Raw genomic sequence first — 72089 nt, forward strand, 5'->3', positions numbered from 1 at the left:
GGCCCAGAACTTCTAGGCAAGGATGGGCATAGGAAGGCCAGGCAGAAACAGGAGGGGCTAGGCAAGGCTAGGTTTCCCTGGAGGAAAGCAGTAGGCAGGTCAAGTGTGGGCGTAGGCACTGGAGGGAGTGCAAGGCTAGGGAGGCAAGGCAGGGCAAGGCAAGGAAACTTTGGGGTCACCAAGGCAAGACAAATGAGAGGTACATTCAAAGACTGCTGGTACACAAAAGGGGCTAGGACAGACTTCTCTGGCTGGCCTTGATCTCACATGGGCCATCTCTAATCTGCACCTAAAACACTTGGATTACCTGCTTTCCTTGGTATACAAAAGAACTGTCATTCTGGTCCTGAAGCACAAAGGTGAAATGTGAATTTTATGTCCAAAATTCAAGACATGTAAGGATAGGTGCCAGAAGCAAGCTGCCAGGACAGATGGGTGTGCTTGCACGTGACCTCTTTTGGGCTTCCTCTCACATGCTCCTGAAACGCTGGAGGTACGTGAAAGCCTTGAGAGTCCTAGGAGAAGCAGGCAGGGCAAGGCAAGATGAAGAAATTCCGCAAAAAGAGGGGTATTGAATTCCAGGTGGGAGACGAGTGAGCAAGGGAATGCAAGGCAAGGGAGAGGAGAGGTTCAAAGGTAACGCCAAGAAAAGTGGTGGCTTTGCCAGGCAAGACAAAGGAGAGGCAAGCAAGGCAATGAGAGTCCTAGAAGGAGAAGGAAATGAAAGATTGGAGTTGGACAAAGGGGAAGGGAAACTGGACAAAGTGGCAAGGGGGATGGGTGGTGCAAGGCACTGGACTGGTAGGAAGGGCAAGGGAAAGACATGGATGGGTCAGGAAGGAAGAGGAAAACAATGGCCAGGAATGACAAAGAAATGCAAGGTTGGATAGGAAAGGAAAGGCAAGGCAATGTAGGGAAGGGGTAGGCCAGACAATGGGTGTCTTAAGAGGAAAAGTATGCATAGCAAGGCCAAGAGAAAAGCGGTAAAGAAGTTAGCGTGGGGGATAGGTGAGTGTAGCTGAGAAAGAAAGAAAGAAAGTAAGAAAGAAAGAAAGAAAGAAAGAAAGAAAGAAAGAAAGAAAGAGAAAGAAAGAAAGAAAGAAAGAAAGAAAGAAAGAAAGAAAGAAAGAAAGAAAGAAAGAAAGAAAGAAAGAAAGAAAGAAAGAAAGAAAGAAAGAAAGAAAGAAAGAAAGAAAGAAAGAAAGAGCCTCATTCCAGTATATATGTATGTATGTGTGTGTGAAGTTTGCAGGATGTAGAGCAGAGACTTGATGGTGGAGTGAAAGGATGCTCTTGAATACACGTGGCAAGGTCCAAGCAAACTATTTGTCTTGGCACATCTGTGTCCCATAAACTTCTTAGTTTAGATTCAGACTGTAAGCGGGACAGAGAACACCCCTAAAATTACAGCTGAGCAAGAAAGCAGGTCGCATCAGCATGTTTTAAAGGAAGCAGTTTTTTTGTGTGAGAAGAAAATGGACATATGAGACTCCAGCAGTATCGACGTTCAGCTTAGAAGCAAAGTGCAATGATTCCGTACAAACTCTGAAAATGAAACGCGGCAATAAAAAGGCAATGGGACATGTCAGCGAAAGCTTTGTGGCAAAGCAGGGTGAGATGTTTGAAGCAGAACCACAGTTTGGTTTCACTAAGGATCCATCATGGTGGATTGCAAACATGTGCCAAGACAACACATATTCTGCAGCTGTTGCAGCTCTCCGCAGGAACACTAGCGCTTTCCCTTAGACTCTAAAATGCAGAGAAATGGCCTGCGCAGCGCAGAAGCTATTTGTGCTGCTTGTACACCTCTTCCAACCCCTCAGTGGAAACTATTGCGCCTGCCAATAGACTCTGAGATCCAGAGAACACAATGGTAGAGGCAGTGGTGGAGAATGGAAGGAGAGAGTGAAGTTTGATGAGTGAGTTTGATGTGACTTATGTGGAGCACGCAGAAAATGTAGCCCCGTACTGGTTTTTACACCTGGAGCCTATTTCTGTAAGACACTTCAGGTGGACATTTTTGATCAAGAAGCCAGAGTGAAAAAATTGACAGCAGGTCTCTCTGGGAAAGAAAAAGCAGCAAGGCGTCGTGTGCCATTTAAATGCTGCTATAAGAAGGGCGTACTTTAGCAGCATCTCTCTTGACACTTCTATCTGTGTAATCTCTAGCTGCTTGGACACAGCGACACTGAAAATAATTGTACTGCAAATACCAAGTTACACAGGGAAAAAGGGTAGGTCAGCAAATGCCTTCTGTCCTGGCACATCTCTCAGTCAGAACTCCAGCTGAAAAATTTTGCTCTAATGATAGACTTTGCCACTTGGAGAGAATTTATATAGTTGGGAAGAAGCATTCGAAGCCCTAGTGCATTTTGTCTATTTTACGGACTGCAAAGGCACTCTAAAGGCCAGCACTAGCTTTTTGTTGGACTTTTTCTTTTTGAGTAGCTGCTGGACGTTTTGAAGCGGTTTGGGATCTGCTAGAGTGCAAGGTAATACATAGAGTTTGAGGAAAGTGATATACACATTTTATATCTCCAGGGAGGTGGATGCAGTTCAGTGTGTGCGAGTTACATGTTGAGCAGCTGATCACACAGAAAAGAAGAGGCTGCGCTGCAATTGCCTTTTCATTTGCAGCTTATAAACTGCACAGCCCACAATGAAACAATTCCACTTCCTTCTGTGCTACATACAGGATCACATTCTCTCAGTCTCTAAGAGCCAGGACCCCCAGCGGAGCTCTTCCCTGCGCTGCTCCTACACCAATGAGGCCGGAGCCGCAAACAGCTTGGCTTTTTCCCTGGCACCTCATCAAAATAACCACACGATGGCGCTGTCGAATAACAAAAGAAGGAAACGCACCGAGGCCAGCTCCAAAGGACAGAGCCGAGTTGGAAACGTCCCTGCTCTCAAATTAACTGTGCCAGGAAAAAAAGACTTTGCTGATCTTCCCCCTCCAAGTGTGCAAACACTTTTGCACCACACTCAAAGGGCAACACAAAATCCTCTGCCCTAACAAACATTTTCACTCTCGCAGAGTCCGGTAACAAACTCAAAGACATCCGCTCAACAAATGTGCCAGCGGAGAGAGAAAGTTCTTTGCTGCCTACAATTTCAGCTTCACCCATCAAACAATGAACACACACCCTGCTATTGGCACTTTTCTTTTCAGCTCTGCGCTCCTAAGCTTTCAGTCTCAGAGTCAAGATCCAAGCAGCACTGCAACAGGGACTACTCACACACTAAAGCTACAAGGACAAAAAGCTCAACAACTTGGTGTCTAGATTCCCACTGTCAGTTCAACAGCTCTAACCCACAGGGAAACCTCTTGGGAAAAACCTTTACATTCACTGAGACCACCCAAAGTGCCCATCCAAACTTAATTTCTTTGCCAAAGAGAAGAACAAGAAGCTCATTTCAAGAGAAAGGGCATCCCCTCCTCCAAAATCCAAAACATCCAGTGACTGATCCCATACAATGGTGTCAGAACACTCTTACTAGAGGCGGACAGCCTCCCAAAGATGGATACTGACTCAATGACAGTACAAATTGAGGGAGTGCTTCCAAATATGCCGGCACAAGAAGCTGCTGTCGTCCTTGAGCTGCGCGACACAGCTTCTTATCTGCACCTCCAACTCTGGGGCTACGTGCTTTCCTTCCCATGAGAAAGCATTGCCATTCTCCTTCAGGAACTTACCAAGCCAAACTGTATGCCATGTCCTGTACTATGTCCAACAATGGCTCCTGCACAGAAGGGTCTACGACATAAATATCTTGCTGGACTATACCTCCTCATGGTACCTTTAACGCCTGCCCTATTACATTGTCACTATATCTTTTACTTGCCAAGGAAAGGCACTCAGAGTCACTTGGCCTTGCCTTGCCTTTGATGCTGTGGCTAGTCTACTCTTGTTTTGCTTGCTTGCTTATGTGTGCCTTGCCTGGCAAGACCTAGAAAGACCTTCCTTGCTTTGCTTTGCCTTGCCTACCGCTCTTTGCAATGCAAACCAAGTGTAGGCGCAATTGTAGGCAAGTCAAGGGAGAAGCTGACAAGGCTGGAGCCATGAGGGGCAAGCAAATGGAGTGGTAGGTGAGAGAAGGCCCAGAACTTCTAGGCAAGGATGGGCATAGGAAGGCCAGGCAGAAACAGGAGGGGCTAGGCAAGGCTAGGTTTCCCTGGAGGAAAGCAGTAGGCAGGTCAAGTGTGGGCGTAGGCACTGGAGGGAGTGCAAGGCTAGGGAGGCAAGGCAGGGCAAGGCAAGGAAACTTTTGGGTCACCAAGGCAAGACAAATGAGAGGTACATTCAAAGACTGCTGGTACACAAAAGGGGCTAGGACAGACTTCTCTGGCTGGCCTTGATCTCACATGGGCCATCTCTAATCTGCACCTAAAACACTTGGATTACCTGCTTTCCTTGGTATACAAAAGAACTGTCATTCTGGTCCTGAAGCGCAAAGGTGAAATGTGAATTTTATGTCCAAAATTCAAGACATGTAAGGATAGGTGCCAGAAGCAAGCTGCCAGGACAGATGGGTGTGCTTGCACGTGACCTCTTTTGGGCTTCCTCTCACATGCTCCTGAAACGCTGGAGGTACGTGAAAGCCTTGAGAGTCCTAGGAGAAGCAGGCAGGGCAAGGCAAGATGAAGAAATTCCGCAAAAAGAGGGGTATTGAATTCCAGGTGGGAGACGAGTGAGCAAGGGAATGCAAGGCAAGGGAGAGGAGAGGTTCAAAGGTAACGCCAAGAAAAGTGGTGGCTTTGCCAGGCAAGACAAAGGAGAGGCAAGCAAGGCAATGAGAGTCCTAGAAGGAGAAGGAAATGAAAGATTGGAGTTGGACAAAGGGGAAGGGAAACTGGACAAAGTGGCAAGGGGGATGGGTGGTGCAAGGCACTGGACTGGTAGGAAGGGCAAGGTAAAGACATGGATGGGTCAGGAAGGAAGAGGAAAACAATGGCCAGGAATGACAAAGAAATGCAAGGTTGGATAGGAAAGGAAAGGCAAGGCAATGTAGGGAAGGGGTAGGCCAGACAATGGGTGTCTTAAGAGGAAAAGTATGCATAGCAAGGCCAAGAGAAAAGCGGTAAAGAAGTTAGCGTGGGGGATAGGTGAGTGTAGCTGAGAAAGAAAGAAAGAAAGAAAGAAAGAAAGAAAGAAAGAAAGAAAGAAAGAAAGAAAGAAAGAAAGAAAGAAAGAAAGAAAGAAAGAAAGAAAGAAAGAAAGAAAGAAAGAAAGAAAGAAAGAAAGAAAGAAAGAAAGAAAGAAAGAAAGAAAGAAAGAAAGAAAGAAAGAAAGAGAAAGAAAGAAAGAAAGAAAGAAAGAAAGAAAGAAAGAAAGAAAGAAAGAAAGAAAGAGCCTCATTCCAGTATATATGTATGTATGTGTGTGTGAAGTTTGCAGGATGTAGAGCAGAGACTTGATGGTGGAGTGAAAGGATGCTCTTGAATACACGTGGCAAGGTCCAAGCAAACTATTTGTCTTGGCACATCTGTGTCCCATAAACTTCTTAGTTTAGATTCAGACTGTAAGCGGGACAGAGAACACCCCTAAAATTACAGCTGAGCAAGAAAGCAGGTCGCATCAGCATGTTTTAAAGGAAGCAGTTTTTTTGTGTGAGAAGAAAATGGACATATGAGACTCCAGCAGTATCGACGTTCTGCTTAGAAGCAAAGTGCAATGATTCCGTACAAACTCTGAAAATGAAACGCGGCAATAAAAAGGCAATGGGACATGTCAGCGAAAGCTTTGTGGCCAAGCAGGGTGAGATGTTTGAAGCAGAACCACAGTTTGGTTTCACTAAGGATCCATCATGGTGGATTGCAAACATGTGCCAAGACAACACATATTCTGCAGCTGTTGCAGCTCTCCGCAGGAACACTAGCGCTTTCCCTTAGACTCTAAAATGCAGAGAAATGGCCTGCGCAGCGCAGAAGCTATTTGTGCTGCTTGTACACCTCTTCCAACCCCTCAGTGGAAACTATTGCGCCTGCCTTTAGACTCTGAGATCCAGAGAACACAATGGTAGAGGCAGTGGTGGAGAATGGAAGGAGAGAGTGAAGTTTGATGAGTGAGTTTGATGTGACTTATGTGGAGCACGCAGAAAATGTAGCCCCGTACTGGTTTTTACACCTGGAGCCTATTTCTGTAAGACATTTCAGGTGGACATTTTTGATCAAGAAGCCAGAGTGAAAAAATTGACAGCAGGTCTCTCTGGGAAAGAAAAAGCAGCAAGGCGTCGTGTGCCATTTAAATGCTGCTATAAGAAGGGCGTACTTTAGCAGCATCTCTCTTGACACTTCTATCTGTGTAATCTCTAGCTGCTTGGACACAGCGACACTGAAAATAATTGTACTGCAAATACCAAGTTACACAGGGAAAAAGGGTAGGTCAGCAAATGCCTTCTGTCCTGGCACATCTCTCAGTCAGAACTCCAGCTGAAAAATTTTGCTGTAATGATGGACTTTGCCACTTGGAGAGAATTTATATAGTTGGGAAGAAGCATTCAAAGCCCTAGTGCATTTTGTCTATTTTACGGACTGCAAAGGCACTCTAAAGGCCAGCACTAGCTTTTTGTTGGACTTTTTCTTTTTGAGTAGCTGCTGGACGTTTTGAAGCGGTTTGGGATCTGCTAGAGTGCAAGGTAATACATAGAGTTTGAGGAAAGTGATATACACATTTTATATCTCCAGGGAGGTGGATGCAGTTCAGTGTGTGCGAGTTACATGTTGAGCAGCTGATCACACAGAAAAGAAGAGGCTGCGCTGCAATTGCCTTTTCATTTGCAGCTTATAAACTGCACAGCCCACAATGAAACAATTCCACTTCCTTCTGTGCTACATACAGGATCACATTCTCTCAGTCTCTAAGAGCCAGGACCCCCAGCGGAGCTCTTCCCTGCGCTGCTCCTACACCAATGAGGTCGGAGCCGCAAACAGCTTGGCTTTTTCCCTGGCACCGTCTGCCAGCGCTCATCAAAATAACCACACGATGGCGCTGTCGACTAACAAAAGAAGGAAACGCACCGAGGCCAGCTCCAAAGGACAGAGCCGAGTTGGAAACGTCCCTGCTCTCAAATTAACTGTGCCAGGAAAAAAAGACTTTGCTGATCTTCCCCCTCCAAGTGTGCAAACACTTTTGCACCACACTCAAAGGGCAACACGAAATCCTCTGCCCTAACAAACATTTTCACTCTCGCAGAGTCCGGTAACAAACTCAAAGACATCCGCTCAACAAATGTGCCAGCGGAGAGAGAAAGTTCTTTGCTGCCTACAATTTCAACTTCACCCATCAAACAATGAACACACACCCTGCTATTGGCACTTTTCTTTTCAGCTCTACGCTCCTAAGCTTTCAGTCTCAGAGTCAAGATCCAAGCAGCATGGCAACAGGGACTACTCACACACTAAAGCTACAAGGACAAAAAGCTCAACAACTTGCTGTCTAGATTCCCACTGTCAGTTCAACAGCTCTAACCCACAGGGAAACCTCTTGGGAAAAACCTTTACATTCACTGAGACCACCCAAAGTGCCCATCCAAACTTAATTTCTTTGCCAAAGAGAAGAACAAGAAGCTCATTTCAAGAGAAATGGCATCCCCTCCTCCAAAATCCAAAACATCCAGTGACTGATCCCATACAATGGTGTCAGAACACTCTTACTAGAGGCAGACAGCCTTCCAAAGATGGATACTGACTCAATGACAGTACAAATTGAGGGAGTGCTTCCAAATATGCCGGCACAAGAAGCTGCTGTCGTCCTTGAGCTGCGTGACACAGCTTCTTATCTGCACCTCCAACTCTGGGGCTACGTGCTTTCCTTCCCATGAGAAAGCATTGCCATTCTCCTTCAGGAACTTACCAAGCCAAACTGTATGCCATGTCCTGTACTATGTCCAACAATGGCTCCTGCACAGAAGGGTCTACGACATAAATATCTTGCTGGACTACACCTCCTCATGGTACCTTTAACGCCTGCCCTATTACATTGACACTATATCTTTTACTTGCCAAGGAAAAGCACTCAGAGTCACTTGGCCTTGCCTTGCCTTTGATGCTGTGGCTAGTCTACTCTTGTTTTGCTTGCTTGCTTATGTGTGCCTTGCCTGGCAAGACCTAGAAAGACCTTCCTTGCTTTGCTTTGCCTTGCCTACCGCTCTTTGCAATGCAAACCAAGTGTAGGCGCAATTGTAGGCAAGTCAAGGGAGAAGCTGACAAGGCTGGAGCCATGAGGGGCAAGCAAATGGAGTGGTAGGTGAGAGAAGGCCCAGAACTTCTAGGCAAGGATGGGCATAGGAAGGCCAGGCAGAAACAGGAGGGGCTAGGCAAGGCTAGGTTTCCCTGGAGGAAAGCAGTAGGCAGGTCAAGTGTGGGCGTAGGCACTGGAGGGAGTGCAAGGCTAGGGAGGCAAGGCAGGGCAAGGCAAGGAAACTTTTGGGTCACCAAGGCAAGACAAATGAGAGGTACATTCAAAGACTGCTGGTACACAAAAGGGGCTAGGACAGACTTCTCTGGCTGGCCTTGATCTCACATGGGCCATCTCTAATCTGCACCTAAAACACTTGGATTACCTGCTTTCCTTGGTATACAAAAGAACTGTCATTCTGGTCCTGAAGCACAAAGGTGAAATGTGAATTTTATGTCCAAAATTCAAGACATGTAAGGATAGGTGCCAGAAGCAAGCTGCCAGGACAGATGGGTGTGCTTGCACGTGACCTCTTTTGGGCTTCCTCTCACATGCTCCTGAAACGCTGGAGGTACGTGAAAGCCTTGAGAGTCCTAGGAGAAGCAGGCAGGGCAAGGCAAGATGAAGAAATTCCGCAAAAAGAGGGGTATTGAATTCCAGGTGGGAGACGAGTGAGCAAGGGAATGCAAGGCAAGGGAGAGGAGAGGTTCAAAGGTAACGCCAAGAAAAGTGGTGGCTTTGCCAGGCAAGACAAAGGAGAGGCAAGCAAGGCAATGAGAGTCCTAGAAGGAGAAGGAAATGAAAGATTGGAGTTGGACAAAGGGGAAGGGAAACTGGACAAAGTGGCAAGGGGGATGGGTGGTGCAAGGCACTGGACTGGTAGGAAGGGCAAGGGAAAGACATGGATGGGTCAGGAAGGAAGAGGAAAACAATGGCCAGGAATGACAAAGAAATGCAAGGTTGGATAGGAAAGGAAAGGCAAGGCAATGTAGGGAAGGGGTAGGCCAGACAATGGGTGTCTTAAGAGGAAAAGTATGCATAGCAAGGCCAAGAGAAAAGCGGTAAAGAAGTTAGCGTGGGGGATAGGTGAGTGTAGCTGAGAAAGAAAGAAAGAAAGTAAGAAAGAAAGAAAGAAAGAAAGAAAGAAAGAAAGAAAGAAGAGAAAGAAAGAAAGAAAGAAAGAAAGAAAGAAAGAAAGAAAGAAAGAAAGAAAGAAAGAAAGAAAGAAAGAAAGAAAGAAAGAAAGAAAGAAAGAGCCTCATTCCAGTATATATGTATGTATGTGTGTGTGAAGTTTGCAGGATGTAGAGCAGAGACTTGATGGTGGAGTGAAAGGATGCTCTTGAATACACGTGGCAAGGTCCAAGCAAACTATTTGTCTTGGCACATCTGTGTCCCATAAACTTCTTAGTTTAGATTCAGACTGTAAGCGGGACAGAGAACACCCCTAAAATTACAGCTGAGCAAGAAAGCAGGTCGCATCAGCATGTTTTAAAGGAAGCAGTTTTTTTGTGTGAGAAGAAAATGGACATATGAGACTCCAGCAGTATCGACGTTCAGCTTAGAAGCAAAGTGCAATGATTCCGTACAAACTCTGAAAATGAAACGCGGCAATAAAAAGGCAATGGGACATGTCAGCGAAAGCTTTGTGGCCAAGCAGGGTGAGATGTTTGAAGCAGAACCACAGTTTGGTTTCACTAAGGATCCATCATGGTGGATTGCAAACATGTGCCAAGACAACACATATTCTGCAGCTGTTGCAGCTCTCCGCAGGAACACTAGCGCTTTCCCTTAGACTCTAAAATGCAGAGAAATGGCCTGCGCAGCGCAGAAGCTATTTGTGCTGCTTGTACACCTCTTCCAACCCCTCAGTGGAAACTATTGCGCCTGCCTTTAGACTCTGAGATCCAGAGAACACAATGGTAGAGGCAGTGGTGGAGAATGGAAGGAGAGAGTGAAGTTTGATGAGTGAGTTTGATGTGACTTATGTGGAGCACGCAGAAAATGTAGCCCCGTACTGGTTTTTACACCTGGAGCCTATTTCTGTAAGACACTTCAGGTGGACATTTTTGATCAAGAAGCCAGAGTGAAAAAATTGACAGCAGGTCTCTCTGGGAAAGAAAAAGCAGCAAGGCGTCGTGTGCCATTTAAATGCTGCTATAAGAAGGGCGTACTTTAGCAGCATCTCTCTTGACACTTCTATCTGTGTAATCTCTAGCTGCTTGGACACAGCGACACTGAAAATAATTGTACTGCAAATACCAAGTTACACAGGGAAAAAGGGTAGGTCAGCAAATGCCTTCTGTCCTGGCACATCTCTCAGTCAGAACTCCAGCTGAAAAATTTTGCTCTAATGATAGACTTTGCCACTTGGAGAGAATTTATATAGTTGGGAAGAAGCATTCGAAGCCCTAGTGCATTTTGTCTATTTTACGGACTGCAAAGGCACTCTAAAGGCCAGCACTAGCTTTTTGTTGGACTTTTTCTTTTTGAGTAGCTGCTGGACGTTTTGAAGCGGTTTGGGATCTGCTAGAGTGCAAGGTAATACATAGAGTTTGAGGAAAGTGATATACACATTTTATATCTCCAGGGAGGTGGATGCAGTTCAGTGTGTGCGAGTTACATGTTGAGCAGCTGATCACACAGAAAAGAAGAGGCTGCGCTGCAATTGCCTTTTCATTTGCAGCTTATAAACTGCACAGCCCACAATGAAACAATTCCACTTCCTTCTGTGCTACATACAGGATCACATTCTCTCAGTCTCTAAGAGCCAGGACCCCCAGCGGAGCTCTTCCCTGCGCTGCTCCTACACCAATGAGGCCGGAGCCGCAAACAGCTTGGCTTTTTCCCTGGCACCTCATCAAAATAACCACACGATGGCGCTGTCGAATAACAAAAGAAGGAAACGCACCGAGGCCAGCTCCAAAGGACAGAGCCGAGTTGGAAACGTCCCTGCTCTCAAATTAACTGTGCCAGGAAAAAAAGACTTTGCTGATCTTCCCCCTCCAAGTGTGCAAACACTTTTGCACCACACTCAAAGGGCAACACGAAATCCTCTGCCCTAACAAACATTTTCACTCTCGCAGAGTCTGGTAACAAACTCAAAGACATCCGCTCAACAAATGTGCCAGCGGAGAGAGAAAGTTCTTTGCTGCCTACAATTTCAGCTTCACCCATCAAACAATGAACACACACCCTGCTATTGGCACTTTTCTTTCCAGCTCTGCGCTCCTAAGCTTTCAGTCTCAGAGTCAAGATCCAAGCAGCACTGCAACAGGGACTACTCACACACTAAAGCTACAAGGACAAAAAGCTCAACAACTTGGTGTCTAGATTCCCACTGTCAGTTCAACAGCTCTAACCCACAGGGAAACCTCTTGGGAAAAACCTTTACATTCACTGAGACCACCCAAAGTGCCCATCCAAACTTAATTTCTTTGCCAAAGAGAAGAACAAGAAGCTCATTTCAAGAGAAAGGGCATCCCCTCCTCCAAAATCCAAAACATCCAGTGACTGATCCCATACAATGGTGTCAGAACACTCTTACTAGAGGCGGACAGCCTCCCAAAGATGGATACTGACTCAATGACAGTACAAATTGAGGGAGTGCTTCCAAATATGCCGGCACAAGAAGCTGCTGTCGTCCTTGAGCTGCGCGACACAGCTTCTTATCTGCACCTCCAACTCTGGGGCTACGTGCTTTCCTTCCCATGAGAAAGCATTGCCATTCTCCTTCAGGAACTTACCAAGCCAAACTGTATGCCATGTCCTGTACTATGTCCAACAATGGCTCCTGCACAGAAGGGTCTACGACATAAATATCTTGCTGGACTATACCTCCTCATGGTACCTTTAACGCCTGCCCTATTACATTGTCACTATATCTTTTACTTGCCAAGGAAAGGCACTCAGAGTCACTTGGCCTTGCCTTGCCTTTGATGCTGTGGCTAGTCTACTCTTGTTTTGCTTGCTTGCTTATGTGTGCCTTGCCTGGCAAGACCTAGAAAGACCTTCCTTGCTTTGCTTTGCCTTGCCTACCGCTCTTTGCAATGCAAACCAAGTGTAGGCGCAATTGTAGGCAAGTCAAGGGAGAAGCTGACAAGGCTGGAGCCATGAGGGGCAAGCAAATGGAGTGGTAGGTGAGAGAAGGCCCAGAACTTCTAGGCAAGGATGGGCATAGGAAGGCCAGGCAGAAACAGGAGGGGCTAGGCAAGGCTAGGTTTCCCTGGAGGAAAGCAGTAGGCAGGTCAAGTGTGGGCGTAGGCACTGGAGGGAGTGCAAGGCTAGGGAGGCAAGGCAGGGCAAGGCAAGGAAACTTTTGGGTCACCAAGGCAAGACAAATGAGAGGTACATTCAAAGACTGCTGGTACACAAAAGGGGCTAGGACAGACTTCTCTGGCTGGCCTTGATCTCACATGGGCCATCTCTAATCTGCACCTAAAACACTTGGATTACCTGCTTTCCTTGGTATACAAAAGAACTGTCATTCTGGTCCTGAAGCACAAAGGTGAAATGTGAATTTTATGTCCAAAATTCAAGACATGTAAGGATAGGTGCCAGAAGCAAGCTGCCAGGACAGATGGGTGTGCTTGCACGTGACCTCTTTTGGGCTTCCTCTCACATGCTCCTGAAACGCTGGAGGTACGTGAAAGCATTGAGAGTCCTAGGAGAAGCAGGCAGGGCAAGGCAAGATGAAGAAATTCCGCAAAAAGAGGGGTATTGAATTCCAGGTGGGAGACGAGTGAGCAAGGGAATGCAAGGCAAGGGAGAGGAGAGGTTCAAAGGTAACGCCAAGAAAAGTGGTGGCTTTGCCAGGCAAGACAAAGGAGAGGCAAGCAAGGCAATGAGAGTCCTAGAAGGAGAAGGAAATGAAAGATTGGAGTTGGACAAAGGGGAAGGGAAACTGGACAAAGTGGCAAGGGGGATGGGTGGTGCAAGGCACTGGACTGGTAGGAAGGGCAAGGGAAAGACATGGATGGGTCAGGAAGGAAGAGGAAAACAATGGCCAGGAATGACAAAGAAATGCAAGGTTGGATAGGAAAGGAAAGGCAAGGCAATGTAGGGAAGGGGTAGGCCAGACAATGGGTGTCTTAAGAGGAAAAGTATGCATAGCAAGGCCAAGAGAAAAGCGGTAAAGAAGTTAGCGTGGGGGATAGGTGAGTGTAGCTGAGAAAGAAAGAAAGAAAGAAAGAAAGAAAGAAAGAAAGAAAGAAAGAAAGAAAGAAAGAAAGAAAGAAAGAAAGAAAGAAAGAAAGAAAGAGAAAGAAAGAAAGAAAGAAAGAAAGAAAGAAAGAAAGAAAGAAAGAAAGAAAGAAAGAAAGAAAGAAAGAAAGAAAGAAAGAAAGAAAGAAAGAAAGAGAAGAGAAAGAAAGAAAGAAAGAAAGAAAGAAAGAAAGAAAGAAAGAAAGAAAGAAAGAAAGAAAGAAAGAAAGAGCCTCATTCCAGTATATATGTATGTATGTGTGTGTGAAGTTTGCAGGATGTAGAGCAGAGACTTGATGGTGGAGTGAAAGGATGCTCTTGAATACACGTGGCAAGGTCCAAGCAAAGTATTTGTCTTGGCACATCTGTGTCCCATAAACTTCTTAGTTTAGATTCAGACTGTAAGCGGGACAGAGAACACCCCTAAAATTACAGCTGAGCAAGAAAGCAGGTCGCATCAGCATGTTTTAAAGGAAGCAGTTTTTTTGTGTGAGAAGAAAATGGACATATGAGACTCCAGCAGTATCGACGTTCTGCTTAGAAGCAAAGTGCAATGATTCCGTACAAACTCTGAAAATGAAACGCGGCAATAAAAAGGCAATGGGACATGTCAGCGAAAGCTTTGTGGCCAAGCAGGGTGAGATGTTTGAAGCAGAACCACAGTTTGGTTTCACTAAGGATCCATCATGGTGGATTGCAAACATGTGCCAAGACAACACATATTCTGCAGCTGTTGCAGCTCTCCGCAGGAACACTAGCGCTTTCCCTTAGACTCTAAAATGCAGAGAAATGGCCTGCGCAGCACAGAAGCTATTTGTGCTGCTTGTACACCTCTTCCAACCCCTCAGTGGAAACTATTGCGCCTGCCAATAGACTCTGAGATCCAGAGAACACAATGGTAGAGGCAGTGGTGGAGAATGGAAGGAGAGAGTGAAGTTTGATGAGTGAGTTTGATGTGACTTATGTGGAGCACGCAGAAAATGTAGCCCCGTACTGGTTTTTACACCTGGAGCCTATTTCTGTAAGACACTTCAGGTGGACATTTTTGATCAAGAAGCCAGAGTGAAAAAATTGACAGCAGGTCTCTCTGGGAAAGAAAAAGCAGCAAGGCGTCGTGTGCCATTTAAATGCTGCTATAAGAAGGGCGTACTTTAGCAGCATCTCTCTTGACACTTCTATCTGTGTAATCTCTAGCTGCTTGGACACAGCGACACTGAAAATAATTGTACTGCAAATACCAAGTTACACAGGGAAAAAGGGTAGGTCAGCAAATGCCTTCTGTCCTGGCACATCTCTCAGTCAGAACTCCAGCTGAAAAATTTTGCTCTAATGATAGACTTTGCCACTTGGAGAGAATTTATATAGTTGGGAAGAAGCATTCGAAGCCCTAGTGCATTTTGTCTATTTTACGGACTGCAAAGGCACTCTAAAGGCCAGCACTAGCTTTTTGTTGGACTTTTTCTTTTTGAGTAGCTGCTGGACGTTTTGAAGCGGTTTGGGATCTGCTAGAGTGCAAGGTAATACATAGAGTTTGAGGAAAGTGATATACACATTTTATATCACCAGGGAGGTGGATGCAGTTCAGTGTGTGCGAGTTACATGTTGAGCAGCTGATCACACAGAAAAGAAGAGGCTGCGCTGCAATTGCCTTTTCATTTGCAGCTTATAAACTGCACAGCCCACAATGAAACAATTCCACTTCCTTCTGTGCTACATACAGGATCACATTCTCTCAGTCTCTAAGAGCCAGGACCCCCAGCGGAGCTCTTCCCTGCGCTGCTCCTACACCAATGAGGTCGGAGCCGCAAACAGCTTGGCTTTTTCCCTGGCACCGTCTGCCAGCGCTCATCAAAATAACCACACGATGGCGCTGTCGACTAACAAAAGAAGGAAACGCACCGAGGCCAGCTCCAAAGGACAGAGCCGAGTTGGAAACGTCCCTGCTCTCAAATTAACTGTGCCAGGAAAAAAAGACTTTGCTGATCTTCCCCCTCCAAGTGTGCAAACACTTTTGCACCACACTCAAAGGGCAACACGAAATCCTCTGCCCTAACAAACATTTTCACTCTCGCAGAGTCCGGTAACAAACTCAAAGACATCCGCTCAACAAATGTGCCAGCGGAGAGAGAAAGTTCTTTGCTGCCTACAATTTCAACTTCACCCATCAAACAATGAACACACACCCTGCTATTGGCACTTTTCTTTTCAGCTCTACGCTCCTAAGCTTTCAGTCTCAGAGTCAAGATCCAAGCAGCATGGCAACAGGGACTACTCACACACTAAAGCTACAAGGACAAAAAGCTCAACAACTTGCTGTCTAGATTCCCACTGTCAGTTCAACAGCTCTAACCCACAGGGAAACCTCTTGGGAAAAACCTTTACATTCACTGAGACCACCCAAAGTGCCCATCCAAACTTAATTTCTTTGCCAAAGAGAAGAACAAGAAGCTCATTTCAAGAGAAATGGCATCCCCTCCTCCAAAATCCAAAACATCCAGTGACTGATCCCATACAATGGTGTCAGAACACTCTTACTAGAGGCGGACAGCCTCCCAAAGATGGATACTGACTCAATGACAGTACAAATTGAGGGAGTGCTTCCAAATATGCCGGCACAAGAAGCTGCTGTCGTCCTTGAGCTGCGTGACACAGCTTCTTATCTGCACCTCCAACTCTGGGGCTACGTGCTTTCCTTCCCATGAGAAAGCGTTGCCATTCTCCTTCAGGAACTTACCAAGCCAAACTGTATGCCATGTCCTGTACTATGTCCAACAATGGCTCCTGCACAGAAGGGTCTACGACATAAATATCTTGCTGGACTACACCTCCTCATGGTACCTTTAACGCCTGCCCTATTACATTGACACTATATCTTTTACTTGCCAAGGAAAAGCACTCAGAGTCACTTGGCCTTGCCTTGCCTTTGATGCTGTGGCTAGTCTACTCTTGTTTTGCTTGCTTGCTTATGTGTGCCTTGCCTGGCAAGACCTAGAAAGACCTTCCTTGCTTTGCTTTGCCTTGCCTACCGCTCTTTGCAATGCAAACCAAGGGTAGGCGCAATTGTAGGCAAGTCAAGGGAGAAGCTGACAAGGCTGGAGCCATGAGGGGCAAGCAAATGGACTGGTAGGTGAGAGAAGGCCCAGAACTTCTAGGCAAGGATGGGCATAGGAAGGCCAGGCAGAAACAGGAAGGCCTAGGCAAGGCTAGGTTTCCCTGGAGGAAAGTAGTAGGCAGGTCAAGTGTGGGTGTAGGCACTGGAGGGAGTGCAAGGCTAGGGAGGCAAGGCAGGGCAAGGCAAGGAAACTTTGGGGTCACCAAGGCAAGACAAATGAGAGGTACATTCAAAGACTGCTGGTACACAAAAGGGGCTAGGACAGACTTCTCTGGCTGGCCTTGATCTCACATGGGCCATCTCTAATCTGCACCTAAAACACTTGGATTACCTGCTTTCCTTGGTATACAAAAGAACTGTCATTATGGTCCTGAAGCGCAAAGGTGAAATGTGAATTTTATGTCCAAAATTCAAGACATGTAAGGATAGGTGCCAGAAGCAAGCTGCCAGGACAGATGGGTGTGTTTGCTCGTCACCTCTTTTGGGCTTCCTCTCACATGCTCCTGAAACGCTGGAGGTACGTGAAAGCCTTGAGAGTCCTAGGAGAAGCAGGCAGGGCAAGGCAAGATGAAGAAATGCCGCAAAAAGAGGGGTATTGAATTCCAGGTGGGGGACGAGTGAACAAGGGAATGCAAGGCAAGGGAGAGGAGAGGTTCAAAGGTAACGCCAAGAAAAGTGGTGGCTTTGCCAGGCAAGACAAAGGAGAGGCAAGCAAGGCAATGAGAGTCCTAGAAGGAGAAGGAAATGAAAGATTGGAGTTGGACAAAGGGGAAGGGAAACTGGACAAAGTGGCAAGGGGGATGGGTGGTGCAAGGCACTGGACTGGTAGGAAGGGCAAGGTAAAGACATGGATGGGTCAGGAAGGAAGAGGAAAACAATGGCCAGGAATGACAAAGAAATGCAAGGTTGGATAGGAAAGGAAAGGAAAGGCAATGTAGGGAAGGGGTAGGCCAGACAATGGGTGTCTTAAGAGAAAAAGTATGCATAGCAAGGCCAAGAGAAAAGCGGTAAAGAAGTTAGCGTTGGGGATTGGTGAGTGTAGCTGAGAAAGAAAGAAAGAAATTGCCTCATTCCAGTATGTATGTATGTATGTGTGTGTGAAGTTTGCAGGATGTAAAGCAGAGACTTGATGGTGGAGTGAAAGGATGCTCTTGAATACACGTGGCAAGGTCCAAGCAAACTATTTGTCTTGGCACATCTGTGTCCCATAAACTTCTTAGTTTAGATTCAGACTGTAAGCGGGACAGAGAACACCCCTAAAATTACAGCTGAGCAAGAAAGCAGGTCGCATCAGCATGTTTTAAAGGAAGCAGTTTTTTTGTGTGAGAAGAAAATGGACATATGAGACTCCAGCAGTATCGACGTTCTGCTTAGAAGCAAAGTGCAATGATTCCGTACAAACTCTGAAAATGAAGCGCAGCAATAAAAAGGCAATGGGACATGTCAGCGAAAGCTTTGTGGCCAAGCAGGGTGAGATGTTTGAAGCAGAACCACAGTTTGGTTTCACTAAGGATCCATCATGGTGGATTGCAAACATGTGCCAAGACAACACATATTCTGCAGCTGTTGCAGCTCTCCGCAGGAACACTAGCGCTTTCCCTTAGACTCTAAAATGCAGAGAAATGGCCTGCGCAGCGCAGAAGCTATTTGTGCTGCTTGTACACCTCTTCCAACCCCTCAGTGGAAACTATTGCGCCTGCCAATAGACTCTGAGATCCAGAGAACACAATGGTAGAGGCAGTGGTGGAGAATGGAAGGAGAGAGTGAAGTTTGATGAGTGAGTTTGATGTGACTTATGTGGAGCACGCAGAAAATGTAGCCCTGTACTGGTTTTTACACCTGGAGCCTATTTCTGTAAGACATTTCAGGTGGACATTTTTGATCAAGAAGCCAGAGTGAAAAAATTGACAGCAGGTCTCTCTGGGAAAGAAAAAGCAGCAAGGCGTCGTGTGCCATTTAAATGCTGCTATAAGAAGGGCGTACTTTAGCAGCATCTCTCTTGACACTTCTATCTGTGTAATCTCTAGCTGCTTGGACACAGCGACACTGAAAATAATTGTACTGCAAATACCAAGTTACACAGGGAAAAAGGGTAGGTCAGCAAATGCCTTCTGTCCTGGCACATCTCTCAGTCAGAACTCCAGCTGAAAAATTTTGCTGTAATGATGGACTTTGCCACTTGGAGAGAATTTATATAGTTGGGAAGAAGCATTCAAAGCCCTAGTGCATTTTGTCTATTTTACGGACTGCAAAGGCACTCTAAAGGCCAGCACTAGCTTTTTGTTGGACTTTTTCTTTTTGAGTAGCTGCTGGACGTTTTGAAGCGGTTTGGGATCTGCTAGAGTGCAAGGTAATACATAGAGTTTGAGGAAAGTGATATACACATTTTATATCTCCAGGGAGGTGGATGCAGTTCAGTGTGTGCGAGATACATGTTGAGCAGCTGATCACACAGAAAAGAAGAGGCTGCGCTGCAATTGCCTTTTCATTTGCAGCTTATAAACTGCACAGCCCACAATGAAACAATTCCACTTCCTTCTGTGCTACATACAGGATCACATTCTCTCAGTCTCTAAGAGACAGGACCCCCAGCGGAGCTCTTCCTTGCGCTGCTCCTACACCAATGAGGCCGGAGCCGCAAACAGCTTGGCTTTTTCCCTGGCACCGTCTGCCAGCGCTCATCAAAATAACCACACGATGGCGCTGTCGAATAACAAAAGAAGGAAACGCACCGAGGCCAGCTCCAAAGGACAGAGCCCAGTTGGAAACGTCCCTGCTCTCAAATTAACTGTGCCAGGAAAAAAAGACTTTGCTGATCTTCCCCCTCCAAGTGTGCAAACACTTTTGCACCACACTCAAAGGGCAACACGAAATCCTCTGCCCTAACAAACATTTTCACTCTCGCAGAGTCCAGTAACAAACTCAAAGACATCCGCACAACAAATGTGCCAGCGGAGAGAGAAAGTTCTTTGCTGCCTACAATTTCAACTTCACCCATCAAACAATGAACACACACCCTGCTATTGGCACTTTTCTTTTCAGCTCTGCGCTCCTAAGCTTTCAGTCTCAGAGTCAAGATCCAAGCAGCATGGCAACAGGGACTACTCACACACTAAAGCTACAAGGACAAAAAGCTCAACAACTTGGTGTCTAGATTCCCACTGTCATTTCAACAGCTCTAACCCACAGGGAAACCTCTTGGGAAAAACCTTTACATTCACTGAGACCACCCAAAGTGCCCATCCAAACTTAATTTCTTTGCCAAAGAGAAGAACAAGAAGCTCATTTCAAGAGAAATGGCATCCCCTCCTCCAAAATCCAAAACATCCAGTGACTGATCCCATACAATGGTGTCAGAACACTCTTACTAGAGGCAGACAGCCTTCCAAAGATGGATACTGACTCAATGACAGTACAAATTGAGGGAGTGCTTCCAAATATGCCGGCACAAGAAGCTGCTGTCGTCCTTGAGCTGCGTGACACAGCTTCTTATCTGCACCTCCAACTCTGGGGCTACGTGCTTTCCTTCCCATGAGAAAGCATTGCCATTCTCCTTCAGGAACTTACCAAGCCAAACTGTATGCCATGTCCTGTACTATGTCCAACAATGGCTCCTGCACAGAAGGGTCTACGACATAAATATCTTGCTGGACTACACCTCCTCATGGTACCTTTAACGCCTGCCCTATTACATTGACACTATATCTTTTACTTGCCAAGGAAAAGCACTCAGAGTCACTTGGCCTTGCCTTGCCTTTGATGCTGTGGCTAGTCTACTCTTGTTTTGCTTGCTTGCTTATGTGTGCCTTGCCTGGCAAGACCTAGAAAGACCTTCCTTGCTTTGCTTTGCCTTGCCTACCGCTCTTTGCAATGCAAACCAAGTGTAGGCGCAATTGTAGGCAAGTCAAGGGAGAAGCTGACAAGGCTGGAGCCATGAGGGGCAAGCAAATGGAGTGGTAGGTGAGAGAAGGCCCAGAACTTCTAGGCAAGGATGGGCATAGGAAGGCCAGGCAGAAACAGGAAGGCCTAGGCAAGGCTAGGTTTCCCTGGAGGAAAGTAGTAGGCAGGTCAAGTGTGGGTGTAGGCACTGGAGGGAGTGCAAGGCTAGGGAGGCAAGGCAGGGCAAGGCAAGGAAACTTTGGGGTCACCAAGGCAAGACAAATGAGAGGTACATTCAAAGACTGCTGGTACACAAAAGGGGCTAGGACAGACTTCTCTGGCTGGCCTTGATCTCACATGGGCCATCTCTAATCTGCACCTAAAACACTTGGATTACCTGCTTTCCTTGGTATACAAAAGAACTGTCATTCTGGTCCTGAAGCGCAAAGGTGAAATGTGAATTTTATGTCCAAAATTCAAGACATGTAAGGATAGGTGCCAGAAGCAAGCTGCCAGGACAGATGGGTGTGTTTGCTCGTGACCTCTTTTGGGCTTCCTCTCACATGCTCCTGAAACGCTGGAGGTACGTGAAAGCCTTGAGAGTCCTAGGAGAAGCAGGCAGGGCAAGGCAAGATGAAGAAATGCCGCAAAAAGAGGGGTATTGAATTCCAGGTGGGGGACGAGTGAGCAAGGGAATGCAAGGCAAGGGAGAGGAGAGGTTCAAAGGTAACGCCAAGAAAAGTGGTGGCTTTGCCAGGCAAGACAAAGGAGAGGCAAGCAAGGCAATGAGAGTCCTAGAAGGAGAAGGAAATGAAAGATTGGAGTTGGACAAAGGGGAAGGGAAACTGGACAAAGTGGCAAGGGGGATGGGTGGTGCAAGGCACTGGACTGGTAGGAAGGGCAAGGTAAAGACATGGATGGGTCAGGAAGGAAGAGGAAAACAATGGCCAGGAATGACAAAGAAATGCAAGGTTGGATAGGAAAGGAAAGGAAAGGCAATGTAGGGAAGGGGTAGGCCAGACAATGGGTGTCTTAAGAGAAAAAGTATGCATAGCAAGGCCAAGAGAAAAGCGGTAAAGAAGTTAGCGTTGGGGATTGGTGAGTGTAGCTGAGAAAGAAAGAAAGAAATTGCCTCATTCCAGTTTGTATGTATGTATGTGTGTGTGAAGTTTGCAGGATGTAAAGCAGAGACTTGATGGTGGAGTGAAAGGATGCTCTTGAATACACGTGGCAAGGTCCAAGCAAACTATTTGTCTTGGCACATCTGTGTCCCATAAACTTCTTAGTTTAGATTCAGACTGTAAGCGGGACAGAGAACACCCCTAAAATTACAGCTGAGCAAGAAAGCAGGTCGCATCAGCATGTTTTAAAGGAAGCAGTTTTTTTGTGTGAGAAGAAAATGGACATATGAGACTCCAGCAGTATCGACGTTCTGCTTAGAAGCAAAGTGCAATGATTCCGTACAAACTCTGAAAATGAAGCGCAGCAATAAAAAGGCAATGGGACATGTCAGCGAAAGCTTTGTGGCCAAGCAGGGTGAGATGTTTGAAGCAGAACCACAGTTTGGTTTCACTAAGGATCCATCATGGTGGATTGCAAACATGTGCCAAGACAACACATATTCTGCAGCTGTTGCAGCTCTCCGCAGGAACACTAGCGCTTTCCCTTAGACTCTAAAATGCAGAGAAATGGCCTGCGCAGCGCAGAAGCTATTTGTGCTGCTTGTACACCTCTTCCAACCCCTCAGTGGAAACTATTGCGCCTGCCTTTAGACTCTGAGATCCAGAGAACACAATGGTAGAGGCAGTGGTGGAGAATGGAAGGAGAGAGTGAAGTTTGATGAGTGAGTTTGATGTGACTTATGTGGAGCACGCAGAAAATGTAGCCCTGTACTGGTTTTTACACCTGGAGCCTATTTCTGTAAGACATTTCAGGTGGACATTTTTGATCAAGAAGCCAGAGTGAAAAAATTGACAGCAGGTCTCTCTGGGAAAGAAAAAGCAGCAAGGCGTCGTGTGCCATTTAAATGCTGCTATAAGAAGGGCGTACTTTAGCAGCATCTCTCTTGACACTTCTATCTGTGTAATCTCTAGCTGCTTGGACACAGCGACACTGAAAATAATTGTACTGCAAATACCAAGTTACACAGGGAAAAAGGGTAGGTCAGCAAATGCCTTCTGTCCTGGCACATCTCTCAGTCAGAACTCCAGCTGAAAAATTTTGCTGTAATGATGGACTTTGCCACTTGGAGAGAATTTATATAGTTGGGAAGAAGCATTCAAAGCCCTAGTGCATTTTGTCTATTTTACGGACTGCAAAGGCACTCTAAAGGCCAGCACTAGCTTTTTGTTGGACTTTTTCTTTTTGAGTAGCTGCTGGACGTTTTGAAGCGGTTTGGGATCTGCTAGAGTGCAAGGTAATACATAGAGTTTGAGGAAAGTGATATACACATTTTATATCTCCAGGGAGGTGGATGCAGTTCAGTGTGTGCGAGTTACATGTTGAGCAGCTGATCACACAGAAAAGAAGAGGCTGCGCTGCAATTGCCTTTTCATTTGCAGCTTATAAACTGCACAGCCCACAATGAAACAATTCCACTTCCTTCTGTGCTACATACAGGATCACATTCTCTCAGTCTCTAAGAGACAGGACCCCCAGCGGAGCTCTTCCTTGCGCTGCTCCTACACCAATGAGGCCGGAGCCGCAAACAGCTTGGCTTTTTCCCTGGCACCGTCTGCCAGCGCTCATCAAAATAACCACACGATGGCGCTGTCGAATAACAAAAGAAGGAAACGCACCGAGGCCAGCTCCAAAGGACAGAGCCCAGTTGGAAACGTCCCTGCTCTCAAATTAACTGTGCCAGGAAAAAAAGACTTTGCTGATCTTCCCCCTCCAAGTGTGCAAACACTTTTGCACCACACTCAAAGGGCAACACGAAATCCTCTGCCCTAACAAACATTTTCACTCTCGCAGAGTCCAGTAACAAACTCAAAGACATCCGCACAACAAATGTGCCAGCGGAGAGAGAAAGTTCTTTGCTGCCTACAATTTCAACTTCACCCATCAAACAATGAACACACACCCTGCTATTGGCACTTTTCTTTTCAGCTCTGCGCTCCTAAGCTTTCAGTCTCAGAGTCAAGATCCAAGCAGCATGGCAACAGGGACTACTCACACACTAAAGCTACAAGGACAAAAAGCTCAACAACTTGGTGTCTAGATTCCCACTGTCATTTCAACAGCTCTAACCCACAGGGAAACCTCTTGGGAAAAACCTTTACATTCACTGAGACCACCCAAAGTGCCCATCCAAACTTAATTTCTTTGCCAAAGAGAAGAACAAGAAGCTCATTTCAAGAGAAATGGCATCCCCTCCTCCAAAATCCAAAACATCCAGTGACTGATCCCATACAATGGTGTCAGAACACTCTTACTAGAGGCAGACAGCCTTCCAAAGATGAATACTGACTCAATGACAGTACAAATTGAGGGAGTGCTTCCAAATATGCCGGCACAAGAAGCTGCTGTCGTCCTTGAGCTGCGTGACACAGCTTCTTATCTGCACCTCCAACTCTGGGGCTACGTGCTTTCCTTCCCATGAGAAAGCATTGCCATTCTCCTTCAGGAACTTACCAAGCCAAACTGTATGCCATGTCCTGTACTATGTCCAACAATGGCTCCTGCACAGAAGGGTCTACGACATAAATATCTTGCTGGACTACACCTCCTCATGGTACCTTTAACGCCTGCCCTATTACATTGACACTATATCTTTTACTTGCCAAGGAAAAGCACTCAGAGTCACTTGGCCTTGCCTTGCCTTTGATGCTGTGGCTAGTCTACTCTTGTTTTGCTTGCTTGCTTATGTGTGCCTTGCCTGGCAAGACCTAGAAAGACCTTCCTTGCTTTGCTTTGCCTTGCCTACCGCTCTTTGCAATGCAAACCAAGTGTAGGCGCAATTGTAGGCAAGTCAAGGGAGAAGCTGACAAGGCTGGAGCCATGAGGGGCAAGCAAATGGAGTGGTAGGTGAGAGAAGGCCCAGAACTTCTAGGCAAGGATGGGCATAGGAAGGCCAGGCAGAAACAGGAAGGCCTAGGCAAGGCTAGGTTTCCCTGGAGGAAAGTAGTAGGCAGGTCAAGTGTGGGTGTAGGCACTGGAGGGAGTGCAAGGCTAGGGAGGCAAGGCAGGGCAAGGCAAGGAAACTTTGGGGTCACCAAGGCAAGACAAATGAGAGGTACATTCAAAGACTGCTGGTACACAAAAGGGGCTAGGACAGACTTCTCTGGCTGGCCTTGATCTCACATGGGCCATCTCTAATCTGCACCTAAAACACTTGGATTACCTGCTTTCCTTGGTATACAAAAGAACTGTCATTCTGGTCCTGAAGCGCAAAGGTGAAATGTGAATTTTATGTCCAAAATTCAAGACATGTAAGGATAGGTGCCAGAAGCAAGCTGCCAGGACAGATGGGTGTGTTTGCTCGTGACCTCTTTTGGGCTTCCTCTCACATGCTCCTGAAACGCTGGAGGTACGTGAAAGCCTTGAGAGTCCTAGGAGAAGCAGGCAGGGCAAGGCAAGATGAAGAAATGCCGCAAAAAGAGGGGTATTGAATTCCAGGTGGGGGACGAGTGAGCAAGGGAATGCAAGGCAAGGGAGAGGAGAGGTTCAAAGGTAACGCCAAGAAAAGTGGTGGCTTTGCCAGGCAAGACAAAGGAGAGGCAAGCAAGGCAATGAGAGTCCTAGAAGGAGAAGGAAATGAAAGATTGGAGTTGGACAAAGGGGAAGGGAAACTGGACAAAGTGGCAAGGGGGATGGGTGGTGCAAGGCACTGGACTGGTAGGAAGGGCAAGGTAAAGACATGGATGGGTCAGGAAGGAAGAGGAAAACAATGGCCAGGAATGACAAAGAAATGCAAGGTTGGATAGGAAAGGAAAGGAAAGGCAATGTAGGGAAGGGGTAGGCCAGACAATGGGTGTCTTAAGAGAAAAAGTATGCATAGCACGGCCAAGAGAAAAGCGGTAAAGAAGTTAGCGTTGGGGATTGGTGAGTGTAGCTGAGAAAGAAAGAAAGAAATTGCCTCATTCCAGTTTGTATGTATGTATGTGTGTGTGAAGTTTGCAGGATGTAAAGCAGAGACTTGATGGTGGAGTGAAAGGATGCTCTTGAATACACGTGGCAAGGTCCAAGCAAACTATTTGTCTTGGCACATCTGTGTCCCATAAACTTCTTAGTTTAGATTCAGACTGTAAGCGGGACAGAGAACACCCCTAAAATTACAGCTGAGCAAGAAAGCAGGTCGCATCAGCATGTTTTAAAGGAAGCAGTTTTTTTGTGTGAGAAGAAAACTGACATATGAGACTCCAGCAGTATCGACGTTCTGCTTAGAAGCAAAGTGCAATGATTCCGTACAAACTCTGAAAATGAAGCGCAGCAATAAAAAGGCAATGGGACATGTCAGCGAAAGCTTTGTGGCCAAGCAGGGTGAGATGTTTGAAGCAGAACCACAGTTTGGTTTCACTAAGGATCCATCATGGTGGATTGCAAACATGTGCCAAGACAACACATATTCTGCAGCTGTTGCAGCTCTCCGCAGGAACACTAGCGCTTTCCCTTAGGCTCTAAAATGCAGAGAAATGGCCTGCGCAGCGCAGAAGCTATTTGTGCTGCTTGTACACCTCTTCCAACCCTTCAGTGGAAACTATTGCGCCTGCCTTTAGACTCTGAGATCCAGAGAACACAATGGTAGAGGCAGTGGTGGAGAATGGAAGGAGAGAGTGAAGTTTGATGAGTGAGTTTGATGTGACTTATGTGGAGCACGCAGAAAATGTAGCCCCGTACTGGTTTTTACACCTGGAGCCTATTTCTGTAAGACATTTCAGGTGGACATTTTTGATCAAGAAGCCAGAGTGAAAAAATTGACAGCAGGTCTCTCTGGGAAAGAAAAAGCAGCAAGGCGTCGTGTGCCATTTAAATGCTGCTATAAGAAGGGCGTACTTTAGCAGCATCTCTCTTGACACTTCTATCTGTGTAATCTCTAGCTGCTTGGACACAGCGACACTGAAAATAATTGTACTGCAAATACCAAGTTACACAGGGAAAAAGGGTAGGTCAGCAAATGCCTTCTGTCCTGGCACATCTCTCAGTCAGAACTCCAGCTGAAAAATTTTGCTCTAATGATAGACTTTGCCACTTGGAGAGAATTTATATAGTTGGGAAGAAGCATTCAAAGCCCTAGTGCATTTTGTCTATTTTACGGACTGCAAAGGCACTCTAAAGGCCAGCACTAGCTTTTTGTTGGACTTTTTCTTTTTGAGTAGCTGCTGGACGTTTTGAAGCGGTTTGGGATCTGCTAGAGTGCAAGGTAATACATAGAGTTTGAGGAAAGTGATATACACATTTTATATCTCCAGGGAGGTGGATGCAGTTCAGTGTGTGCGAGTTACATGTTGAGCAGCTGATCACACAGAAAAGAAGAGGCTGCGCTGCAATTGCCTTTTCATTTGCAGCTTATAAACTGCACAGCCCACAATGAAACAATTCCACTTCCTTCTGTGCTACATACAGGATCACATTCTCTCAGTCTCTAAGAGCCAGGACCCCCAGCGGAGCTCTTCCCTGCACTGCTCCTACACCAATGAGGCCGGAGCCGCAAACAGCTTGGCTTTTTCCCTGGCACCGTCTGCCAGCGCTCATCAAAATAACCACACGATGGCGCTGTCGACTAACAAAAGAAGGAAACGCACCGAGGCCAGCTCCAAAGGACAGAGCCGAGTTGGAAACGTCCCTGCTCTCAAATTAACTGTGCCAGGAAAAAAAGACTTTGCTGATCTTCCCCCTCCAAGTGTGCAAACACTTTTGCACCACACTCAAAGGGCAACACGAAATCCTCTGCCCTAACAAACATTTTCACTCTCGCAGAGTCCGTTAACAAACTCAAAGACATCCGCTCAACAAATGTGCCAGCGGAGAGAGAAAGTTCTTTGCTGCCTACAATTTCAACTTCACCCATCAAACAATGAACACACACCCTGCTATTGGCACTTTTCTTTTCAGCTCTACGCTCCTAAGCTTTCAGTCTCAGAGTCAAGATCCAAGCAGCATGGCAACAGGGACTACTCACACACTAAAGCTACAAGGACAAAAAGCTCAACCACTTGGTGTCTAGATTCCCACTGTCAGTTCAACAGCTCTAACCCACAGGGAAACCTCTTGGGAAAAACCTTTACATTCACTGAGACCACCCAAAGTGCCCATCCAAACTTAATTTCTTTGCCAAAGAGAAGAACAAGAAGCTCATTTCAAGAGAAATGGCATCCCCTCCTCCAAAATCCAAAACATCCAGTGACTGATCCCATACAATGGTGTCAGAACACTCTTACTAGAGGCGGACAGCCTTCCAAAGATGGATACTGACTCAATGACAGTACAAATTGAGGGAGTGCTTCCAAATATGCCGGCACAAGAAGCTGCTGTCGTCCTTGAGCTGCGTGACACAGCTTCTTATCTGCACCTCCAACTCTGGGGCTACGTGCTTTCCTTCCCATGAGAAAGCATTGCCATTCTCCTTCAGGAACTTACCAAGCCAAACTGTATGCCATGTCCTGTACTATGTCCAACAATGGCTCTTGCACAGAAGGGTCTACGACATAAATATCTTGCTGGACTATACCTCCTCATGGTACCTTTAACGCCTGCCCTATTACATTGACACTATATCTTTTACTTGCCAAGGAAAAGCACTCAGAGTCACTTGGCCTTGCCTTGCCTTTGATGCTGTGGCTAGTCTACTCTTGTTTTGCTTGCTTGCTTATGTGTGCCTTGCCTGGCAAGACCTAGAAAGACCTTCCTTGCTTTGCTTTGCCTTGCCTACCGCTCTTTGCAATGCAAACCAAGTGTAGGCGCAATTGTAGGCAAGTCAAGGGAGAAGCTGACAAGGCTGGAGCCATGAGGGGCAAGCAAACGGAGTGGTAGGTGAGAGAAGGCCCAGAACTTCTAGGCAAGGATGGGCATAGGAAGGCCAGGCAGAAACAGGAGGGGCTAGGCAAGGCTAGGTTTCCCTGGAGGAAAGCAGTAGGCAGGTCAAGTGTGGGCGTAGGCACTGGAGGGAGTGCAAGGCTAGGGAGGCAAGGCAGGGCAAGGCAAGGAAACTTTTGGGTCACCAAGGCAAGACAAATGAGAGGTACATTCAAAGACTGCTGGTACACAAAAGGGGCTAGGACAGACTTCTCTGGCTGGCCTTGATCTCACATGGGCCATCTCTAATCTGCACCTAAAACACTTGGATTACCTGCTTTCCTTGGTATACAAAAGAACTGTCATTCTGGTCCTGAAGCGCAAAGGTGAAATGTGAATTTTATGTCCAAAATTCAAGACATGTAAGGATAGGTGCCAAAAGCAAGCTGCCAGGACAGATGGGTGTGCTTGCACGTGACCTCTTTTGGGCTTCCTCTCACATGCTCCTGAAACGCTGGAGGTACGTGAAAGCCTTGAGAGTCCTAGGAGAAGCAGGCAGGGCAAGGCAAGATGAAGAAATGCCGCAAAAAGAGGGGTATTGAATTCCAGGTGGGGGACGAGTGAGCAAGGGAATGCAAGGCAAGGGAGAGGAGAGGTTCAAAGGTAACGCCAAGAAAAGTGGTGGCTTTGCCAGGCAAGACAAAGGAGAGGCAAGCAAGGCAATGAGAGTCCTAGAAGGAGAAGGAAATGAAAGATTGGAGTTGGACAAAGGGGAAGGGAAACTGGACAAAGTGGCAAGGGGGATGGGTGGTGCAAGGCACTGGACTGGTAGGAAGGGCAAGGGAAAGACATGGATGGGTCAGGAAGGAAGAGGAAAACAATGGCCAGGAATGACAAAGAAATGCAAGGTTGGATAGGAAAGGAAAGGCAAGGCAATGTAGGGAAGGGGTAGGCCAGACAATGGGTGTCTTAAGAGGAAAAGTATGCATAGCAAGGCCAAGAGAAAAGCGGTAAAGAAGTTAGCGTGGGGGATAGGTGAGTGTAGCTGAGAAAGAAAGAAAGAAAGAAAGAAAGAAAGAAAGAAAGAAAGAAAGAAAGAAAGAAAGAAAGAAAGAAAGAAAGAAAGAAAGAAAGAAAGAAAGAAAGAAAGAAAGAAAGAAAGAAAGAAAGAAAGAAAGAAAGAAAGAAAGAAAGAAAGAAAGAAAGAAAGAAAGAAAGAAAGAAAGAAAGAAAGAAAGAAAGAAAGAAAGAAAGAAAGAAAGAAAGAAAGAAAGAAAGAAAGAAAGAAAGAAAGAAAGAAAGAAAGAAAGAAAGAAAGAAAGAAAGAATGAGCCTCATTCCAGTATATATGTATGTATGTGTGTGTGATGTTTGCAGGATGTAGAGCAGAGACTTGATGGTGGAGTGAAAGGATGCTCTTGAATACACGTGGCAAGGTCCAAGCAAAGTATTTGTCTTGGCACATCTGTGTCCCATAAACTTCTTAGTTTAGATTCAGACTGTAAGCGGGACAGAGAACACCCCTAAAATTACAGCTGAGCAAGAAAGCAGGTCGCATCAGCATGTTTTAAAGGAAGCAGTTTTTTTGTGTGAGAAGAAAATGGACATATGAGACTCCAGCAGTATCGACGTTCAGCTTAGAAGCAAAGTGCAATGATTCCGTACAAACTCTGAAAATGAAACGCGGCAATAAAAAGGCAATGGGACATGTCAGCGAAAGCTTTGTGGCCAAGCAGGGTGAGATGTTTGAAGCAGAACCACAGTTTGGTTTCACTAAGGATCCATCATGGTGGATTGCAAACATGTGCCAAGACAACACATATTCTGCAGCTGTTGCAGCTCTCCGCAGGAACACTAGCGCTTTCCCTTAGGCTCTAAAATGCAGAGAAATGGCCTGCGCAGCGCAGAAGCTATTTGTGCTGCTTGTACACCTCTTCCAACCCCTCAGTGGAAACTATTGCGCCTGCCTTTAGACTCTGAGATCCAGAGAACACAATGGTAGAGGCAGTGGTGGAGAATGGAAGGAGAGAGTGAAGTTTGATGAGTGAGTTTGATGTGACTTATGTGGAGCACGCAGAAAATGTAGCCCCGTACTGGTTTTTACACCTGGAGCCTATTTCTGTAAGACATTTCAGGTGGACATTTTTGATCAAGAAGCCAGAGTGAAAAAATTGACAGCAGGTCTCTCTGGGAAAGAAAAAGCAGCAAGGCGTCGTGTGCCATTTAAATGCTGCTATAAGAAGGGCGTACTTTAGCAGCATCTCTCTTGACACTTCTATCTGTGTAATCTCTAGCTGCTTGGACACAGCGACACTGAAAATAATTGTACTGCAAATACCAAGTTACACAGGGAAAAAGGGTAGGTCAGCAAATGCCTTCTGTCCTGGCACATTTCTCAGTCAGAACTCCAGCTGAAAAATTTTGCTGTAATGATGGACTTTGCCACTTGGAGAGAATTTATATAGTTGGGAAGAAGCATTCAAAGCCCTAGTGCATTTCGTCTATTTTACGGACTGCAAAGGCACTCTAAAAGCCAGCACTAGCTTTTTGTTGGACTTTTTCTTTTTGAGTAGCTGCTGGACGTTTTGAAGCGGTTTGGGATCTGCTAGAGTGCAAGGTAATACATAGAGTTTGAGGAAAGTGATATACACATTTTATATCTCCAGGGAGGTGGATGCAGTTCAGTGTGTGCGAGTTACATGTTGAGCAGCTGATCACACAGAAAAGAAGAGGCTGCGCTGCAATTGCCTTTTCATTTGCAGCTTATAAACTGCACAGCCCACAATGAAACAATTCCACTTCCTTCTGTGCTACATACAGGATCACATTCTCTCAGTCTCTAAGAGCCAGGACCCCCAGCGGAGCTCTTCCCTGCACTGCTCCTACACCAATGAGGCCGGAGCCGCAAACAGCTTGGCTTTTTCCCTGGCACCGTCTGCCAGCGCTCATCAAAATAACCACACGATGGCGCTGTCGACTAAGAAAAGAAGGAAACGCACCGAGGCCAGCTCCAAAGGACAGAGCCGAGTTGGAAACGTCCCTGCTCTCAAATTAACTGTGCCAGGAAAAAAAGACTTTGCTGATCTTCCCCTTCCAAGTGTGCAAACACTTTTGCACCACACTCAAAGGGCAACACGAAATCCTCTGCCCTAACAAACATTTTCACTCTCGCAGAGTCCGGTAACAAACTCAAAGACATCCGCTCAACAAATGTGCCAGCGGAGAGAGAAAGTTCTTTGCTGCCTACAATTTCAACTTCACCCATCAAACAATGAACACACACCCTGCTATTGACACTTTTCAGCTCTACGCTCCTAAGCTTTCAGTCTCAGAGTCAAGATCCAAGCAGCATGGCAACAGGGACTACTCACACACTAAAGCTACAAGGACAAAAAGCTCAACAACTTGCTGTCTAGATTCCCACTGTCAGTTCAACAGCTCTAACCCACAGGGAAACCTCTTGGGAAAAACCTTTACATTCACTGAGACCACCCAAAGTGCCCATCCAAACTTAATTTCTTTGCCAAAGAGAAGAACAAGAAGCTCATTTCAAGAGAAATGGCATCCCCTCCTCCAAAATCCAAAACATCCAGTGACTGATCCCATACAATGGTGTCAGAACACTCTTACTAGAGGCAGACAGCCTTCCAAAGATGGATACTGACTCAATGACTGTACAAATTGAGGGAGTGCTTCCAAATATGCCGGCACAAGAAGCTGCTGTCGTCCTTGAGCTGCGCGACACAGCTTCTTATCTGCACCTCCAACTCCGGGGCTACGTGCTTTCCTTCCCATGAGAAAGCATTGCCATTCTCCTTCAGGAACTTACCAAGCCAAACTGTATGCCATGTCCTGTACTATGTCCAACAATGGCTCCTGCACAGAAGGGTCTATGACATAAATATCTTGCTGGACTATACCTCCTCATGGTACCTTTAACGCCTGCCCTATTACATTGTCACTATATCTTTTACTTGCCAAGGAAAGGCACTCAGAGTCACTTGGCCTTGCCTTGCCTTTGATGCTGTGGCTAGTCTACTCTTGTTTTGCTTGCTTGCTTATGTGTGCCTTGCCTGGCAAGACCTAGAAAGACCTTCCTTGCTTTGCTTTGCCTTGCCTACCGCTCTTTGCAATGCAAACCAAGTGTAGGCGCAATTGTAGGCAAGTCAAGGGAGAAGCTGACAAGGCTGGAGCCATGAGGGGCAAGCAAATGGAGTGGTAGGTGAGAGAAGGCCCAGAACTTCTAGGCAAGGATGGGCATAGGAAGGCCAGGCAGAAACAGGAAGGCCTAGGCAAGGCTAGGTTTCCCCGGAGGAAAGCAGTAGGCAGGTCAAGTGTGGGCGTAGGCACTGGAGGGAGTGCAAGGCTAGGGAGGCAAGGCAGGGCAAGGCAAGGAAACTTTGGGGTCACCAAGGCAAGACAAATGAGAGGTACATTCAAAGACTGCTGGTACACAAAAGGGGCTAGGACAGACTTCTCTGGCTGGCCTTGATCTCACATGGGCCATCTCTAATCTGCACCTAAAACACTTGGATTACCTGCTTTCCTTGGTATACAAAAGAACTGTCATTCTGGTCCTGAAGCGCAAAGGTGAAATGTGAATTTTATGTCCAAAATTCAAGACATGTAAGGATAGGTGCCAGAAGCAAGCTGCCAGGACAGATGGGTGTGCTTGCACGTGACCTCTTTTGGGCTTCCTCTCACATGCTCCTGAAACGCTGGAGGTACGTGAAAGCCTTGAGAGTCCTAGGAGAAGCAGGCAGGGCAAGGCAAGATGAAAAAATTCCGCAAAAAGAGGGGTATTGAATTCCAGGTGGGGGATGAGTAAGCAAGGGAATGCAAGGCAAGGGAGAGGAGAGGTTCAAAGGTAACGCCAAGTGTTGTAGTTAAGGCCTTGCGCTGCGGAAGAACTCGGGATGTAACGAGAAATTTAGAAACCCACCCCTCTCTATTAGGATAGCAGGGCCCCCCTGCAATTAGCCAATAGCACCTAACTGTAAGGTAAGCAGATGGGAGTAACACAGTGAACCCAGGCTATAAAATGTCAAGTTTCCCTGCAATAAACCGCCATATTCTTCATCCATCACATTGATGTCGTGAGATGTGGACCGCGCGGCTGGGATAGCCGCCTGTGCTGTAGGTGATCGGGGTGCTCTTCTTGCTCGAAACCCAACATCTGGTGCCGAAAACCCGGGAGGAAGAAATCCAAAAAGCAAGAATATCCTGAATCGGCTGGCAGCGGCCAAGATAGCTGGACTGTTCTTGGCGTGAGGATCCTGGGCCCAGAGGAAAATGGATTCACGTATAAAGGTCGTATCTGAATTATATAAGCAGTGGGAAGTAGATTGTAAATCTAAGGATTTTTTGCTTGCTGTCACACAGCTTTTACAGATGGGTGTTATAGAGCAGCCAGTGGATATTCTTTACCCTGAGGTGTGGGAGAAATGTACCAGAGCCCTGGCTAATGAAACTGTAGATTCTGGTAATATGAAATATTTTAAGTCATGGGGTAAAGTTCTTAAGGCTTTGAAAAAAGTTAGACAAAAGCAAGAAGCCTGGACGACAGCAAAAAGCTGTCTGTTGGTTAGCCCAAAACTACAAATGAGTGCTACAACACCAACTTTAGAGCCTCCAAAAGAGAGCAACTCGGCTGAGCACAAGGGGACACAGGAGGGCGACATGCCTCCAAAAACCCCAAATCCTGAGCTGCCCTCCGAGGCACAACAGAAAGCAAGAGATTTTTGGAAAAATTTAACAGAAGAAGCTAAAAATGTAGCAAAGATAGTGAGAGGGAAAACATCCCCTGAGAGGCTTAAAGATGGCGCAGAGAAAAAAGTTATAGAGCGGGAAAAGTATGCCTCTAACAAAGAAAAAAAGCTGGCCTTGGAGGATGAGCATGGCTGGGGGGATGGGAAAGATAAGAAATGTGTGAAGGACAGCGGGGGATGGGTGAAGAATGAATGGAATGCAAATGGAGGGGAAGAAGCCAGGAGCAGAGAGCAGAGCGAAGTCCGGAGTGGGGGGCAGGATGGAAGGCGGAGTGGAGGGAGGAACGAAAGGCGTGGAGAGCCAAGGGGGAGGGAACAGCCCGCCCACAGGGGCGGTAGGAGGGGCCGGAGCCTAAGAAAAAGGCACGGCAAAGAGGAAGCAGCCAGCCAGTCGAGTTCCGGCTCTGATCGGGATACGAGTGACAAAGAGTCAGAACCCGACTCCTCTGAAGAGGAAACAATAAAGATAAACAAGAACACCCCCCCCCCACATTAAAAAAGAACTGAGAGAGGACACCCCTCTCACAGACTGGGGACAAATAAGAGCAGAATGTGCCACCTGGGTTGCCCCAGATGCATTAGTATTCCCAGTCAGGGTGTCTGAGGGGGGGCAAAGGGTTTATTCACCAATAAATCCTAAAGAAGTTAAAACGCTTGTTAAAGCAGTTTCAGAAAAAGGGCTTAATTCAGCCATGGTCACCTCCCTTATTGATGGTCTTTTTGGAGGTGATGACCTGCTCCCTTTTGATATAAAGCACACTTGCAGAATGTTTTTTGATGGAGCAGGAATGATTGTTTTTAAACAAGAATGGGAAGACAATTGTGCCAGATACCTAGCCCAAGTGAATGGGGCAGATCATCCACTACACGGTTCCAGCCTGCCACGGTTAATGGGCACAGACCCAGCCATGGCTACCCCTCAGGCACAAGCCCAGGGTATGCGGGCCCATGAAGTTATGATAACCACTCGTGCGGCCAGAGAAGCTATTCGCACGGCCTCTAGAGTTATTGCCAAGCCATCACCGTGGGCTACCATAAAGCAAAAAGAGAGTGAGAGCTTTACACAATTTGTAGACCGCCTTCAGGCAGCTGTTGACTCCTCTTCCCTGCCCCCAGAGGCAAAAGGCCCAGTCATGGCAGACTGCTTGCGTCAGCAATGCAATTCAACAACCAAGGAAATCCTTCGATCACTACCGGCAGGGGCAAATATTGCAGAGATGATTAAACATGTGGCAAGAGAGGAACAGGCAGTTCCGATTCAAACTGCAATCTGTACAGCAGTTGCTAATGTGATGGCATGTTTCAAGTGTGGTCAGGCAGGTCATGTTGCTGTAAATTGCAGAAAAGGGGGAGCCTTGGCAGGGCCCACCTTACAGCAGAACCAGTCTAAAGGACCATGCTGGGCTTGTGGAAGAAGGGGGCACCTCGCTAGAGAATGCAGAACCAAGGTTCAGGGAAACGGGAGGGGGAGAGGACAGCAGGGCCGCATCCAGTTCTCTCCCACTTGGGATGCAAGGCGGCCCAGCTATGCCAGTCCAGCAAGAACCGAGCTGCTCCCGAATCCATTACCCCCCCGAGAGGCAACCACTTTCATAACTCAGCCTGTTGCTCAGCCAGCCCAGCCGTATCCGCCTCAGGGACAGCAGGGATCACACCTGGGGGACAGGACCCCAGGGTGGCCCTGGCAGTAAGGTGTGACAACCCGCCGGTCGTATGGGGGATCTGCACTCTTTATGACACCTCAGGTGATCAAAGTATCCCCTCCGGGTCCATCAGTGTTCCTTTTCTAATTGATACTGGGGCGGATGTCACAGTCATACCAGAAACAAATTGGCCTCCTCTCTGGAAATTAGAGGAAGCCCCCATGGTGGCCGGGGTTGGAGGGCTGTCACGAGCTCGGAGAAGCGCACAGCTAATAGCCATTACACTCCAAACAGAAAAAGGGCCAGAGAAAACTATTGCCCTCTTCCCGTATGTCATGACAGGAATCCCAGCATTGCTGGGGAGGGACGCCCTAGCCTTGCTAAAAGCCAGGGTGACAAATTTACCCTAAGGGCCGCTGCTGTGCACCCACTGCCACCAATCAAGCTTTCTTGGAAATCATCAGACCCGGTGTGGGTCGAGCAGTGGCCCTTGTCCAAGCCTCGATTGGATGCCCTCCTTGAGTTAGTTAACCGTGAATTACAACAAGGTCACATAGAGCCATCTACTAGCCCGTGGAATACTCCTGTTTTCGTAATCCCTAAGCGATCCAGAGAAGGGTTTCGCCTCCTCCATGATTTACGTGAAGTGAATAAGAAAATCCAACCCATGGGACCTGTTCAAACATTGTTACCTATGAACTCTATGGTGCCAGAGGGCCAACCCTGTGCTGTTCTTGATATCAAAGACTGTTTCTTTTCTATACCCTTACATGAAGAAGACAGGGAGCGGTTTGCTTTTTCAGTAGTGTTCCCAAACAGCCAACGCCCCAACCTACGCTTCCAGTGGAAAGTGCTGCCTCAGGGGATGGTCAACTCACCTACAATCTGCCAAATTACAGTCGATCGAGCGCTAGCACCGATCCGTCATAGCAACTCGACTGCGACCATCAGCCAGTACATGGACGACATCCTGATTGCCGCACCCTCGGGAGGTCAGGTAGACCAGTTAGTGTCAACAATCACAGAGACTCTAAAAGCAAATGGCTTTGAAATCGCGAGTGCTAAAATAAAAAAGGGGCCATGTGTAACCTTTTTGGGGGTGGGGATCACAGACTCTTACATATCCCCTCCCCAGATAAAGATCCGTCGGGACATCAAAACGCTCCATGACGTGCAGCAGCTGGTGGGATCCCTGCAATGGCTCCGCAACATCGTCCTAATCCCACCCGAGAAGATGACCCCCCTGTATGATCTCCTGAGAGGGAAAAATCCATGGGAACACAAAGCCCTGACAGCAGAAGCAAGGGACTCTCTTGACTTTATCGAACAGCAGGTATCTTTAAGTTCCCTCGCCAGGTGGAAACCCCAGGTACCACTCGATCTGTATGTGCACTTCACAAAGGGAGGGGGGGTAGGAGCACTGGCTCAAGGCCCCCCAGAAAAAGCTCACCCAATACAGTGGATAGTCCTGGGAAAACAGACACGTGCATTTTCCCCAGGAGCTGAATATATCAGCAGCCTCATTATGAAAGGCAGAAAGCTCGCCCTGAAATATCTTGGCATTGAACCAGCCAAAATATTTCTGTCTTTTCGCAAGCAACTCTCTACACAGTCAACAGTGATGTCAGAATACCTGGCGACAGCCCTGGTCGGATTCGGCGGAGAGATTCAGTATTCTGCAAAGCCCCCTTGGACTCAGATGCTAGCTGTTGTCGACATGGACCTACCACAAAAGGTCATGGATCGGCCTCAGCCAGGACCGACAGTCTTCACAGATGCATCCTCGACAACCTCCACTGCGGCTGCAGTGTGGCAATCAGAGGACGAGTGGCACTGTGTCAAAGCGACTGATCGTACACTCTCAGTCCAGCAACTGGAAGTAGCAGCTGTGGTACTGGCATGTGGACTGTTCCAAACAGAGCATCTTAACATTGTAACTGACTCAATGTTTGTAGCCAAGCTTTGCCTGGCTATGTCAGGACCCGGCATATCAACATCTACAGCAGCTCTGATGCTAGAAGAAGCGCTCTCCTCCCGAAAAGGTACCATATCAGTCATCCATGTTAACAGCCACAATCTGATCAAAGGGTTCTTCCAAGTTGGCAACGATAAAGCAGATGCCGCCGCGAAAGGATTGTGGACTCTACAAGAAGCTCGTCAGCTACACGAAACCCTGCACATCGGAGCCAAAGCACTAGCAAAGAGATGTGAAATCTCAGTTGCTGATGCAAAACATGTAGTAGCTTCCTGCCCCCACTGCCAAAAAGCACCGCTGTGGTCCTGTGGAATCAACCCCAGAGGCCTAAAAGCCTCAGAGATATGGCAAACAGACTTTACACTGTGCCAGCTGTTGAAACCCCGAGCATGGCTTGCAGTAACAGTAGACACGTACAGCGGAATGATTGTAGCCACGCAACACCTGAAAACCAACTCCAAAGCAACTATCCAACACTGGCTAACAGCTATGGCTTGGCTTGGCATTCCCAAGCAAATCAAAACGGACAATGGTACAAATTTTATCTCAAAGCCGAGCCAGGAATTTGCCTCCAAATGGGGTATCACGCTAGTGCAAGGCATCCCGTACAATAGCACAGGACAAGCCATCGTTGAGCGAGCAAACCAAACCTTGAAAGCCAAGCTAGAAGTGCTAGCAAAATCAGAAAGCTTTACCAATTCCATTCCCCAGGCAGACCAGGCACGCTTGCTAGCAACTGCATTGTTAGCACTGAACCAATTCCCTAGGGGAGATGAAATAAACAGTCCCTCCCAAAAACACTGGGCCGCTCGAGCTCTAGAAGAGGGCCCACAGGTCATAATCAGAAATGAGTTAGGGGAGTGGGAGCAAGGTTGGAGATTAGTACTCTCAGGGAGAGGGTACGCTGCAGTGAAAAGAGATGGTAAAGTAAAGTGGTGTCCACTTAAGTCAATAAAACCAGATCTTAAAAATGAAACTGACAAGAACTCTGAAGTTTTGTTTGCAGGACCTGATCATTGGGCGCCCATGTGATGTATATGCTCCACTGCCAGAAGGAGGCGATGAACTACCAGACAACCCGAAGGCGCCCAAAACTCCTGAGCCTGTGAAACCCAAGCGACAACAACTTTTGTGTGTAATCTTGCTTTTAGCACTTGTTAACAGCGAGCAGGTCGGCGCAGAATATAACCCCCATCAACCATTCAGGTGGATCTTACGCCGTGCCTCAAATGAAGTGATCAAAGAGTTAGTCACAGCAGGTACCCCAAGGTTCTCTGTGCTCATCCGAGACATTTTCCCTGGTATAGTGACTCATAACATCCACCCTCGCTTCGAGCTGTACCAGTCATACTGGTGCCCAGCCACCAACCCAGGCAAAGACTACTGCCACCAACCAGGGTATTGGTTCTGTGGCTACTGGGGCTGCGAGACAATAGTCCTGAGTAACAGATGGGCACCACCTAAAGCAGATGAGTTTCTGCAAGTAACCTGGGGTCCGGCAGGCTGTATGCGTCCTAGTTTCAACTCTATAGGGCAAGTGTTCTATGGCTTTCATGATGACCCATCTAAAGTTTGTCATCAAATGATCATGCAGGTTCTGCAGCCAGCAGATGTGGGTTGGACCACCGGGAGAATGTGGTCAGTATTCTTGCACAAGCCTGGTAAAAATCCCGGTGAAGTAGTACAAATTATCCGGCTCCCAGTTATAATGCCTGAAGCAGTTGGCCCCAACCTTGTAGTACAGGCTGAGAACCCACGATCTAGTAGTCTGTACCCGCTGCATAAGCAAGAAGCTTCTCCCCAAAGATCTGAAGCCGCTGCTTTCGATTCGCTCTATCGAATGTTAGATGCCACTTTCCTACCCCTGAATCAATCCAACCCTAATGCCACAGAATCCTGCTGGCTGTGTTATGACACACAGCCCCCTTACTATGAGGCTGTGGCCCTTAATAACCGGCCACTGTGGGTCAATGCAGAAGCCCCAGTCCAGTGCCGCAGTGAGTCACCTTCTCGCAGAATCACCATCAGCCACATGACAGGGCAAGGGTTTTGTGTGGGCGAAGCCACTGTTGTGGATAAAAAAGTCTGTGCGACCACCGTGCGAGTGGACCGGTCCAAGAGATGGGCAATTGCCCCTCTGTCTGGCACGTGGGTTTGCAACCGCAGTGGGCTAAGCCCTTGCATTTACACCCAAAGCTTTAATTCCTCTGTTGACTTTTGTGTGTTAGCCATTATCATCCCCAGAGTCCTATACCACTCCAAAGAAGAAGTGAACCAGTACCTTGAGCGAGCAGGCCGCCTTCAGAAAAGAGAGCTGTTGACAGGACTGTCAATAGCAATGCTGCTCGGCTTGGGAGCAACTGGAGCAGCCACGGGTGTCTCCGCTCTGGTAACTCAGAGTCAGAGTCTCTCTCAGCTACAGATGACTGTAGATGAAGATCTACAGAGAATTGAGAAATCCATATCCTTTCTAGAAAAATCAGTCTCTTCACTCTCTGAAGTTGTTTTACAGAACAGGCGAGGTCTCGACCTTCTATTCATGCAGCAAGGACGCCTCTGCATCGCCCTGAACGAAGAATGCTGCTCCTACGCAGACCACACCGGAATAGTGAGAGACACGATGGCAGAACTACGAGACAGGCTGTCTCAACGAAAAGCAGAGAGAGAAGCTCAGCAAAACTGGTTCCAGTCCTGGTTTGACCAATCCCCGTGGCTGACCACCCTGGTGTCTACCCTGATTGGACCAGTTGTGATGATTTTACTTGTGTTAATCTTCGGGCCATGTATTTTGAATAGGCTCGTGTCCTTTGTTAAAAGCCGATTAGAAAAAGTTAACATCTTGTTTATAGAAAGGCAACAGATGCTTTAAAGCATATTAAGTTATTGCATGTGTTTTATATTTACCAATGGAAGTTGTAGTATCTATTTTGTAAGCTTTTAGTTTTTAGCTAAGTATAATGTATCCTATATTTTACTCAATTTTATATTACTCATTTTTTAAAAAAACTTTTATAATATAGATAAGTTAGATGAAGTGTTAAAAATACGTATATAACAAATAACATTAGAATTTTTGAGACTAATATACCTTATGTTTTAGCAAAATAGTTATTCATAGAGAGAGGGGATATGTTGTAGTTAAGGCCTTGCGCTGCGGAAGAACTCGGGATGTAACGAGAAAGTTAGAAACCCACCCCTCTCTATTAGGATAGCAAGGCCCCCCTGCAATTAGCCAATAGCACCTAACTGTAAGGTAAGCAGATGGAAGTAACACAGTGAACCCAGGCTATAAAATGTCAAGTTTCCCTGCAATAAACCGCCATATTCTTCATCCATCACATTGATGTCGTGAGATGTGGACCGCGCGGCTGGGATAGCCGCCTGTGCTGTAGCTGATCGGGGTGCTCTTCTTGCTCGAAACCCAACAGCCAAGAAAAGTGGTGGCTTTGCCAGGCAAGACAAAGGAGAGGCAAGCAAGGCAATGAGAGTCCTAGAAGGAGAAGGAAATGAAAGATTGGAGCTGGACAAAGGGGAAGGGAAACTGGACAAAGTGGCAAGGGGGATGGGTGGTGCAAGGCACTGGACTGGTAGGAAGGGCAAGGGAAAGACATGGATGGGTCAGGAAGGAAGAGGAAAACAATGGCCAGGAATGACAAAGAAATGCAAGGTTGGATAGGAAAGGAAAGGCAAGGCAATGTAGGGAAGGGGTAGGCCAGACAATGGGTGTCTTAAGAGGAAAAGTATGCATAGCAAGACCAAGAGAAAAGCGGTAAAGAAGTTAGCGTGGGGGATAGGTGAGTGTAGCTGAGAAAGAAAGAAAGAAAGAAAGTGCCTCATTCCAGTATGTATGTATGTATGTGTGTGTGAAGTTTGCAGGATGTAAAGCAGAAGAAAGCAGAGACTTGATGGCGGAGTGAAAGGATGCTTTTGAATACACGTGGCAAGGTCCAAGCAAACTATTTGTCTTGGCACATCTGTGTCCCATAAACTTCTTAGTTTAGATTCAGACTGTAAGCGGGACAGAGAACACCCCTAAAATTACAGCTGAGCAAGAAAGCAGGTCGCATCAGCATGTTTTAAAGGAAGCAGTTTTTTTGTGTGAGAAGAAAATGGACATATGAGACTCCAGCAGTATCGACGTTCAGCTTAGAAGCAAAGTGCAATGATTCCGTACAAACTCTGAAAATGAAACGCGGCAATAAAAAGGCAATGGGACATGTCAGCGAAAGCTTTGTGGCCAAGCAGGGTGAGATGTTTGAAGCAGAACCACAGTTTGGTTTCACTAAGGATCCATCATGGTGGATTGCAAACATGTGCCAAGACAACACATATTCTGCAGCTGTTGCAGCTCTCCGCAGGAACACTAGCGCTTTCCCTTAGACTCTAAAATGCAGAGAAATGGCCTGCGCAGCGCAGAAGCTATTTGTGCTGCTTGTACACCTCTTCCAACCCCTCAGTGGAAACTATTGCGCCTGCCTTTAGACTCTGAGATCCAGAGAACACAATGGTAGAGGCAGTGGTGGAGAATGGAAGGAGAGAGTGAAGTTTGATGAGTGAGTTTGATGTGACTTATGTGGAGCACGCAGAAAATGTAGCCCCGTACTGGTTTTTACACCTGGAGCCTATTTCTGTAAGACATTTCAGGTGGACATTTTTGATCAAGAAGCCAGAGTGAAAAAATTGACAGCGGGTCTCTCTGGGAAAGAAAAAGCAGCAAGGCGTCGTGTGCCATTTAAATGCTGCTATAAGAAGGGCGTACTTTAGCAGCATCTCTCTTGACACTTCTATCTGTGTAATCTCTAGCTGCTTGGACACAGCGACACTGAAAATAATTGTACTGCAAATACCAAGTTACACAGGGAAAAAGGGTAGGTCAGCAAATGCCTTCTGTCCTGGCACATCTCTCAGTCAGAACTCCAGCTGAAAAATTTTGCTGTAATGATGGACTTTGCCACTTGGAGAGAATTTATATAGTTGGGAAGAAGCATTCAAAGCCCTAGTGCATTTCGTCTATTTTACGGACTGCAAAGGCACTCTAAAGGCCAGCACTAGCTTTTTGTTGGACTTTTTCTTTTTGAGTAGCTGCTGGACGTTTTGAAGCCGTTTGGGATCTGCTAGAGTGCAAGGTAATACATAGAGTTTGAGGAAAGTGATATACACATTTTATATCTCCAGGGAGGTGGATGCAGTTCAGTGTGTGCGAGTTACATGTTGAGCAGCGGATCACACAGAAAAGAAGAGGCTGCGCTGCAATTGCCTTTTCATTTGCAGCTTATAAACTGCACAGCCCACAATGAAACAATTCCACTTCCTTCTGTGCTACATACAGGATCACATTCTCTCAGTCTCTAAGAGCCAGGACCCCCAGTGGAGCTCTTCCCTGCGCTGCTCCTACACCAATGAGGCCGGAGCCGCAAACAGCTTGGCTTTTTCCCTGGCACCGTCTGCCAGCGCTCATCAAAATAACCACACGATGGCGCTGTCGACTAACAAAAGAAGGAAACGCACCGAGGCCAGCTCCAAAGGACAGAGCCGAGTTGGAAACGTCCCTGCTCTCAAATTAACTGTGCCAGGAAAAAAAGACTTTGCTGATCTTCCCCTTCCAAGTGTGCAAACACTTTTGCACCACACTCAAAGGGCAACACGAAATCCTCTGCCCTAACAAACATTTTCACTCTCGCAGAGTCCGGTAACAAACTCAAAGACATCCGCTCAACAAATGTGCCAGCTGAGAGAGAAAGTTCTTTGCTGCCTACAATTTCAACTTCACCCATCAAACAATGAACACACACCCTGCTATTGACACTTTTCTTTTCAGCTCTACGCTCCTAAGCTTTCAGTCTCAGAGTCAAGATCCAAGCAGCATGGCAACAGGGACTACTCACACACTAAAGCTACAAGGACAAAAAGCTCAACCACTTGGTGTCTAGATTCCCACTGTCAGTTCAACAGCTCTAACCCACAGGGAAACCTCTTGGGAAAAACCTTTAAATTCACTGAGACCACCCAAAGTGCCCATCCAAACTTAATTTCTTTGCCAAAGAGAAGAACAAGAAGCTCATTTCAAGAGAAAGGGCATCCCCTCCTCCAAAATCCAAAACATCCAGTGACTGATCCCATACAATGGTGTCAGAACACTCTTACTAGAGGCAGACAGCCTTCCAAAGATGGATACTGACTCAATGACTGTACAAATTGAGGGAGTGCTTCCAAATATGCCGGCACAAGAAGCTGCTGTCGTCCTTGAGCTGCGCGACACAGCTTCTTATCTGCACCTCCAACTCTGGGGCTGCGTGCTTTCCTTCCCATGAGAAAGCATTGCCATTCTCCTTCAGGAACTTACCAAGCCAAACTGTATGCCATGTCCTGTACTATGTCCAACAATGGCTCCTGCACAGAAGGGTCTATGACATAAATATCTTGCTGGACTATACCTCCTCATGGTACCTTTAACGCCTGCCCTATTACATTGTCACTATATCTTTTACTTGCCAAGGAAAGGCACTCAGAGTCACTTGGCCTTGCCTTGCCTTTGATGCTGTGGCTAGTCTACTCTTGTTTTGCTTGCTTGCTTATGTGTGCCTTGCCTGGCAAGACCTAGAAAGACCTTCCTTGCTTTGCTTTGCCTTGCCTACCGCTCTTTGCAATGCAAACCAAGTGTAGGCGCAATTGTAGGCAAGTCAAGGGAGAAGCTGACAAGGCTGGAGCCATGAGGGGCAAGCAAATGGAGTGGTAGGTGAGAGAAGGCCCAGAACTTCTAGGCAAGGATGGGCATAGGAAGGCCAGGCAGAAACAGGAAGGCCTAGGCAAGGCTAGGTTTCCCCGGAGGAAAGCAGTAGGCAGGTCAAGTGTGGGCGTAGGCACTGGAGGGAGTGCAAGGCTAGGGAGGCAAGGCAGGGCAAGGCAAGGAAACTTTGGGGTCACCAAGGCAAGACAAATGAGAGGTACATTCAAAGACTGCTGGTACACAAAAGGGGCTAGGACAGACTTCTCTGGCTGGCCTTGATCTCACATGGGCCATCTCTAATCTGCACCTAAAACACTTGGATTACCTGCTTTCCTTGGTATACAAAAGAACTGTCATTCTGGTCCTGAAGCGCAAAGGTGAAATGTGAATTTTATGTCCAAAATTCAAGACATGTAAGGATAGGTGCCAGAAGCAAGCTGCCAGGACAGATGGGTGTGCTTGCACGTGACCTCTTTTGGGCTTCCTCTCACATGCTCCTGAAACGCTGGAGGTACGTGAAAGCCTTGAGAGTCCTAGGAGAAGCAGGCAGGGCAAGGCAAGATGAAGAAATTCCGCAAAAAGAGGGGTATTGAATTCCAGGTGGGGGACGAGTGAGCAAGGGAATGCAAGGCAAGGGAGAGGAGAGGTTCAAAGGTAACGCCAAGAAAAGTGGTGGCTTTGCCAGGCAAGACAAAGGAGAGGCAAGCAAGGCAATGAGAGTCCTAGAAGGAGAAGGAAATGAAAGATTGGAGCTGGACAAAGGGGAAGGGAAACTGGACAAAGTGGCAAGGGGGATGGGTGGTGCAAGGCACTGGACTGGTAGGAAGGGCAAGGGAAAGACATGGATGGGTCAGGAAGGAAGAGGAAAACAATGGCCAGGAATGACAAAGAAATGCAAGGTTGGATAGGAAAGGAAAGGCAAGGCAATGTAGGGAAGGGGTAAGCCAGACAATGGGTGTCTTAAGAGGAAAAGTATGCATAGCAAGGCCAAGAGAAAAGCGGTAAAGAAGTTAGCGTGGGGGATAGGTGAGTGTAGTTGAGAAAGAAAGAATGAAAGAAAGAAAGTGCCTCATTCCAGTATGTATGTATGTATGTGTGTGTGAAGTTTGCAGGATGTAAAGCAGAGACTTGATGGTGGAGTGAAAGGATGCTTTTGAATACACGTGGCAAGGTCCAAGCAAACTATTTGTCTTGGCACATCTGTGTCCCATAAACTTCTTAGTTTAGATTCAGACTGTAAGCGGGACAGAGAACACCCCTAAAATTACAGCTGAGCAAGAAAGCAGGTCGCATCAGCATGTTTTAAAGGAAGCAGTTTTTTTGTGTGAGAAGAAAATGGACATATGAGACTCCAGCAGTATCGACATTCAGCTTAGAAGCAAAGTGCAATGATTCCGTACAAACTCTGAAAATGAAACGCGGCAATAAAAAGGCAATGGGACATGTCAGCGAAAGCTTTGTGGCCAAGCAGGGTGAGATGTTTGAAGCAGAACCACAGTTTGGTTTCACTAAGGATCCATCATGGTGGATTGCAAACATGTGCCAAGACAACACATATTCTGCAGCTGTTGCAGCTCTCCGCAGGAACACTAGCGCTTTCCCTTAGGCTCTAAAATGCAGAGAAATGGCCTGCGCAGCGCAGAAGCTATTTGTGCTGCTTGTACACCTCTTCCAACCCCTCAGTGGAAACTATTGCGCCTGCCTTTAGACTCTGAGATCCAGAGAACACAATGGTAGAGGCAGTGGTGGAGAATGGAAGGAGAGAGTGATGTTTGATGAGTGAGTTTGATGTGACTTATGTGGAGCACGCAGAAAATGTAGCCCCGTACTGGTTTTTACACCTGGAGCCTATTTCTGTAAGACATTTCAGGTGGACATTTTTGATCAAGAAGCCAGAGTGAAAAAATTGACAGCAGGTGTCTGTGGGAAAGAAAAAGCAGCAAGGCGTCGTGTGCCATTTAAATGCTGCTATAAGAAGGGCGTACTTTAGCAGCATCTCTCTTGACACTTCTATCTGTGTAATCTCTAGCTGCTTGGACACAGCGACACTGAAAATAATTGTACTGCAAATACCAAGTTACACAGGGAAAAAGGGTAGGTCAGCAAATGCCTTCTGTCCTGGCACATCTCTCAGTCAGAACTCCAGCTGAAAAATTTTGCTGTAATGATGGACTTTGCCACTTGGAGAGAATTTATATAGTTGGGAAGAAGCATTCAAAGCCCTAGTGCATTTCGTCTATTTTACGGACTGCAAAGGCACTCTAAAGGCCAGCACTAGCTTTTTGTTGGACTTTTTCTTTTTGAGTAGCTGCTGGACGTTTTGAAGCCGTTTGGGATCTGCTAGAGTGCAAGGTAATACATAGAGTTTGAGGAAAGTGATATACACATTTTATATCTCCAGGGAGGTGGATGCAGTTCAGTGTGTGCGAGTTACATGTTGAGCAGCGGATCACACAGAAAAGAAGAGGCTGCGCTGCAATTGCCTTTTCATTTGCAGCTTATAAACTGCACAGCCCACAATGAAACAATTCCACTTCCTTCTGTGCTACATACAGGATCACATTCTCTCAGTCTCTAAGAGCCAGGACCCCCAGCGGAGCTCTTCCCTGCGCTGCTCCTACACCAATGAGGCCGGAGCCGCAAACAGCTTGGCTTTTTCCCTGGCACCGTCTGCCAGCGCTCATCAAAATAACCACACGATGGCGCTGTCGACTAACAAAAGAAGGAAACGCACCGAGGCCAGCTCCAAAAGACAGAGCCGAGTTGGAAACGTCCCTGCTCTCAAATTAACTGTGCCAGGAAAAAAAGACTTTGCTGATCTTCCCCCTCCAAGTGTGCAAACACTTTTGCACCACACTCAAAGGGCAACACGAAATCCTCTGCCCTAACAAACATTTTCACTCTCGCAGAGTCCGGTAACAAACTCAAAGACATCCGCTCAACAAATGTGCCAGCTGAGAAAGTTCTTTGCTGCCTACAATTTCAGCTTCACCCATCAAACAATGAACACACACCCTGCTATTGGCACTTTTCTTTTCAGCTCTACGCTCCTAAGCTTTCAGTCTCAGAGTCAAGATCCAAGCAGCATGGCAACAGGGACTACTCACACACTAAAGCTACAAGGACAAAAAGCTCAACAACTTGGTGTCTAGATTCCCACTGTCAGTTCAACAGCTCTAACCCACAGGGAATCCTCTTGGGAAAAACCTTTAAATTCATTGAGACCACCCAAAGTGCCCATCCAAACTTAATTTCTTTGCCAAAGAGAAGAACAAGAAGCTCATTTCAAGAGAAAGGGCATCCCCTCCTCCAAAATCCAAAACATCCAGTGACTGATCCCATACAATGGTGTCAGAACACTCTTACTAGAGGCAGACAGCCTTCCAAAGATGGATACTGACTCAATGACTGTACAAATTGAGGGAGTGCTTCCAAATATGCCGGCACAAGAAGCTGCTGTCGTCCTTGAGCTGCGTGACACAGCTTCTTATCTGCACCTCCAACTCTGGGGCTACGTGCTTTCCTTCCCATGAGAAAGCATTGCCATTCTCCTTCAGGAACTTACCAAGCCAAACTGTATGCCATGTCCTGTACTATGTCCAACAATGGCTCCTGCACAGAAGGGTCTACGACATAAATATCTTGCTGGACTATACCTCCTCATAGTACCTTTAACGCCTGCCCTATTACATTGTCACTATATCTTTTACTTTCCAAGGAAAGGCACTCAGAGTCACTTGGCCTTGCCTTGCCTTTGATGCTGTGGCTAGTCTACTCTTGTTTTGCTTGCTTGCTTATGTGTGCCTTGCCTGGCAAGACCTAGAAAGACCTTCCTTGCTTTGCTTTGCCTTGCCTACCGCTCTTTGCAATGCAAACCAAGTGTAGGCGCAATTGTAGGCAAGTCAAGGGAGAAGCTGACAAGGCTGGAGCCATGAGGGGCAAGCAAATGGAGTGGTAGGTGAGAGAAGGCCCAGAACTTCTAGGCAAGGATGGGCACAGGAAGGCCAGACAGAAAGAGGAAGGCCTAGGCAAGGCTAGGTTTCCCTGGATGAAAAGCAGTAGGCAGGTCAAGTGTGGGCGTAGGCACTGGAGGGAGTGCAAGGCTAGGGAGGCAAGGCAGGGCAAGGCAAGGAAACTTTTGGGTCACCAAGGCAAGACAAATGAGAGGTACATTCAAAGACTGCTGGTACACAAAAGGGGCTAGGACAGACTTCTCTGGCTGGCCTTGATCTCACATGGGCCATCTCTAATCTGCACCTAAAACACTTGGATTACCTGCTTTCCTTGGTATACAAAAGAACTGTCATTCTGGTCCTGAAGCGCAAAGGTGAAATGTGAATTTTATGTCCAAAATTCAAGACATGTAAGGATAGGTGCCAGAAGCAAGCTGCCAGGACAGATGGGTGTGCTTGCACGTGACCTCTTTTGGGCTTCCTCTCACATGCTCCTGAAACGCTGGAGGTACGTGAAAGCCTTGAGAGTCCTAGGAGAAGCAGGCAGGGCAAGGCAAGATGAAGAAATTCCGCAAAAAGAGGGGTATTGAATTCCAGGTGGGGGACGAGTGAGCAAGGGAATGCAAGGCAAGGGAGAGGAGAGGTTCAAAGGTAACGCCAAGAAAAGTGGTGGCTTTGCCAGGCAAGACAAAGGAGAGGCAAGCAAGGCAATGAGAGTCCTAGAAGGAGAAGGAAATGAAAGATTGGAGCTGGACAAAGGGGAAGGGAAACTGGACAAAGTGGCAAGGGGGATGGGTGGTGCAAGGCACTGGACTGGTAGGAAGGGCAAGGGAAAGACATGGATGGGTCAGGAAGGAAGAGGAAAACAATGGCCAGGAATGACAAAGAAATGCAAGGTTGGATAGGAAAGGAAAGGCAAGGCAATGTAGGGAAGGGGTAGGCCAGACAATGGGTGTCTTAAGAGGAAAAGTATGCATAGCAAGGCCAAGAGAAAAGCGGTAAAGAAGTTAGCGTGGGGGATAGGTGAGTGTAGCTGAGAAAGAAAGAAAGAAAGAAAGAAAGTGCCTCATTCCAGTATGTATGTATGTATGTATGTGTGTGTGAAGTTTGCAGGATGTAAAGCAGAGACTTGATGGCGGAGTGAAAGGATGCTTTTGAATACACGTGGCAAGGTCCAAGCAAACTATTTGTCTTGGCACATCTGTGTCCCATAAACTTCTTAGTTTAGATTCAGACTGTAAGCGGGACAGAGAACACCCCTAAAATTACAGCTGAGCAAGAAAGCAGGTCGCATCAGCATGTTTTAAAGGAAGCAGTTTTTTTGTGTGAGAAGAAAATGGACATATGAGACTCCAGCAGTATCGACATTCAGCTTAGAAGCAAAGTGCAATGATTCCGTACAAACTCTGAAAATGAAACGCGGCAATAAAAAGGCAATGGGACATGTCAGCGAAAGCTTTGTGGCCAAGCAGGGTGAGATGTTTGAAGCAGAACCACAGTTTGGTTTCACTAAGGATCCATCATGGTGGATTGCAAACATGTGCCAAGACAACACATATTCTGCAGCTGTTGCAGCTCTCCGCAGGAACACTAGCGCTTTCCCTTAGGCTCTAAAATGCAGAGAAATGGCCTGCGCAGCGCAGAAGCTATTTGTGCTGCTTGTACACCTCTTCCAACCCCTCAGTGGAAACTATTGCGCCTGCCTTTAGACTCTGAGATCCAGAGAACACAATGGTAGAGGCAGTGGTGGAGAATGGAAGGAGAGAGTGATGTTTGATGAGTGAGTTTGATGTGACTTATGTGGAGCACGCAGAAAATGTAGCCCCGTACTGGTTTTTACACCTGGAGCCTATTTCTGTAAGACATTTCAGGTGGACATTTTTGATCAAGAAGCCAGAGTGAAAAAATTGACAGCAGGTGTCTGTGGGAAAGAAAAAGCAGCAAGGCGTCGTGTGCCATTTAAATGCTGCTATAAGAAGGGCGTACTTTAGCAGCATCTCTCTTGACACTTCTATCTGTGTAATCTCTAGCTGCTTGGACACAGCGACACTGAAAATAATTGTACTGCAAATACCAAGTTACACAGGGAAAAAGGGTAGGTCAGCAAATGCCTTCTGTCCTGGCACATCTCTCAGTCAGAACTCCAGCTGAAAAATTTTGCTGTAATGATGGACTTTGCCACTTGGAGAGAATTTATATAGTTGGGAAGAAGCATTCAAAGCCCTAGTGCATTTCGTCTATTTTATGGACTGCAAAGGCACTCTAAAGACCAGCACTAGCTTTTTGTTGGACTTTTTCTTTTTGAGTAGCTGCTGGACGTTTTGAAGCGGTTTGGGATCTGCTAGAGTGCAAGGTAATACATAGAGTTTGAGGAAAGTGATATACACATTTTATATCTCCAGGGAGGTGGATGCAGTTCAGTGTGTGCGAGTTACATGTTGAGCAGCGGATCACACAGAAAAGAAGAGGCTGCGCTGCAATTGCCTTTTCATTTGCAGCTTATAAACTGCACAGCCCACAATGAAACAATTCCACTTCCTTCTGTGCTACATACAGGATCACATTCTCTCAGTCTCTAAGAGCCAGGACCCCCAGCGGAGCTTTTCCCTGCGCTGCTCCTACACCAATGAGGCCGGAGCCGCAAACAGCTTGGCTTTTTCCCTGGCACCGTCTGCCAGCGCTCATCAAAATAACCACACGATGGCGCTGTCGACTAACAAAAGAAGGAAACGCACCGAGGCCAGCTCCAAAGGACAGAGCCGAGTTGGAAACGTCCCTGCTCTCAAATTAACTGTGCCAGGAAAAAAAGACTTTGCTGATCTTCCCCCTCCAAGTGTGCAAACACTTTTGCACCACACTCAAAGGGCAACACGAAATCCTCTGCCCTAACAAACATTTTCACTCTCGCAGAGTCCGGTAACAAACTCAAAGACATCCGCTCAACAAATGTGCCAGCAGAGAGAGAAAGTTCTTTGCTGCCTACAATTTCAGCTTCACCCATCAAACAATGAACACACACCCTGCTATTGGCACTTTTCTTTTCAGCTCTGCGCTCTTAAGCTTTCAGTCTCAGAGTCAAGATCCAAGCAGCACGGCAACAGGGACTACTCACACACTAAAGCTACAAGGACAAAAAGTTCAATCACTTGGTGTCTAGATTCCCACTGTCAGTTCAACAGCTCTAACCCACAGGGAAACCTCTTGGGAAAAAACTTTACATTCACTGAGACCACCCAAAGTGCCCATCCAAACTTAATTTCTTTGCCAAAGAGAAGAACAAGAAGCTCATTTCAAGAGAAATGGCATCCCCTCCTCCAAAATCCAAAACATCCAGTGACTGATCCCATACAATGGTGTCAGAACACTCTTACTAGAGGCAGACAGCCTTCCAAAGATGGATACTGACTCAATGACTGTACAAATTGAGGGAGTGCTTCCAAATATGCTGGCACAAGAAGCTGCTGTCGTCCTTGAGCTGCGCGACACAGCTTCCTATCTGCACCTCCAACTCTGGGGCTACGTGCTTTCCTTCCCATGAGAAAGCATTGCCATTCTCCTTCAGGAACTTACCAAGCCAAGCTGTATGCCATGTCCTGTACTATGTCCAACAATGGCTCCTGCACAGAAGGGTCTACGACATAAATATCTTGCTGGACTATACCTCCTCATGGTACCTTTAACGCCTGCCCTATTACATTGTCACTATATCTTTTACTTGCCAAGGAAAGGCACTCAGAGTCACTTGGCCTTGCCTTGCCTTTGATGCTGTGGCTAGTCTACTCTTGTTTTGCTTGCTTGCTTATGTGTGCCTTGCCTGGCAAGACCTAGAAAGACCTTCCTTGCTTTGCTTTGCCTTGCCTACCGCTCTTTGCAATGCAAACCAAGTGTAGGCGCAATTGTAGGCAAGTCAAGGGAGAAGCTGACAAGGCTGGAGCCATGAGGGGCAAGCAAATGGAGTGGTAGGTGAGAGAAGGCCCAGAACTTCTAGGCAAGGATGGGCATAGGAAGGCCAGGCAGAAACAGGAAGGGCTAAGCAAGGCTAGGTTTCCCTGGAGGAAAGCAGTAGGCAGGTCAAGTGTGGGTGTAGGCACTGGAGGGAGTGCAAGGCTAGGGAGGCAAGGCAGGGCAAGGCAAGGAAACTTTTGGGTCACCAAGGCAAGACAAATGAGAGGTACATTCAAAGACTGCTGGTACACAAAAGGGGCTAGGACAGACTTCTCTGGCTGGCCTTGATCTCACATGGGCCATCTCTAATCTGCACCTAAAACACTTGGATTACCTGCTTTCCTTGGTATACAAAAGAACTGTCATTCTGGTCCTGAAGCGCAAAGGTGAAATGTGAATTTCATGTCCAAAATTCAAGACATGTAAGGATAGGTGCCAGAAGCAAGCTGCCAGGACAGATGGGTGTGCTTGCACGTGACCTTTTTTGGGCTTCCTCTCACATGCTCCTGAAACGCTGGAGGTACGTGAAAGCCTTGAGAGTCCTAGGAGAAGCAGGCAGGGCAAGGCAAGATGAAGAAATGCCGCAAAAAGAGGGGTATTGAATTCCAGGTGGGGGACGAGTGAGCAAGGGAATGCAAGGCAAGGGAGAGGAGAGGTTCAAAGGTAACGCCAAGAAAAGTGGTGGCTTTGCCAGGCAAGACAAAGGAGAGGCAAGCAAGGCAATGAGAGTCCTAGAAGGAGAAGGAAATGAAAGATTGGAGCTGGACAAAGGGGAAGGGAAACTGGACAAAGTGGCAAGGGGGATGGGTGGTGCAAGGCACTGGACTGGTAGGAAGGGCAAGGGAAAGACATGGATGGGTCAGGAAGGAAGAGGAAAACAATGGCCAGGAATGACAAAGAAATGCAAGGTTGGATAGGAAAGGAAAGGCAAGGCAATGTAGGGAAGGGGTAGGCCAGACAATGGGTGTCTTAAGAGGAAAAGTATGCATAGCAAGGCCAAGAGAAAAGCGGTAAAGAAGTTAGCGTGGGGGATAGGTGAGTGTAGCTGAGAAAGAAAGAAAGAAAGAAAGTGCCTCATTCCAGTATGTATGTATGTATGTGTGTGTGAAGTTTGCAGGATGTAAAGCAGAGACTTGATGGTGGAGTGAAAGGATGCTTTTGAATACACGTGGCAAGGTCCAAGCAAACTATTTGTCTTGGCACATCTGTGTCCCATAAACTTCTTAGTTTAGATTCAGACTGTAAGCGGGACAGAGAACACCCCTAAAATTACAGCTGAGCAAGAAAGCAGGTCGCATCAGCATGTTTTAAAGGAAGCAGTTTTTTTGTGTGAGAAGAAAATGGACATATGAGACTCCAGCAGTATCGACGTTCAGCTTAGAAGCAAAGTGCAATGATTCCGTACAAACTCTGAAAATGAAACGCAGCAATAAAAAGGCAATGGGACATGTCAGCGAAAGCTTTGTGGCCAAGCAGGGTGAGATGTTTGAAGCAGAACCACAGTTTGGTTTCACTAAGGATCCATCATGGTGGATTGCAAACATGTGCCAAGACAACACATATTCTGCAGCTGTTGCAGCTGTCCGCAGGAACACTAGCACTTTCCCTTAGACTCTAAAATGCAGAGAAATGGCCTGTGCAGAGCAGAAGCTATTTGTGCTGCTTGTACACCTCTTCCAACCCCTCAGTGGAAACTATTGTGCTTTAATTTTAGGTTTGTCGGTGCAATTGAGGCAGGAACCGGCCCCCCAGGGCCGCTAAACCATAGAGCGGGGCGCCCCCCGGAAGTGCCGATCCGTCCTACAGATTGCATCCAAGTCACGGCACCAAATTGTTATAAATTCACTCGAGAGAGTGTTAAAGTTTAATAAAGGGAAGTTTTATTAATTATAGCAAGCAAGCAATAAGCAAAAGACAGCACTGGACAGCCGGGAAGCGATCCTGCTTTTCTGCGGCCGTGCTTTCGTTTTTTGTGTGTCTCCTTTTAATCAGTCCAGCTCTCCAGGCTCTCCTGTGAGGTGTCCTTCCTCGGGTCTTTCTACGCATGCGCCTTCATCGGTCTAGGGGTCCGATTGTTCGGTCTTTACCTTATCTTCTTTTAACCTTTCTTCACTGTTCTCTGTAAAGGCTTAGCTCAGTAATTTTTTGGAATGTAAGGAATCTTAGCAAGGACATGATAAACGTCAGTAGCTAAACAAGCATCAGTTACTATGCATACGTAAGTAACTATCGTAAGTAAGTAAGGGGTAAATAAAAATCTTGATTTTACAGAACATAACATTACAGGATATCCTATCTGCATGTTTAGTCGAACAAAAGGGTCTCTGTTTATCACAATCCCCCCTTTTTCTATTCCCTACTTTTTTTCGCTAAATCTTTGCAATTCTTTTTTTTCTTAGTTCTAAATAATCTTTGGTTTTTGCCTCATTTAAGGTTTCATAAGGTGAGCTACTTCTAACTTGCTTTTTACAATGTTAATAACTTTATTAAGAGTGCAAGGGCTAAAAGTAAGACTTAAAATTAGTAAAATTAGTGGTCCTGCTGTAGTAGATAGTAAAGTTGTTTGCTAGGGAGAATAATTAAACTAGGATTCGTACCAACTCTGTTGCATTTGTTCTTTCTTTCTCTTTTTCAGTTCTTTTTGTGATTTGGCCATGGTTTCTCTTACTATCTCGCTTTTATTTACATATACACAACACTCTTCTTTAAGTGTAGTACACAGGCCCCCTTGTTGTAAAAATAATAAGTTTAATCCTCTTCTATTTTGCAAGACTACTTCAACTAGTGAGTCTAGGGAGTCTGTGAGGTCTTTTATGGATTTATCAATTCTTCTTAAATTTTCATCTACTGAAATTTTAAGCTCTTTAAGCCCCTGGTGTTGATTAACTAAGGATGCTACACCTGTTCCTAATCCAGCTCCTCTTATGCTTAGTAATACGGCTATTGTTAATACTGTGAGGGGTTCTCGTTTCACCAAATGGTGTTCTGAGTTTTGGTATTGTGTATACATATATTCTTCAGAATGATAAATAATTCGGGGAACTATTATAACTTGTATATAAAATTCATAGGTTTCATTAAAGGCTGTTACAGAGACACATGGGGTTACTCCTAAAGTGTTACAAACCCATTTAGTATTAGGTGCTGGAATCAGCTACTGAGCTGGCTTGCAAGGGTCATTAATCTGTATTTTTGTCTGACATAAGTGTTTCTTATCTGGGGGCACATTTCCCACACATTTCCCTTTTCCAGTGACTCTAGATAATGTTATTCCTGGAGTGTTTTTCCTTCCCAATTTCCATAAACAGGCAGCAGGATTAGTGCCATTTACTCTTTTTGGTTCTGCTATGGAGCCTATGGCCTCATAAAAGGGTGGGTTAATGTTATAGCATAACCAACATTCTCTAGTTAAATTTGGGTGTGTATCATTTAATACTTTAAAGGTAGCTTGCAATATTTTCCAAAGAACTTCATTTCCATATTCTTGGGGTGTTTCTACTGTAGTTGTTACTTGTGTGCTATTTTCTAATTTTTCTGAATAGTTACTCTGATCTCTTACTTTGGGATCTATTACTCCCCACACCACTGGATTTGGTCCAACAGATCCCGAATCATGTGGAACCATTTCTTTCTTTATAAGAATGTGCACTCCCCGATCTTTTCCGGGTTTCCATACTCTGAGACTCCAGGTTCGTCTCAGTAACCACCCAGGGATTTGGGACTGTGTAATATTGATGTAATGAAATTTACAAGTCCCAGTATATGTTACTTCCCCTGAGGGGCCTATCCAGGGCTTTATACATCTATGTGGACCTTGTTCAACCTTTAGATACTTATCTGGGTTTTGTACTTTCCACCCCATGGAAATTGTTTCACAGTTCTAATATCTACAGTAAAATTCCCCAGGATAATTACAATATCCTCTGCTTGGATTAGAAGCTGGGTACATATATAGTACTCGCCCGAGCGGGATATTGCTAGTACTCTTCCATTTAATAAGAGAATCTAGTGTAACTTGAAAGCTAGGGTCTCCAGAAGTGATCTGTGATTGGATAATAGCTTGGTCTTCCCATCGAATTATAGACCAATTAAAGGGTTCGTGAGTCTTACCTATACAAATGTCAAATGTGCTAATTAAGATTGTAAATGTTATTAACTTCTTTAATGAGCATTAGCTTCCCCTGCTATAATAGAGGCTTTTCTTTTGTATAGTGTTAGTTTTGATTTTCCAAAAATTATTTCGCTGGGTTGTATCATTTCCATTCTTGTGGCATTTCCAGGTCTATGACCTTTTGGTCCCATATATATTGGAGTGTTTCCTTCCACAGTTTATTACTCCTCTGCCTCTCCCATCGTCGACCTGGTTGCTACGGGACACGGGGTGTACCATCTTCTCGGCAGCAAGAGTATTCTTCGGGAGGGAAATTACTCCTTCTCTTATTAATTATTTTTATGTATTTTTCTCAACTTTTATGCTTTACTAAAGGGGTATTACACCTCAATTCCTGGAGACACTGTCTGCACAACCCAGCTACTATATTTACTATAAAAGGTGCAGGTTCGTTTGGATGGTAATAATACAAGGGGTTAACTCCTCTGGCATAAATAGTCCACCACTCCTCTGATTTTGTCTCAAAAATTTTTTTTTTTTTGCTCTTATTTTAGTTATTAAGGGCGAATCCGTGAGTTTTCTCTGGGCAGTGTAGCAGGATCTACACACCTTTCTTAGTGGGTAGCCTCTATGACAGTGGGTCTACTAATGTTCTTTACATATTATACATTTAAAACAAACAAAAAGATAACAATTCTGACATAAAGTACAGCTTATTTTAACACTTCTATTATATATTTCTTTACTACTAGATGGGGGTATTTTATATTCTATATAAAAATCTTTATGAAATTTACTATTTATAAGTTTTTAAGCCGGTTAATAGTCCTTGGATGTTACTTTGTTCGGGATACCTTAAGTCTCAGGTTCCCAGCCGGGCTAACCACTTCTCAGTTATTAGTCTTTTGTGGGTTCACAGGTCTCTTTATATGACTGGCATGTGTCCACTCCTTTTCAGCTGTTCGAACTACAGAGTCAGTTGTTAATAACACTTGGTACGGCTTTTTTCACTTCGGTGTTAGGGATTTTCTTTCTAGTTTCTTATCAGCGCTTACTCTCCAGGTTGTACTTGAGAGTGTAGGGCAGTTGAAGATAACTCCATTCTCGGTCACTATTAAAAACTCAGAAATCTCAGTTAGAATAAAACAGTATTTCTTGTCACTTGAGGGACGAAGAGGGTTGAAACCAGAAATAGATAGATTGTTAAATAAGGGACTATTAGAACCATGTATGTCACTTTTTAACACACTCATACTGCTAGTAAAGAAGCCAGATGGGACTTATCGTTTGGTACAAGATTTAAGAGAAATTAATAAGAATTTAATAAACGTACAGTGGCACGGTTCCCTGTAATAGCAAATTCGTATACATCATTAAGCAAATTGGGACCTGACAGTCTATAGTACAGTGTTATAGATTTAAAGGATACATTTTGGGCCTTGGTCTCATCTCTTGATGAGACTAGTCGAAATTATTTTACATTTGAATGGGAAGATCCAGACACAGAGAGGAGACAACAATTGAGATGGACACTATTGCCCCAGGGATTTACAAAACCTCTCAACTTGCCTGGACAAGCACTAGAACAGATTCTACAGGATTATCAGACAGACCCAGGAGTGACTCTGATACAATACGTGGATGATTTGCTTTTAGCTGGAAAGAGGAGGAAGATGTAAGGAGAGAGAGTATTAAATCGTTAAATTTCCTGGGTTTAAAAGGATTGCAAGTATCTAAGGCAAAGCTCCAATTTGTGGAAAAGAAGTAAAATATTTAGGCCATTACTTTAGAAAAGGGGAGAAAAAATAGACTCTGAAAAAAATACAAGGAATTTTGTCACTACTAATTCCTAAAAATAAAAGACAGATACGTCAAATCTTGGGATTAACAGGGTATCGTAGACAGTGGATTGAAAACTATAGTAGTAAAGTATAATTTTTATATCAAAAATTGACACAGGAGGGAGTAATAAAATGGAGTTTAGAAGATACAGAAAAATTCCGGGAACTACAAGAAAGTTTAATTCATGCTCCTGTCTTGAGTCTCTCAGATTTAAAGAGACCCTTTTACTTGTTTGTAAATGTAGAAAATAGGGTCGCCTCTGGAGTCCTAACTCAGGAGTGGGCAGGGAGGAAGAAGCTAATAGGGTATTTATCAAAGATCTTAGACCTTGTGAGTAAAAGCTGGCTAGCCTGTTTACAAGTAGTAGCAGGATGTACCTTACTGGTAGAAGAAGCTAGCAAAATCACCTTTAATAGCAATTTGAAGATAATGTCCCCTCATAACATTCGGGGTGTGCTACAACAAAAAGCGGAAAAATGGATTTCAGATGCTAGACTTTTAAAACATGAAGGAATTCCAACTGAAGCCCTAAACTTAATATTAAAAACCACAACTGTACAAAACCCGGCTGCCTTTTGTATGGAGAACCTGAAAGTAAATCTTTGACACATGACTGTATAACTACAATTGAGGAACAAACCAAAATTAGACCTGATCTGGAAGAAGAGGTATTAGAAAGCGGAGAAAAGCTGTTTGTGGATGGGTCCTCCAGAGTGATAGAAGGAAAGAGGAAAACAGGCTATGCTATAATAAGAGGACCTGATATTCAAGTTTTAGAATCAGGTCCATTAGACAAATCTTGGTCAGCCCAAGCCTGTGAATTGTATGCAGCATTAAGGGCATTGAAATCACTAGAAGGAAAGGAGGGGACAATATATACAGATTCCAGATATAGTTATGGGGTGGTGCATATGTTTGGTAAACTGTGGGAAGAAAGAGGTTTAATAAACTCTCAAGGGAAAGATTTGGTTCATCAAAAACTTATAATTGCAGTATTAAAGGCCCTGAGAAGGCCCAAGAGGTTAGCAGTGTTTTATTTGAAAGGACACCAGAAGGGAATAGACTTGAGGAGTAGAGGAAATAATGCTGCTGATTAGGAGGCAAAACAGGCGGCATTACAAACAATGGTCTTAAAAGAAAAAAAAAGGGAGGGACAGGAAGAAACTTTAGAACATAAGAATAGTGACTTAAGAAGTAGACTTACTGAGGAAGAAAAGCCAAAACTCTCAGAGACAGGAGCAATAGAAAACTCAGAGGGGAGATAGCCTCTCTCAGATGGCCGGGAAGTACTACCAAAAGCCATAGCTCAAAGAATATTAGAAAAATACATCAAAGAACACATTGGGGAGCACAAGGGTTAATAGATTATTTTTCAGCAAAGTATATGAGCACAGGTATTCGAAACTTAGCTAAGCAAATTACTAGAAGCTGCCTCCTATGTTTAAAAACAAATAGGAAAAATCTCTGAAAATTACCTTATGGAGGGAGACCCTTAGCAAAAGACCCTTTGCAAATATTCAAATTGACTTCACAGAACTACCAAAGGTAGGAAGATTTAAATACTTCTTGGTCCTAGTGGATCTTAGTAGATCAAAATCCTAGTGGATTTTCTACTCAGGTCTTTGCATAAGCATTTCCTCTGGGTTAAAGGGGATCCTTTGTTCCCAGGAATTTAATTTTTGTTTAACCCACTCTTCGGTTGATCCAAATATAGGCCAAAATACATTCTTTGAAATTTCTTTTCCTCTCTATATTACTACACAATAATTACTACACAAAATCATTTTTGCCCTATCTTTATTTTCTGTCCCCGGGAAATGTTTCCAATTATCTAGTATAAAACTCAACGGACTATCTTTAGGTATCGGTGGGAGTTTAACAGGTACAGGAGGCTTGCTCTTCCCCTGTCCCATTCTTCCAGAGTGCCTTCAATCACACAATTCCTTTCGCCTCCCCTCGTTCGTACCGCTCTCGCTCGGGGAATCCAGCTGCCGGTTCCCTTCTCAGACACACACTCACCACACTCCAGGATCCCGACCCCGCCCAGACGGATCCCCGTTATACTCACGCGTCCCACGTCCCGTGTCTTCGTCCGGACTCTGTGCACAGAATTTAAGAGGTCGACCGGTCTCCCTTATGCTTATTGCTTTAATTTTAGGTTTGTCGGTGCAATTGAGGCAGGAACCGGCCCCCCAGGGCCGCTAAACCATAGAGCGGGGCGCCCCCCGGAAGTGCCGATCCGTCCTACAGATTGCATCCAAGTCACGGCACCAAATTGTTATAAATTCACTCGAGAGAGTGTTAAAGTTTAATAAAGGGAAGTTTTATTAATTATAGCAAGCAAGCAATAAGCAAAAGACAGCGCTGGACAGCCGGGAAGCGATCCCGCTTTTCCGCGGCCGTGCTTTCATTTTTCGTGTGTCTCCTTTTAATCAGTCCAGCTCTCCGGGCTCTCCTGTGAGGTGTCCTTCCTCGGGTCTTTCTACGCATGCGCCTTCATCGGTCTAGGGGTCCGATCGTGCGGTCTTTACCTAATCTTCTTTTAACCTTTCTTCACTGTTCTCTGTAAAGGCTTAGCTCAGTAATTTTTTGGAATGCACGGAATCTTAGCAAGGACATGATAAACGTCAGTAGCTATACAAGCATCAGTTACTATGCATACGTAAGTAACTATCGTAAGTAAGTAAGGGGTAAATAAAAATCTTGATTTTACAGAACATAACATTACAGGATATCCTATTTGCATGTTTAGTCGAACAAAAGGGTCTCTGTTTATCACACTTTCCCTTAGACTCTAAAATGCAGAGAAATGGCCTGCGCAGCGCAGAAGCTATTTGTGCTGCTTGTACACCTCTTCCAACCCCTCAGTGGAAACTATTGCGCCTGCCTTTAGACTCTGAGATCCAGAGAACACAATGGTAGAGGCAGTGGAGAATGGAAGGAGAGAGTGAAGTTTGATGAGTGAGTTTGATGTGACTTATGTGGAGCACGCAGAAAATGTAGCCCCGTACTGGATTTTACACCTGGAGCCTATTTCTGTAAGACATTTCAAGTGGACATTTTTGATCAAGAAGCCAGAGTGAAAAAATTGACAGCAGGTCTCTCTGGGAAAGAAAAAGCAGCAAGGCGTCGTGTGCCATTTAAATGCTGCTATAAGAAGGGCGTACTTTAGCAGCATCTCTCTTGACACTTCTATCTGTGTAATCTCTAGCTGCTTGGACACAGCGACACTGAAAATAATTGTACTGCAAATACCAAGTTACACAGGGAAAAAGGGTAGGTCAGCAAATGCCTTCTGTCCTGGCACATCTCTCAGTCAGAACTCCAGCTGAAAAATTTTGCTGTAATGATGGACTTTGCCACTTGGAGAGAATTTATATAGTTGGGAAGACGCATTCAAAGCCCTAGTGCATTTCGTCTATTTTACGGACTGCAAAGGCACTCTAAAGGCCAGCACTAGCTTTTTGTTGGACTTTTTCTTTTTGAGTAGCTGCTGGACGTTTTGAAGCGGTTTGGGATCTGCTAGAGTGCAAGGTAATTCATAGAGTTTGAGGAAAGTGATATACACATTTTATATCTCCAGGGAGGTGGAGGCAGTTCAGTGTGTGCGAGTTACATGTTGAGCAGCTGATCACACAGAAAAGAAGAGGCTGCGCTGCAATTGCCTTTTCATTTGCAGCTTATAAACTGCACAGCCCACAATGAAACAATTCCACTTCCTTCTGTGCTACATACAGGATCACATTCTCTCAGTCTCTAAGAGCCAGGACCCCCAGCGGAGCTCTTCCCTGCGCTGCTCCTACACCAATGAGGCCGGAGCCGCAAACAGCTTGGCTTTTACCCTGGCACCGTCTGCCAGCGCTCATCAAAATAACCACACGATGGCGCTGTCGACTAACAAAGGAAGGAAACGCACCGAGGCCAGCTCCAAAGGACAGAGCCGAGTTGGAAACGTCCCTGCTCTCAAATTAACTGTGCCAGGAAAAAAAGGACTTTGCTGATCTTCCCCCTCCAAGTGTGCAAACACTTTTGCACCACACTCAAAGGGCAACACGAAATCCTCTGCCCTAACAAACATTTTCACTCTCGCAGAGTCCGGTAACAAACTCAAAGACATCCGCTCAACAAATGTGCCAGCGGAGAGAGAAAGTTCTTTGCTGCCTACAATTTCAGCTTCACCCATCAAACAATGAACACACACCCTGCTATTGGCACTTTTCTTTTCAGCTCTACGCTCCTAAGCTTTCAGTCTCAGAGTCAAGATCCAAGCAGCATGGCAACAGGGACTACTCACACACTAAAGCTACAAGGACAAAAAGCTCAACAACTTGGTGTCTAGATTCCCACTGTCAGTTCAACAGCTCTAACCCACAGGGAAACCTCTTGGGAAAAACCTTTAAATTCGCTGAGACCACCCAAAGGGCCCATCCAAACTTAATTTCTTTGCCAAAGAGAAGAACAAGAAGCTCATTTCAAGAGAAATGGCATCCCCTCCTCCAAAATCCAAAACATCCAGTGACTGATCCCATACAATGGTGTCAGAACACTCTTACTAGAGGCAGACAGCCTTCCAAAAATGGATACTGACTCAATGACTGTACAAATTGAGGGAGTGCTTCCAAATATGCTGGCACAAGAAGCTGCTGTCGTCCTTGAGCTGCGCGACACAGCTTCTTATCTGCACCTCCAACTCTGGGGCTACGTGCTTTCCTTCCCATGAGAAAGCATTGCCATTCTCCTTCAGGAACTTACCAAGCCAAACTGTATGCCATGTCCTGTACTATGTCCAACAATGGCTCCTGCACAGAAGGGTCTACGACATAAATATCTTGCTGGACTATACCTCCTCATGGTGCCTTTAACGCCTGCCCTATTACATTGTCACTATATCTTTTACTTGCCAAGGAAAGGCACTCAGAGTCACTTGGCCTTGCCTTGCCTTTGATGCTGTGGCTAGTCTACTCTTGTTTTGCTTGCTTGCTTATGTGTGCCTTGCCTGGCAAGACCTAGAAAGACCTTCCTTGCTTTGCTTTGCCTTGCCTACCGCTCTTTGCAATGCAAACCAAGTGTAGGCGCAATTGTAGGCAAGTCAAGGGAGAAGCTGACAAGGCTGGAGCCATGAGGGGCAAGCAAATGGAGTGGTAGGTGAGAGAAGGCCCAGAACTTCTAGGCAAGGATGGGCATAGGAAGGCCAGGCAGAAACAGGAGGGGCTAGGCAAGGCTAGGTTTCCCTGGAGGAAAGCAGTAGGCAGGTCAAGTGTGGGCGTAGGCACTGGAGGGAGTGCAAGGCTAGGGAGGCAAGGCAGGGCAAGGCAAGGAAACTTTTGGGTCACCAAGGCAAGACAAATGAGAGGTACATTCAAAGACTGCTGGTACACAAAAGGGGCTAGGACAGACTTCTCTGGCTGGCCTTGATCTCACATGGGCCATCTCTAATCTGCACCTAAAACACTTGGATTACCTGCTTTCCTTGGTATACAAAAGAACTGTCATTCTGGTCCTGAAGCGCAAAGGTGAAATGTGAATTTTATGTCCAAAATTCAAGACATGTAAGGATAGGTGCCAGAAGCAAGCTGCCAGGACAGATGGGTGTGCTTGCACGTGACCTCTTTTGGGCTTCCTCTCACATGCTCCTGAAACGCTGGAGGTACGTGAAAGCCTTGAGAGTCCTAGGAGAAGCAGGCAGGGCAAGGCAAGATGAAGAAATTCCGCAAAAAGAGGGGTATTGAATTCCAGGTGGGGGACGAGTGAGCAAGGGAATGCAAGGCAAGGGAGAGGAGAGGTTCAAAGGTAACGCCAAGAAAAGTGGTGGCTTTGCCAGGCAAGACAAAGGAGAGGCAAGCAAGGCAATGAGAGTCCTAGAAGGAGAAGGAAATGAAAGATTGGAGCTGGACAAAGGGGAAGGGAAACTGGACAAAGTGGCAAGGGGGATGGGTGGTGCAAGGCACTGGACTGGTAGGAAGGGCAAGGGAAAGACATGGATGGGTCAGGAAGGAAGAGGAAAACAATGGCCAGGAATGACAAAGAAATGCAAGGTTGGATAGGAAAGGAAAGGCAAGGCAATGTAGGGAAGGGGTAGGCCAGACAATGGGTGTCTTAAGAGGAAAAGTATGCATAGCAAGGCCAAGAGAAAAGCGGTAAAGAAGTTAGCGTGGGGGATAGGTGAGTGTAGCTGAGAAAGAAAGAAAGAAAGAAAGTGCCTCATTCCAGTATGTATGTATGTATGTGTGTGTGAAGTTTGCAGGATGTAAAGCAGAGACTTGATGGTGGAGTGAAAGGATGCTTTTGAATACACGTGGCAAGGTCCAAGCAAACTATTTGTCTTGGCACATCTGTGTCCCATAAACTTCTTAGTTTAGATTCAGACTGTAAGCGGGACAGAGAACACCCCTAAAATTACAGCTGAGCAAGAAAGCAGGTCGCATCAGCATGTTTTAAAGGAAGCAGTTTTTTTGTGTGAGAAGAAAATGGACATATGAGACTCCAGCAGTATCGACGTTCAGCTTAGAAGCAAAGTGCAATGATTCTGTACAAAGTCTGAAAATGAAACGCAGCAATAAAAAGGCAATGGGACATGTCAGCGAAAGCTTTGTGGCCAAGCAGGGTGAGATGTTTGAAGCAGAACCACAGTTTGGTTTCACTAAGGATCCATCATGGTGGATTGCAAACATGTGCCAAGACAACACATATTCTGCAGCTGTTGCAGCTCTCCGCAGGAACACTAGCGCTTTCCCTTAGACTCTAAAATGCAGAGAAATGGCCTGCGCAGCGCAGAAGCTATTTGTGCTGCTTGTACACCTCTTCCAACCCCTCAGTGGAAACTATTGCGCCTGCCTTTAGACTCTGAGATCCAGAGAACACAATGGTAGAGGCAGTGGAGAATGGAAGGAGAGAGTGAAGTTTGATGAGTGAGTTTGATGTGACTTATGTGGAGCACGCAGAAAATGTAGCCCCGTACTGGTTTTTACACCTGGAGCCTATTTCTGTTAGACATTTCAGGTGGACATTTTTGATCAAGAAGCCAGAGTGAAAAAATTGACAGCGGGACTCTCTAGGAAAGAAAAAGCAGCAAGGCGTCGTGTGCCATTTAAATGCTGCTATAAGAAGGGCGTACTTTAGCAGCATCTCTCTTGACACTTCTATCTGTGTAATCTCTAGCTGCTTGGACACAGCGACACTGAAAATAATTGTACTGCAAATACCAAGTTACACAGGGAAAAAGGGTAGGTCAGCAAATGCCTTCTGTCCTGGCACATCTCTCAGTCAGAACTCCAGCTGAAAAATTTTGCTGTAATGATGGACTTTGCCACTTGGAGAGAATTTATATAGTTGGGAAGAAGCATTCAAAGCCTTAGTGCGTTTCGTCTATTTTACGGACTGCAAAGGCACTATAAAGGCCAGCACTAGCTTTTTGTTGGACTTTTTCTTTTTGAGTAGCTGCTGGACGTTTTGAAGCAGTTTGGGATCTGCTAGAGTGCAAGGTAATACATAGAGTTTGAGGAAAGTGATATACACATTTTATATCTCCAGGGAGGTGGATGCAGTTCAGTGTGTGCGAGTTACATGTTGAGCAGCTGATCACACAGAAAAGAAGAGGCTGTGCTGCAATTGCCTTTTCATTTGCAGCTTATAAACTGCACAGCCCACAATGAAACAATTCCACTTCCTTCTGTGCTACATACAGGATCACATTCTCTCAGTCTCTAAGAGCCAGGACCCCCAGCGGAGCTCTTCCCTGCGCTGCTCCTACACCAATGAGGCCGGAGCCGCAAACAGCTTGGCTTTTTCCCTGGCACCGTCTGCCAGCGCTCATCAAAATAACCACACGATGGCGATGTCGACTAACAAAAGAAGGAAACGCACCGAGGCCAGCTCCAAAGGACAGAGCCGAGTTGGAAACGTCCCTGCTCTCAAATTAACTGTGCCAGGAAAAAAAGATTTTGCTGATCTTCCCCCTCCAAGTGTGCAAACACTTTTGCACCACACTCAAAGGGCAACACGAAATCCTCTGCCCTAACAAACATTTTCACTCTCGCAGAGTCCGGTAACAAACTCAAAGACATCCGCTCAACAAATGTGCTAGCGGAGAGAGAAAGTTCTTTGCTGCCTACAATTTCAACTTCACCCATCAAACAATGAACACACACCCTGCTATTGGCACTTTTCTTTTCAGCTCTACGCTCCTAAGCTTTCAGTCTCAGAGTCAAGATCCAAGCAGCATGGCAACAGGGACTACTCACACACTAAAGCTACAAGGACAAAAAGCTCAACAACTTGGTGTCTAGATTCCCACTGTCAGTTCAACAGCTCTAACCCACAGGGAAACCTCTTGGGAAAAACCTTTAAATTCACTGAGACCACCCAAAGTGCCCATCCAAACTTAATTTCTTTGCCAAAGAGAAGAACAAGAAGCTCATTTCAAGAGAAATGGCATCCCCTCCTCCAAAATCCAAAACATCCAGTGACTGATCCCATACAATGGTGTCAGAACACTCTTACTAGAGGCAGACAGCCTTCCAAAGATGGATACTGACTCAATGACTGTACAAATTGAGGGAGTGCTTCCAAATATGCCGGCACAAGAAGCTGCTGTCGTCCTTGAGCTGCGCGACACAGCTTCTTATCTGCACCTCCAACTCTGGGGCTACGTGCTTTCCTTCCCATGAGAAAGCATTGCCATTCTCCTTCAGGAACTTACCAAGCCAAACTGTATGCCATGTCCTGTACTATGTCCAACAATGGCTCCTGCACAGAAGGGTCTACGACATAAACATCTTGCTGGACTATACCTTCTCATGGTACCTTTAACGCCTGCCCTATTACATTGTCACTATATCTTTTACTTGCCAAGGAAAGGCACTCAGAGTCACTTGGCCTTGCCTTGCCTTTGATGCTGTGGCTAGTCTACTCTTGTTTTGCTTGCTTGCTTATGTGTGCCTTGCCTGGCAAGACCTAGAAAGACCTTCCTTGCTTTGCTTTGCCTTGCCTACCGCTCTTTGCAATGCAAACCAAGTGTAGGCGCAATTGTAGGCAAGACAAGGGAGAAGCTGACAAGGCTGGAGCCATGAGGGGCAAGCAAATGGAGTGGTGGGTGAGAGAAGGCCCAGAACTTCTAGGCAAGGATGGGCATAGGAAGGCCAGGCAGAAACAGGAGGGGCTAGGCAAGGCTAGGTTTCCCTGGAGGAAAGAAGTAGGCAGGTCAAGTGTGGGCGTAGGCACTGGAGGGAGTGCAAGACTAGGGAGGCAAGGCAGGGCAAGGCAAGGAAACTTTTGGGTCACCAAGGCAAGACAAATGAGAGGTACATTCAAAGACTGCTGGTACACAAAAGGGGCTAGGACAGACTTCTCTGGCTGGCCTTGATCTCACATGGGCCATCTCTAATCTGCACCTAAAACACTTGGATTACCTGCTTTCCTTGGTATACAAAAGAACTGTCATTCTGGTCCTGAAGCGCAAAGGTGAAATGTGAATTTTATGTCCAAAATTCAAGACATGTAAGGATAGGTGCCAGAAGCAAGCTGCCAGGACAGATGGGTGTGCTTGCACGTGACCTCTTTTGGGCTTCTTCTCACATGATCCTGAAACGCTGGAGGTACGTGAAAGCCTTGAGAGTCCTAGGAGAAGCAGGCAGGGCAAGGCAAGATGAAGAAATTCCGCAAAAAGAGGGGTATTGAATTCCAGGTGGGGGACGAGTGAGCAAGGGAATGCAAGGCAAGGGAGAGGAGAGGTTCAAAGGTAACGCCAAGAAAAGTGGTGCCTTTGCCAGGCAAGACAAAGGAGAGGCAAGCAAGGCAATGAGAGTCCTAGAAGGAGAAGGAAATGAAAGATTGGAGCTGGACAAAGGGGAAGGGAAACTGGACAAAGTGGCAAGGGGGATGGGTGGTGCAAGGCACTGGACTGGTAGGAAGGGCAAGGGAAAGACATGGATGGGTCAGGAAGGAAGAGGAAAACAATGGCCAGGAATGACAAAGAAATGCAAGGTTGGATAGGAAAGGAAAGGAAAGGCAATGTAGGGAAGGGGTAGGCCAGACAATGGGTGTCTTAAGAGAAAAAGTATGCATAGCAAGGCCAAGAGAAAAGCGGTAAAGAAGTTAGCGTGGGGGATAGGTGAGTGTAGCTGAGAAAGAAAGAAAGAAATTGCCTCATTCCAGTATGTATGTATGTATGTGTGTGTGAAGTTTGCAGGATGTAAAGCAGAAGAAAGCAGTGACTTGATGGTGGCGTGAAAGGATGCTTTTGAATACACGTGGCAAGGTCCAAGCAAACTATTTGTCTTGGCACATCTGTGTCCCATAAACTTCTTAGTTTAGATTCAGACTGTAAGCGGGACAGAGAACACCCCTAAAATTACAGCTGAGCAAGAAAGCAGGTCGCATCAGCATGTTTTAAAGGAAGCAGTTTTTTTGTGTGAGAAGAAAATGGACATATGAGACTCCAGCAGTATGGACGTTCAGCTTAGAAGCAAAGTGCAATGATTCTGTACAAAGTCTGAAAATGAAACGCAGCAATAAAAAGGCAATGGGACATGTCAGCGAAAGCTTTGTGGCCAAGCAGGGTGAGATGTTTGAAGCAGAACCACAGTTTGGTTTCACTAAGGATCCATCATGGTGGATTGCAAACATGTTCCAAGACAACACATATTCTGCAGCTGTTGCAGCTCTCCGCAGGAACACTAGCGCTTTCCCTTAGACTCTAAAATGCAGAGAAATGGCCTGCGCAGCGCAGAAGCTATTTGTGCTGCTTGTACACCTCTTCCAACCCCTCAGTGGTAACTATTGCACCTGCCTTTAGACTCTGAGATCCAGAGAACACAATGGTAGAGGCAGTGGAGAATGGAAGGAGAGAGTGAAGTTTGATGAGTGAGTTTGATGTGACTTATGTGGAGCATGCAGAAAATGTAGCCCCGTACTGGTTTTTACACCTGGAGCCTATTTCTGTAAGACATTTCAGGTGGACATTTTTGATCAAGAAGCCAGAGTGAAAAAATTGACAGCGGGACTCTCTAGGAAAGAAAAAGCAGCAAGGCGTCGTGTGCCATTTAAATGCTGCTATAAGAAGGGCGTACTTTAGCAGCATCTCTCTTGACACTTCTATCTGTGTAATCTCTAGCTGCTTGGACACAGCGACACTGAAAATAATTGTACTGCAAATACCAAGTTACACAGGGAAAAAGGGTAGGTCAGCAAATGCCTTCTGTCCTGGCACATCTCTCAGTCAGAACTCCAGCTGAAAAATTTTGCTGTAATGATGGACTTTGCCACTTGGAGAGAATTTATATAGTTGGGAAGAAGCATTCAAAGCCTTAGTGCGTTTCGTCTATTTTACGGACTGCAAGGGCACTATAAAGGCCAGCACTAGCTTTTTGTTGGACTTTTTCTTTTTGAGTAGCTGCTGGACGTTTTGAAGCAGTTTGGGATCTGCTAGAGTGCAAGGTAATACATAGAGTTTGAGGAAAGTGATATACACATTTTATATCTCCAGGGAGGTGGATGCAGTTCAGTGTGTGCGAGTTACATGTTGAGCAGCTGATCACACAGAAAAGAAGAGGCTGCGCTGCAATTGCCTTTTCATTTGCAGCTTATAAACTGCACAGCCCACAATGAAACAATTCCACTTCCTTCTGTGCTACATACAGGATCACATTCTCTCAGTCTCTAAGAGCCAGGACCCCCAGCGGAGCTCTTCCCTGCGCTGCTCCTACACCAATGAGGCCGGAGCCGCAAACAGCTTGGCTTTTTCCCTGGCACCGTCTGCCAGCGCTCATCAAAATAACCACACGATGGCGCTGTCGACTAACAAAAGAAGGAAACGCACCGAGGCCAGCTCCAAAGGACAGAGCCGAGTTGGAAACGTCCCTGCTCTCAAATTAACTGTGCCAGGAAAAAAAGATTTTGCTGATCTTCCCCCTCCAAGTGTGCAAACACTTTTGCACCACACTCAAAGGGCAACACGAAATCCTCTGCCCTAACAAACATTTTCACTCTCGCAGAGTCCGGTAACAAACTCAAAGACATCCGCTCAACAAATGTGCTAGCGGAGAGAGAAAGTTCTTTGCTGCCTACAATTTCAACTTCACCCATCAAACAATGAACACACACCCTGCTATTGGCACTTTTCTTTTCAGCTCTACGCTCCTAAGCTTTCAGTCTCAGAGTCAAGATCCAAGCAGCATGGCAACAGGGACTACTCACACACTAAAGCTACAAGGACAAAAAGCTCAACAACTTGGTGTCTAGATTCCCACTGTCAGTTCAACAGCTCTAACCCACAGGGAAACCTCTTGGGAAAAACCTTTAAATTCACTGAGACCACCCAAAGTGCCCATCCAAACTTAATTTCTTTGCCAAAGAGAAGAACAAGAAGCTCATTTCAAGAGAAATGGCATCCCCTCCTCCAAAATCCAAAACATCCAGTGACTGATCCCATACAATGGTGTCAGAACACTCTTACTAGAGGCAGACAGCCTTCCAAAGATGGATACTGACTCAATGACTGTACAAATTGAGGGAGTGCTTCCAAATATGCCGGCACAAGAAGCTGCTGTCGTCCTTGAGCTGCGCGACACAGCTTCTTATCTGCACCTCCAACTCTGGGGCTACGTGCTTTCCTTCCCATGAGAAAGCATTGCCATTCTCCTTCAGGAACTTACCAAGCCAAACTGTATGCCATGTCCTGTACTATGTCCAACAATGGCTCCTGCACAGAAGGGTCTACGACATAAATATCTCTCTGGACTATACCTTCTCATGGTACCTTTAACGCCTGCCCTATTACATTGTCACTATATCTTTTACTTGCCAAGGAAAGGCACTCAGAGTCACTTGGCCTTGCCTTGCCTTTGATGCTGTGGCTAGTCTACTCTTGTTTTGCTTGCTTGCTTATGTGTGCCTTGCCTGGCAAGACCTAGAAAGACCTTCCTTGCTTTGCTTTGCCTTGCCTACCGCTCTTTGCAATGCAAACCAAGTGTAGGCGCAATTGTAGGCAAGTCAAGGGAGAAGCTGACAAGGCTGGAGCCATGAGGGGCAAGCAAATGGAGTGGTAGGTGAGAGAAGGCCCAGAACTTCTAGGCAAGGATGGGCATAGGAAGGCCAGGCAGAAACAGCAGGGGCCAGGCAAGGCTAGGTTTCCCTGGAGGAAAGCAGTAGGCAGGTCAAGTGTGGGCGTAGGCACTGGAGGGAGTGCAAGGCTAGGGAGGCAAGGCAGGGCAAGGCAAGGAAACTTTTGGGTCACCAAGGCAAGACAAATGAGAGGTACATTCAAAGACTGCTGGTACACAAAAGGGGCTAGGACAGACTTCTCTGTCTGGCCTTGATCTCACATGGGCCATCTCTAATCTGCACCTAAAACACTTGGATTACCTGCTTTCCTTGGTATACAAAAGAACTGTCATTCTGGTCCTGAAGCGCAAAGGTGAAATGTGAATTTTATGTCCAAAATTCAAGACATGTAAGGATAGGTGCCAGAAGCAAGCTGCCAGGACAGATGGGTGTGCTTGCACGTGACCTCTTTTGGGCTTCCTCTCACATGCTCCTGAAACGCTGGAGGTACGTGAAAGCCTTGAGAGTCCTAGGAGAAGCAGGCAGGGCAAGGCAAGATGAAGAAATTCCGCAAAAAGAGGGGTATTGAATTCCAGGTGGGGGACGAGTGAGCAAGGGAATGCAAGGCAAGGGAGAGGAGAGGAGAGGTTCAAAGGTAACACCAAGAAAAGTGGTGGCTTTGCCAGGCAAGACAAAGGAGAGGCAAGCAAGGCATTGAGAGTCCTAGAAGGAGAAGGAAATGAAAGATTGGAGCTGGACAA

Source organism: Poecile atricapillus, chromosome W, assembly GCF_030490865.1.
Source record: "Poecile atricapillus isolate bPoeAtr1 chromosome W, bPoeAtr1.hap1, whole genome shotgun sequence".
In the NCBI taxonomy this organism is placed as follows: Eukaryota; Metazoa; Chordata; class Aves; order Passeriformes; family Paridae; genus Poecile; species Poecile atricapillus.